The following is a 72,089-nucleotide window of genomic DNA, read 5'->3' as shown; positions in this document are numbered from 1 at the left end:
TTTTTTTGTTTAGTTGTTAGTTGTTGAATGAATTCCATTTCATTGTTTAAATGGTGTTTTGCGTGTTTTGTCATGCCCTTAAGTGCGAGGTCGTGACATGTCTCACTGGGAAAATCTTCAAGAGTGACGGTGACTTGAGAGCGATATTAAATCAACTGATTGACTGCCAGCTTAATGAACTCAGTGCCAGGTTCCGTGATGACTCATATCTCCTGATAAAATCAGCAGCCACTCTACTGGCAACCTCTTGTGACAGCTTGACCAACATGACGAGAAGTCTAACTGATGCTGGAAAGCTTTCCAACATCGGCGTAATATAGTCAGAGTTTTCAGTGTTTCTCCAGCTGCAAGAGGAGAAAGTTTGAAAAGTCCTATTGATGTGATGACATATGCAACAAGGAAGTCTTCCCTCTCCAGCGTTAAAAGAATAAAAACTGCCAGTACGAGCTCTATGCTCACCACCCGCTCACCAAAACGGTGTCATATTATAGCCACACCTTCCACAAAGGACAGCAAGCAGTGTTAGCTTCTGTAATTACAAGGCCCACCAGAAATGACTCTGGCCCACCCAAAATTAAAATCCTGGCGCCGTGGCTGCTTCTGCAGCATCAAATGTGAATCATCTTCATTATTTTTCAGGTGCTTTGTTGGAACAAACCGGCAAAGCTGCCGACAAAAAGACAAAAGCAGCCAATCCGCATGTATACAATCATCTGAGGAAACTCGAGGACTTTGAGTGGGACTTAATTTAAACTGGTGAGCTTGCTCAATCCCATTAGCATGTCTCATTCCTCTAATTCTTTCTTCCTCTCCATCTTACCTTCCTCCTCCCATCCACTCTCTCTCACTCTCAGAGTGAAATGACTAAACCCCTTCTTTTCTCTAACTCTGGTAGTAGTTCTTAGTCTTCCTTCTTGTACTCAAAACATCTCTTATCTGAAACGACACAGTTGACACCTCGAATGTTCCAGACTGGGATATTTTGCCTCGTTCAGAACTTGGGATCTGTCCACATTGGATACGAGGAAATACATGGTGCACACACTGATTTTATATGCAAGACATTGCAATAAGTTATTTTGAAACTTGTGCCTCTCACTCCACTCTCATCGCCCAATGGGCTTACTTGGACTCATCAGGGTACAACAGCAACTACAATATGGTTTTATGCTTAAAAGTGAACTACATTATTTTCAAAGTTTAAATGTCAGTTGGAAGGGTATTTGGGGGATTTGAGTAAATGCACTTTTAACATCACCATCTGGTAATAGCAGGGGAAGCAACGGTTGGTGTGGGGTTAAAAAACTAGTACTGAGCATGGTCTGTTTGCCACAGAAATATTTTGGTGTTTCATTTTGACACAGCAGGTAGTCAACATAACAGAATATGTCTTTGCGCACCTCCATCTATTGAAATACAATGTGCTGAATTATGACCATGGCAAGTGAGTGAGCATATTAATATTGGCCCTACTACGGCTCAAAGAGGCTGCGGCAGGATGCAGTGCTCCATCAATATCAGATTTTAAATTGGAAAAACGTTTGTGTGTCACAAGGGGGCCGGACCAATGGGGCCACCTGATGAATGGGTCCTCCTGGTGATTGATGGTCAAGGGGGAGCGGTCAGGGGGGAAAGTTCTGCAAAACACCGTGTCAATATCAACTTATTTGCCTCTCGTGCATCCTGAAGCAACAGCAGCAGAAGAAGAAAAAATAAGTTTCCACTAAGCGCTCTTGACATGACAAATTTATTTTTGTAGGTGAAACATGGGAAGTGTGTGCTGACATCACTGTGATCCTCATTAATTCAGACGATCTTCCACAGTAATTGCCTTGCGTCCCTGTGAGTAAACGACAAAACACGTGCTGTATTTTTATTCTGTCACATTATGACATGCCGGCTGGGGTTCAGGGAGAGAGGTTGTCAACAAACTAAAAGGTCGGTGGTTTGTCCCCCCACCCTGGTTTGATCCTCTTAGGGTGTCCCTGGGCACCCTAAAATTGCTTTCTGACAATGTATGAATGGGACAAAAAATGTGTGTTAATGTGACTTTATTGTATTATAAAGGCACTTTGAGTGGTTGATAAGACTAGAAATGCTGTGTGTATATATATATATTTATATATTTACATGAACCCAAGCTTTTACATTGTTTGAAAACTCATATAAAGTTACATTGTATAACAGAGTTCCATATTTAGCACAATCAAACACACACACACCCCAAGTGGAAATAAAGTGTCGTTAATTAGCTTAAGTTATGGGCATTTGCTCTGTCATTTGACATTCTCTAACGTTTACTGCAATCCCAGAATACAAAAACAGCATAACATTAGGGGGAAGTCTCTGTCGTGGGAAGGAAGGGCTGTAAATCAGGCACCTGAAACTCCATTCCAACCTGCAGGGACGCCTGCGTGATTACTGCGGGACAGTTGCTCTCCACAAGCTGATAATGATGACTCATTCAGATACTGGGCTTGCCAGCAGTTCTGACACTGAATCAGCAGATGAAGCTTGAGATGGGATTCAATTGGTTTCGCCTTACTTTTGTATCTGTATATTCAGTTGATATTAGTGATCGCTAGAGGGATGGTGAGTTCATAATTTCCTTTACGCTATGTTGCATGCTGAGATAATGTACGGCATTGAAAAGACTAAAATGACTGCCTAGTTGTATATGTCATGCCTTTCTAATTTGTAGGCTTTTTTAGTCTTTCCTTTCATCAAGGGAGGAATGTGGCTGTGCACTGTGCATTACAGAGTACTGCTCTGCAAAATCCAGGTCCTTATACTGTAAAAGGAGCAGTTCAGTTGTTGCTTTTTTTTAGAAATTACTTAACTTTTCTGTTATACAAGTGCAACTGGAAAAGTAAGACATGAGAACGTGAAAGTAATTTTTTTTTTCATACAATATTTTCATCAGCTAGCTAAAGCTAAAGCTTTGCTGTCTCTGTGCTGTCAGCCTAACGACTGAGGGAATTGGGGAATGATGGTCATTGCCATTGTGGAAGATTAAATGTGAATGAATGAGCACACGCACTGGCAAATGCAGCTCCCACCCGGGCTGAGCTTTGTTGCCGTACCTTTCTCCCAATGGAACAGATGATGAAAGACTGTCACCAGGTAGGCGTCACAGAGAACGGTAATGAATGGCGGGGCAGGGGAATGGAGAGGGGAGCAAGGAAGAAATGGATGAGAGAAAATGAGAGGACAGATGGGGTAATGGGGAAATGAATAGATGTAGGGAAAGGGAGAGAATCGGGAGGGGCTGAGAACAGGGTCAGGCTTTAATATGACAGTCCTAAGATGTTTGCTGTGGGCTCACAAAAAAAAACTGAAGAAAGCCTCTCCAAATGTGTCTCATCCAATATAAGCTTTCAAAAAGAGTTTTCTCTAAGTTGCAGGAAAGGTTTTCTACATCTGTTGACAGCACAAAAAAAAGGGTGAGCAGTATGGCTAAAGGGAATGACAACCTCCATGGTTAAAATGGGATGTGTATGACTGTCTTTACCTCTGACAATTCAATCCACACAAACCAAGGGATTTGTGTGTTAATATGTTGGGTGAGTCAACTGCAAAAACCTTTATTTTCATATTCTGTTGTTCACAGATTAAACACAATTTAGCTGTGACTGATAAAACCAATGCATGCACAGGAACAGGCCTCTCACAGGGGCTTCCATTCACTTAACTACTTGATTTATTGTCTCAGCACTATTGAATTCCCATGCAATTTCTCAGCCGATTGTGCTCCGTCACTCCAAAGAAGCTCCTTTTATAAAATAATAACATCACTCCTTGGACCAACCTCTCTCTGACTCTGGCTGCTATTGTAGAAACCATATGGATTTTGAAAGTACATCTTAAATTCTCTGAATTCCAGAAATGTATAGGGTCAAATTCTAAAAGAGCTCAGGGTTGCTGGGGAGATGTGCAGGGCATAGGTTGTTTATTTGAAAGTTTTCAATGTGCTTATCTTGGGTTCTTCTGCTCTCTTGGCAATGTATCTGTATTATTTACACCGCATTATTTTTGTATTTCTTTCTATGTCATTGTGCGGATGTTAATGTATGTACATTTATAATGTATATGGGATTACCTTAGCGAATACGTGTAGTTGTGTTATGCAATGTCAACATAATATTTACTTGGTTTTCATACAGTGTCTCCTCCATAATGAATGTAAACAGGGGGAAAAGTTAAACTAATTTTTTTTAAAAATGGAATGCTGCTGCAACACAACTTCATTGTTATTCACCAGATATTCTGTCTCTTTGCCAAAAATCTAAGCAAACAAAACTTGATAACCTGCACACAGAGTCAATAACCTGGATTCATCCGATATTTGTGCTGCATGAAGTGGCTTGTTTGTCAGAGGTCAGGTAAGGCCTGATTGAACTGGAGAGGTTTGTCATTTGTCTGACAGGGCGAGGAGTGACATGGTTAGATCCAGATCTATCTCCTGTGCCAGGAAACCTGCAAGGTGCCACGCTTAACCCATAAGTGTTAAACTGCCATCAATCTTGGCTGTTCTTTTTTCATAAAGTATTTAATTAAAGATGCCTTCCTACCTTGTTTTGAATGTGCCCTGCATTACATATACCAAAACACTGCATGTTTTTCATTCCTCTGTTAAGCCTGCATAGGTTGTGAGATTTAAAAAAAAGAGATCTGATGTGTTGAGAAGCACTGTCTTGATCTCAAAGGCAATTCTGCATTCGTAAACAGAAACCAACTCAGACAAAGATGCATTCAAACCATCGCTTGAAACAAGACGTAACGAAAGCAATGATTCGGAAAGGTGTCTGACCAGGACTGATGAAAATCCAGAACAGGAAAAAAGCAGAAATTCAGTATAATAAGAGGAGAATAGTGAAAAGTGACAAGGCCACACAGGACAAACCTGTAAATGACTTAACAGACACACTGCAGGTATAACACAAGACAACTGAAATATGCAGAGGAAAAAAAACAACCTCACCAATGAAAGGTCCATTTCAGATGGGAAAAGTAATTTTTTAGAACCCCGTCTTTATGTTCACTCATAACAATGCACAGAATATACTCCTCTTCTCCTTGGCTCCCTCTCTCCCCACAGCTTACAGTATGATAAAGCAGCTCTCTCCACGGCAGAGTGCTTGTGTAACACCAATTGCTCGTGCTCCATGAGGCTGTCAGTCATTAACCACGTTAACGCGGATACTGACAGGAAGTGGAATTTATTGCTTCACTTGCATAGTCCCCACTGGTCATTTTCTGGGAGATGGTGATGAAAATGGTGAATGACATAAGTAAATACTTTAGGTACTGTAGTTGACTTCAGATATTACTCAGCTTCTTTGTCTGATTTTGAAACAGGGTTTTCAAATGTGCCACACCTGAGGAGTTAAATTACACACTATTTGCATATTACGTTGGTGTTAATTGTAATATCAAAATTTATATCTGTGTAAAGAAATTTAGAGATTCGTCTTTTAACACATTGTGACTAACTTGCTGAAAACTTGACAAGACTGTGCACTTCTGTATTTACAACTGAATTGTGGAGTTAGACTCCATTTTTTTCAGGATTTTTTGCGGTGGGCCAGAAATCATGGCTCGATGTTGCAATGGAGCTGTACATAGCTTGACCCCTTACCCAACACTGTCACCTTATGAAAACTAGAGCACATTAGCATCAGTGGTTCTCCAGCTCAATCCTCCACCAACTACAGTCTACAGTTTGCTAGCTATGCCTTTTGTCGCCAAAATGCATCCTCCAGGGATGCCAGAAATTGGTAAAAAATTATGAGAGGATGAAGAGGGGAGTTGATTTTGTGATGTTCAACTATGCTTAAGAGCTCAGGGGCACCTCCAATACTACCTCTGCAATAACCATTTTACGAACTTGTCATCCGAGACTACTGGGATTCACGGATTATTAGCTGTTACTGATGAAAGGAGCCAATCCATTCATCTCCCTGCCCAGCCTTCATCCTCCCGACCCGCCAACAGCTGGCACCACCGTTGGGAGGCCATGTCCGCATCAATAAGTGTAAGTTGCCTTGCGTGCTCCTGATTTTACCTGTGTGTGAACCTGTCCCTCCCTGTGGTGTAAAATTAACAGCACCCGTGTGTGTTGTGTTTTTTTTCGTTGGTGTGTTACATTACAATTGCCAAACCTTCAAACAGCAAAATTGACAGGTAGGAATGTAAGTGCATGTTGTGATATCACCCCTCACCTGGTGGACCAGGAAAAACAAACAGATTAGTTTGACTCGTCAGTTCCTTTGGGCGTGTGAAAGCTGTCAGTCGAACCCTGGTGTCAACCAAACAAAAGCATTAACATGTTAGAGAATACTACTTATTTTTTCACTCAACACAACAATTTTTTTAATAATTCATATTTGGCGGTGTGGTTAATAAACAATTTTCCTGTGGTGTGAAAAAGTTCAGATCACACATTAATTACTGCTTTACAAGGACTTGAACTCATTGGTCTGAGCTCAGCTGGCATGAAACTAGCCACAAGTTTTACATTACATTTGTAGCTCCGGCTTTAAATCCAGATTCCCTATATCTCTGCCTGATTCAGCAGCAAAACACCCCCCACATTCGGTCACTGGTAGGCAAGATAATGAGTCCAATTACTCAGGAAGTGATTGGTGTTCATCGGTGAGGAGAAAATCAGCGGCGCTCTGTCAGTGGGTAAGCTCAGCTCCCCACAGGGACAGGGCCGCTGCCATCGCTGACAATTCCGCTTGCCCAGACCACAGGCAATGCACTGAGCACCCACGGGAGGGCTGTGAATATTATACAGCAGATTGGTTTATTAAGAAAGGAAAAATCGGCTATCCAGCTGAACGTAGCCAGTCCTCACAGGCGCTTCGTCCCCCACAATAACTGCAAGTGTGCACTACATTAATGTGTTACAAGGGTTTTTATTTTACTTCTGTGATTGCTCTGTGTCAAATGTATGTATGTAGTTTAACACCGATATGACTCATTGACATATCTGTCGACCACATGAGAGTGTTTAACAGTTGGAAAGTGGCGCCGCATTTACCTGCATTTATGGCTCTTAAAAACAGGTTGTCCAATTCAAACAGATCATGTAAGATAATGTGCTAAACATCTCCAGAAGGACTGACCAAAAGCAAAACAATTCAAACGGTCACAAGGATATTTCCAGCTCTCTGGATCACAGTTCTGCTACACATCTTCTGCACAAGCAAAATGGACACCGAGGCCTGTTATTCTGGCAACTAACATTTGAGTGTTGAAGGTGTTGGACACCACCTGTATTTAACACATGCATAAGGTTTAGATTAAGAAAAATAGATTGATGAGACAGGCAGTTGCTGGGTTAGAGGGGTTTGAGAGTTAGACATTGAGAAACATATTGTATGCTCCATCTTCATTAGACTCCGACCATGGAATCTCCAGTTACAAGCAAAAGCATTATATTGTGCTTGTGATTTAAGGACACTGTAGCCTTCCCACTTCAACATAGTGCCAACCTGACTTCATCCAATAGAGACACCTTTGTTTTAAAGCCAGGAATCGGTTCAAAAGGAGGCAGAGGACCTGATTGCCTGAGTCTATGATAGTCCTTAATGGAAGAAGCTATAGCCATCCAATTTTATACAACCCTGTTCTGCTGGACTAGAAAATGCTCCCTCAAAGATTCAACCCACCCCTTGGACAAGAGGGAATCGTTTAGATACATAACTTTCGAGGTGATTTACTTTACCGATTAGTGATCGAGTCATAGTGGAAACTAGGTCACCAGTCTTCCTGCATCAACATGACGCGCAACTGAATTCTGGTGTGTTCTTTTTTGGTTTGACCGGGGTACTAACAATGGTTGTGTTCTCACCGGGTGACAGGACGACAGACGCTTGAGTGCAGGGGGAAAGTTTATGACATGCTTGTGAAGCTGAAGTACTGGATGGAAAAAAGGCTGGAGTCTGGGGCAGCAGCTGTTGTGTTCACATTCTAGGGATTTAGTGAGCTCCAACTACTCTGTGGGTGAGAGGTTTGCACTGTTTGGGTAATTGATTATGGTGATATGGGTGGTGGTCTAGCAAAACCTGTTGGAACACACAAAACATGCTTAATCTGTCCTTTTTTTTGCCATCACTTGGCTTAAAATTGTAACCCAACAATCCATCTCAATTTACTCAAAACCTCCTTCACACTGTTTTGGTTCTCAACTTTCTAATAATTTCGTCCATACCCACTTTTTCACCTCATCTGCCAGGCTAGAAGTATACAGGTGAAGTTTACACTTCTATACTTCTAGCAGTAAAAACACGTTTTGTCTAACTATATTAACAGCATCCTAACAGAATGGTAGGAGGTCTGATCTTGGCCTTGCAAAAGAGTTTTTTTAACCCTTGTCAAACAACGAATTAAATGTTTTAGAGAGTGAAGTTTACTTCGGTTCTAGATTTGATTGTTTTATTGATTTTATTAAATCAATCAAAAATCGATTTGCATTGTTTCAGCAAAAATTAATGGCATTAATGGCAATTAATGGCACCTGTTAGCACCTATTTACTAATTTTCAGCAGCGGATTTATATCTATTTGCAATGCTTACAAGTAGTTTGTCATCAGGATATTCTCTCTTTATTTCATCCTTGTCTGTTACCATTACTTTGACTATTTGATGTACCATTTCACTTGTCTTCTATTATAAATGATGTTGTGTTATGTCGTTTATTGTCCTTGATGTTTTGTTTTCTTATTTTTGATTGTCCACCCAAGAATTTTGTAACGGCTGTTTTGAAAGGTGCTATATGAGTAAAGTTATCATAATGGTACATGTGGGATTTTGAGTTAAAAACAAATCACAGTGCCCATATTCATATTAATGGGGTAACAAGCCACCCAGTCCAACGGTGTGGTTCACTCATGTTTTGAATAGTTTTTGGACACCAATGGGAGGAATGAGATAGATGCCTGATTATTCCCTCTGTGCCTTTATTTTATGTCTAACTACACAGAGACAAACACACACACGCACACACACACACACACAGTAAATAGCTGTTTGTAGGATACTGTCATTGCTAGAATATCACCAGCCTTATTGTTTAAGGTCTCCAATGCGACTGGAGGATCCAAAATGTATTTGTAAGATTTATTTGAGAGATCAACTATAATTTTTTCGAAAAATTTCACGAGGTAAGACCACATTTTTATACTCATGGTGGCAAAATGACTGTGTGTGTACAAATCTATGTTAGATTGCACATAAAAACTGTCTCTGCAATGTCATAAATAACAGACCAGTAAATAATAATGCAAACACATGCAGTAGGAAGGCAAATAATGTGCAGTGAGGTTCAAGTTTGATCAAAGTGTTGTTTTGACTCCTGAGAGCAACTAAATAAGGCAGTGGTTAGTTAGGTGAGACAATTATTGACAATGGACTATTGAACCACTGTAGTTCAATGTAACTAGGATTTCGCTGTCACTCAGCCCATATCAACTCATCTGGAGTAAAAACAAAAATCTCTGTTCTATTTCACTCCAAAGTAATGGGTTTTGTGTGTAGCAGGACAATCACTTAATCCACTGGATTTCCTTCCGGCCATCAGGCTATTCTATGAATCACAGTGAGATGATTCCATGCCAGGAGATTCCTTGGCAATGAACAGATAGAACGATTGAAATCTCTCTCACACCTTTAGTCATGGTCTCTCTACTGCTGATGGATAAGAAGAGCCAGAGATCCTTTGATATAAGAGGCACCTCGGGGTGATCACGTGTTCCAAAGTGTGAGAAAAATCCGAACCAAGAAATCCTTAAGAAAAAAGAAGAAGAAGAAGACTACTTGCACTTCTACTCCGCTATCGGTATGCTGTGTATGCTATGCTGTTTTTTCAAGAATCAATGTCACTTATGTTACATAGGATGAGCTTGAAGACACGCTGTCCAATCACGCACTTTGGTGTGGAATACGGCTGAAAGCTAAGATCCCCCAGAGATTTCAGAGGGAAACATTTTCACTGCAGCCACTTTCTGACACAAGAATTCACTGTATGTAAGAGATATTTTAAGACCTATTCTGCAGTGATTGCTTTTTTTTTCTGTTTGGATTGATATGGGTCGGTGATTCACACAGGTCTGGAGCTGTTCCCAGTGACGCCTTTTTCCCCAGTTAGAAGAAATAAGTTTAGCATGAATTCAAGGCAGCCGTTAATGTAACAGGACAAAGCCACACCCAAAGCTCACTGAGTCAAATTGAGAATAGACTGACTACAATTGATAATGGAAGAAATCCAGACCAACAAGCACAAGACTCAACAGACTACTAGTGTTATAACTGATAAATCCCAGGTTGGCATATCAAAAACTCAAAACCAGACACACGTCCACTTCTAGAATTATTTGATGGATTATGCTTTATTATGAGCCGCAGAGGAGCAACAGCTCTCCTTTTAGTCTCTTTTACCTGCTTCATCTTTCTGTTCTCAACGACATACTGGACTAAAAAACTGCCACAGTCTAGTTGAAGAAAGTGACAAACACTGGCTCAATTTTTCAGCATTTACCATGAAGTTGTTTAACAACAAAGTACTAACCCCCTTTACAGCTATATGTTTTATGATACAGGTTGTAAAGGTGTGGTTAATGTTTTGAACTTCATCGTCTTTTAATTTTCTGTGGAATGAAAGCAAGGGTCCATCTTCTTTCAAGCCAGCACATTTATGTAAGGTTATATGTGTATATACAGTATAGTGGTAAGAAAAAGAAGTAATCGGTCATGTATACATTTGTCTTGAAATATGGAGTTTCAGTCACAATAATAAATTAATGCAATCTATTTGGACTGCTAACACACAAATCATTGAATTGTGCCTGTCAGTATACAATACATAATTCAGACATTCACAGTGTAGGTTTGAGAATTGATTGAACCCCTCAGCTAATGACATCAACTAAAGCTTATTGGAGTCAACTAAATGTAAATCAATGAAACAAGATTGGTGGTGTGGGTTAGAGCATCTTTGATTTATTAAAAAAACAAAACATTTTTGTTGTTTCCTATTCATAAGAAGCATCTGCTGACGTGAACCATGCTTAAAAAAAAGAATCACGTAGGAGACCTATGATCAAGAACTGTTGACTCGCATAAAGCTGGATAGATATTATATTGTCATCAGTCCACAGCTTGACAAACTGTCCATAGATGGAGGAGATTTGGTTCTGCCGCTACCCTCCCTAGGACTGCGCGCATAGCTAGGAAGACTGCAATGCAGAACACAGATGCTAAATGAGGTAAAGAGGAAAATCCAAGTAAAGGGCTTTACACGAATCATTAGAGCTGGTTAACAACTGTGTTCATCTGAGTCTGCAATATACAAATCACGGCGCATGGACACCACAGAGGGAGCTGCTGCTGCTGTCCAGAAAATATTGGGTTTATCAAAAATATAGAATAAAACAAGGTGTTCTGCAGGATAATGTCAGGGTGGCTCTCCGCCAGCTGAAGCTCAGTTGAAGTTGGATGATGCAGCAGGAAAGTTTCCTCGAACATCAAAGTAAACCTACTACAGAATCAAACCAGAGTGGGCCAGTCAGAGCCCAGGCCTGAACCCAGTAGAATAGGAAATCCCTCTAGCATTGCTCCGGACCATCACATCTAACTTGTGTTATGATTCAGTGCCATATTGAAGTAGGCTAGTTGTATCGACATCCAGCCCTAATTATCGGCAACTGACTGCAAATCAAATAAAGAAAAAAAGGGCCTGCAATTCAATTACATTTCAACCATGTTTATTGTCGGTTTTCATATTGAACTGGAGGAATATAAATAGCAAGTACTACAATATTGTTCTCTTCTCACTTCAAGTAAAATAAGGAAAAAACATACAGCTTTGAAAATGTGCACCTTAACAGTCACAGAACACTAAACATGGGTGGAGAAAACACAAACAAAACTGAAATAACAATATTCCCTCACACTTCTTATGCAATCATCTGTGAGTTTTGCCGGGCCGCTAAACCAGTGTTATACGGTCGATGTATCACCTGTCGGGAAAGGAGCAGTGCGAAGGGCATGTGTGGCAGAGAGAGTGGCGGCGGAGAGAAGCCGAGTTGGCTGCAGTGAACGTGCAGTGCTGGTTGTAGTCTGTCTTAATATAATAAATGCTGCAGCGCCTCAAGCTAAAGGAGAAGTTACGGTGTTTACTTTGTCGCGCTGTTGAGGAAAGTAAAGGGGGTCGGTCCCGGAGCGAGACGGGACTTGGAGAAAGTGGAACCTCTCCCCTGCTTCCCAACTATGGTCCGGACGCCAAGCCGCAGACCCCTGGTCTGGGTCCGGGTCTGGTCCGCCTATTAGTGACCCCTTGCAATAGTCCTTACAACTAACACGCCACTGGCCAAGCTTATAGTATAAGCTTGTAACACGTGCCAGTAGCCTGGTGAAGTTTAGACAAAATGTTCCTTCTCACTCTAGTGAAGATGTGAGCTGCAGCAAGGACAGCGTCACCTTTAACCTGTGTAAGGCCTTATAGATTGGATGTCTGCACCGTCACACACTGCGCTGAGTGAGAGCTCTAACCTCCAGGCAGGTCGCCAATCACTCTTTGAGATAAGCTTATCTGACAGTCTGTATATTCCCATGGTGAAACACAGAAACAAGTCTCCTTGCAGACATAACTGCAAGGTGCAAACCCTGAAACTTCTGCTCTCATATGACACAAGTGAGGTGTTTCAGTGTAAACCCGGGCAGGAAAACATGTGTGGCTCCACCTGTGACACGCCAAACTAACAAATACAAGCTGGCGTAAGGAAACAGGACTTCTGAGGATGATGCTAACAGAGCATCTCCTTATCAGAGAACATACGTTACAGGATAAATAACCTCAAGTTGTGCGTTCTCCTGATTTCACCGGCTGCAGTGCATTTCACATACATGTTAATCTGTGGTGTGGGATATCCTATTCTTGAGTATCCACTTTTTAAGTATGGTGCAACATTTAACTCCCAACTCATCATCAAGCAATATCAAAGCAATGAAAAGTAATTGCCGCTCATAAGTGACACAAGCAATATCGAGCCGCCGCCGCCGCCCTCCCTCCTTTGGTTTTTAATCACAATCGCATGATGTAAAGCTGTGGGCAGAGAAGTAGGGCTCAACAAGCAATGGGACGATGGTGACAAATATTGCCTCGACTTTGTAATGAGATTCGCAAAGCGTGGTGCGTCTTCAAAGAATCTCCGACAGAAATCAGGCCACAAAAAACACGCAACATTCGTAATCAGCAAAGGGTGTTCTTCATGCTGTGAAGGAATTCGGATCGACTCCTTTTCATACACAAATTGATCAATAGCGTCAAGTGGGATTCCTGATTTCTTCACACTGGAACATTTGATGTGTTTTTGGAATAAAAGCACTCTTTTTGTGTGTGTGTGTGTGTGTACTAGTAGTCCACAGAAAAATCTGCGCATGAAATTCAGCCCAGCCCGCGCTAAGTATTCATTCACCACATTAGAAGCCCCATGAACGGGAGCCATTGGTCACAGGGGGTTGTTTATGTCCTGCACCATTCAGCAGGTGAGATTATACTGGAGAGTGTTCAATGCACCACCATACTATACTGTCGCATGCCAAAAAGACACAGTGAGAGCTTCAGTGCAGGCACAGCTGGCCAGCTTTCCGCTTTCAAGCCTCAGGGCTTATGTAAATACCCTCTTTGGGCTGAACATTGGTAAACAGCCTTATCACCTTCCCCGCCAGGTTTGCACGTTGCATCTCCAAATGTGTGTTTTTCACTTGTCCTCAATGGATGTTAGACAAGTGATCATGTCGGCCCTTCAAGCCCACGCAAATCCAAACGAAAATTATGCTTGTAGAAGGGTTTTTGGTTTTTTTTGGCACTGACTTCTTAACATTAAAGGAAAATGTAATTTAAAATACTAATGTGATTCAAATTCAGCCCCTCTGGAATGGTACAGTGTGTTAAGTGTTAAAAGTTATGTGACTTGTTGGCAAGTTATTATTTGATTGTTTATTTCACAATGAGTTCGATTTCAGAATCAGAATCAGATTTATTGGCCAAGCATGTGTAAACATACAAGGGACTTGACTCAGGTGTCCTGTGTACTCAAAGTGTACTTACACAGAATTGACTTACAAAATTCAAGGACAACAGAGCTGAATAAGATGAAATCAACATTTAGCTACTATGTGCTGATATAAATATATATAAGTATATAAATATATGTATATGTGTGTATGAATAAAAAAGGAGAGAAATTAAGTTGTTGGAAAACACTAGTGCAAAGATAGATATGAGCCGGAATAAATATGGATAATAAACAGATATGCATGTGAATAATTAAGAAGATACTATATATATATATATATATATATATATATATATATATATATATATATATATATATATAGTGTAGGAGGACATGACATGTGTTTGTATCAATGTACAGCTTTGAACTGTATAAAACTACGTTATGTATTTTGTGATCAGTAGGTGCAGTGGATGTTCAGTCTTACAGTTTTTTCTGACACAGTTTGAGTGTTATCACTATTCATCAGAGCGACGCCCTGTGGATTTCAATTAAGAATTCTCATTCATATTAAATGTAGTTCTGCAGTTCTCAGGTTTCACCTTGTCTGTCCTACACATTCAGTAAGCTGCATGGGAAAATGACCGTTTACTACAACCTGGCCTGTTTGGCTTAGGGTTGTATGATTATAGTGCGTCATTTTATCTTGTAGCATAGTTTCCCATGGGACAAAATTATTAAATTAGTCATGTTAGATGATGAAATACAGTATAAAGTACATACATAAACCTAGATCATGGCTGAAAATGGTCTTAATGATTGTAGATTAAAAACAATGTTTTATTTAAAGAAACAATAAAATAGAAAAAACAAAAACCTGTTTCAGTGTTGAAACTGATCTGACTTTCCATTCTGATTAGATCTGAAATACAAGCTAGTGAAACTTTCAGACTGAGAATCTATGCATAGATCAACATGTGAAGTTATATCTGTGCTTTAAACTGCACAAATGGCAACACACACACATGGCAACACACACACACACACGCACAGACAGTCCTGTCTCTATGATTGCAGAGGATTACAATGATTTACATCATTTACATTTATTTCCAGTAAACTTACTCCAACATTGACCATTCTGCTACTTCCATAACCATAGCGGAACCTAAAACTAACCCAATCCTATATGTTACCTAACTTTGAACATGTCCACCAAGCTTACTACTGCTACAGACTCATTGAAATCAAATCTAATTTCACACAGAATGCATTTTATTTTATTGTAAATCATGCAAACTGCATGTGTGGCTATGATAGAGAACCTGAAACTGCAATGTGGGATTTAATTGATTTAATTGTCCAATATAATGGACTCTGTATTTCCTGAAATGATGTGTGAGGGCGACAGAGGCGGACAGAAGTGGAATGTGAGTATGTACGAGGTAATAATTAATTTAACATTACAATAAGTGGACTGTTTACAGCCTACGCAAGTCAAAGATAATGGGCATCAGAGGAGAAAAATAATATTCGTGTGACCACAGATTTTCACCATTTCCAGTCGGCTACACTTGTTGTTGATTAATCAGGTTAACTTGTATCTTTATTTTTTTACTTGCCAGCTGTTTCCCTTTTCATCTAGTAATCCTCACAAAGTTTTGTTCATATATATTCAAATGCAAGTAATAATGCATGCCACTGTAATGTTTTAGCATGTACAAAACTACTCACTCCCCCTTTAAAACACATCAAACTTCTGTCATTTAGGTCACTAGTTAGGCTTTGGGTGGATTCAGATTGTCCTTCCTATCTTATCTACTATTCCTTGACCTCAGTGGAAAATATCACTAGGTCAAGGAAAGGTGTAAAGGAGGATTCATAGGACTTAGGAAAAGCCAAAAGCGCTGCTAAGAGAATCAGAAACCAGTCACACTAAACATGTGCGCATATGTCATTATGCGGCAGCGGATGTTATTGACGTGTGTCTGCTTTGGTGTGTCTGCTTTGGTGAAACTACAAATTTCCGAAGATGGACTACAAAACGCAGCTGCTCCATCCAGCATTTTTCAGTGTGTATTACCACCATGTGGCATAAGATGTAAATGCTTCATAGGCAACTGTAACCTAAATAATGATGTGCGTCCCTTCTGGGTCATGTTCATACTCTTCTTATTTTTCTACATCAGATTTAATCGTTAACGTCCGTGCATGGTGTGTCACGTTAAATATCGCTGCTGCAATGAATTGTGGGGCGTCTATATCTTTCCTTCCGCATAGGAACGTCCAGTGTACTGTATGCTAAAGAAGACATGGAAAGGGAGTATTGAAGCACTTTTTCTAAGCATTTAGAGAATCAGAACAGCTCTTATGACTGTTGATGAAATACTTCAAGATTTAGGAAACTTCCTAAGCCAATTTGACAATTCTACTGCACCCCTGATCTAGGATTCTGTCCCCTCAGTCCCTCCATTGAGAAGTGATTCCTGCAGTTTACCTGCCGCTCATTAAATGTACCCAGACTCGGCTGCATGTAAGTGTTAGTTTTTTTTCCTTACAGTGACTTAATGAATGACCATTGCATTCGTCAGAGGATTTAACTTTGGTTATTGATCATCTCATTAGGCAGGGCAGTAATTTATTCCATTAAACTCTGGAATGTCATTACACATCCACGCTGTGCAACTACCAAGGAAATTAACATTCTTGAAGCTTCAGCGCAGGCCTCTCTCTACTGATCAGCTAATGTTTGCCAATTACTAAACTTGTCGCTGTCATGCTACGTCTCCGTCATTAAGCATACAAACAATGGAATGAGGATTTTCATATGACAAGAGGAATCAAAAGCCCATTAACACTGTAATCACAGTCTCAATGTTCACAGAAGCAACTCTTGAGAACTCTTATGTATTGGATAGGCAGAATAAATGATCGTGATCTAGTATAAGAAATGTGAAACCACTGTTCTCATCTGTCTTTCTGTGTAACATCTGTTTACAATTTGAAGGAAGACTTGAAATTTCTTGTGCGTGTCATGCTATCATCAATGTGGGAGATGTCATTGCTCTCCAACACTTAAAACATGTCGCCTTTGCTATGTTTAGGCCAGATGTCCACATTACTCTTGAGTTTCTGAGTCCCTAAAACAAAGTCTTTTGGAAACGCTGCTGTTCTTCTAGACCTAGAACATAGACTTTTTGAAGTTTCAGTCACGACCTGCGACATGACTAACAAAAAAAAATCTTTTTGTTAACACTTCCACCTCATCATCGGTCCAAGCAAACACCATTGCTGTTCCTCGTTTGTGGTATTTTCTTTAACTAAACCAGTAACTACTCTACCCAATGGTCATGTGGTATATGAGTTCACTGCGCACCCACCTACATGCGACCATCCACCGAATGGACGGCCCAGCTGTCAATCACGCTGTATCCACGCTTTGGTGTTTTATCGTGTAGTTTACTGTAAATGTTTACCACAATTTACAGTTGAACAGCATGCTGTATTGAAGAAGACTTGATACTAGCAATTGAGACCACAAACTCCTCCTGAAATGTTTACTGATTACTGGTTATTAATCATTTGAGAAGTAGAGTCATTTTCTCATAGACTTCTGTAGAAACAGGAGAAACCTCCATGAAATATCTCAAGTTCATTCAAGTAGGGTTTACACTGCCAAAGCCAGCTTTGTGATTGGTCTCTATAGGCCAACAAGCATTAAAATATAATCAGTGACATTCTTTAGAAGAGGTTGTTATTTGAGTCCCCAGTGCTCATTGAGGCTTGTCTCATGAAGGCTTTTTATACTTTGCTCATATTACCATTGACAAGGTCTTTGTCGGTAGCTTACAAACACATATGTACTGAATGCATTTGTTTTCACCTGATCAATAATTAAACAGATTTACATCTCTCATTGTACGTAGGTAAACATACGCATTAAGTGGTGCAAGGGTATTATGGTTTATTTCTATATGAACAAAGGGGGGGGGGGTCAACCCTGTCGGAGTTGACGGCGTGCCAGTCATTATGCTGCATCTTACTGAGATGCGGGAAGTCGGAAGGTCAAGTAAGAGACTGACAGAAATCAATTTTCATTTCTTCTTCTCCTCTCTCGCCACAGATAAAGCACTGTACATCCATACAGGAGCAGCATCTGATGAGGAAGCACTCAAAACGAGATTAATCTCAGACTAACCTCATCAAATAGAAGGAAGCTGTTTGTCTGCTATCGACCCGTTAACACAATCTTCAGTGACATACACTGATCCGCCACAACATTAAAACTGATTACCGGTTGTAATGTTGTGTCTGATTGGTGTATAATACCCGTTTAGTGAGTTAGTGAGTTGGTTAATTAATTAGTTAGAATAGTGTTAGAATATTGTCTTAGAAACAGTGGTATGTATCAATTAGTTTCCATCAAAAAGCAATTTGTGAAACTAATTCCAAAATATGCAACCAAATGTGCAGTATTTTACCATGCGTTTCAGGTGTAGTCGTAGCATATTTCTTCTGCATCATCCTGCCCACCTTCACACAGAGTTTGTCAGGTTTTCCTTTCTAATTACGAGGCTCATGTACAGCCACGCTCAATAGCCCTCTGCGTTTCTGTAATGCCGCAGCTTAGATTGTAATTATCCACATGGAAAGGTTATTGGACTGGGTTCTGTGAATAGCAGCCATCTAGCTTGGTCGAAGAATGTAGATCTCACATCTCCAAACACGTCAAATTAGAATTTGATATTGGTTTGGGGATTTTGCCGGATGGTTCCTTTGCAATCTAAGTCTGCCCGAGGGCTTCCTATCAATCTCAGAGTTGAATTAATGTATGGAGAGATGAGGATAGTAATGACTTTTCTGTGTAATCTGGGATATTGCCTCTGCGCAGGTTATATATTAAATGCCCCTGCATTTTCCTTGTCCTTGTTTGATGTTCAGATGGACAGCTCATGATATGGCCTTAATAGAAAAACAATAAATTACTAATGTGTGTTCTACACGTACAATTTATTTCAAATCGAAAGTTATGGAGATGTTGAAATTGTAAGTAAGGAGTTATATGACATTCCACAAAACAAATGGAGAATAATGGTGAGATTCAGATGATCGCAGTGTAACAATTTTACTCAATTGAAGGCTATAATAACATCAAGTAAAAATGTTACTTAAATAAAAGTTTAATTAACCTAAACTTAGTTAAATGTTACTGCGCAACATTTATTATATGATGAAGATAATGTTGGATAGAATAGAACTGTTTAGGTTACAAATTAAAGTGCATCACTGTGGTAAACACACCATTGATCCATTGTGTCCAAACCAAAGATCAATTCCTGAAAGTCACTTTGCTGCCTGTGAAAACAACTGATTAGCAATTGTAAATATACAGCTGTCTTCCTCAGTGTAGCTTCCAAGAAATAACTGAGGAAAAAACAGAACAGCTGTAAATAAAATCACAGCAGGCGCAACAAGCAATATTAAACTACATTAATTACAAAAGCAATTTTACGTTAATTTTCAGCTAAATTAAAGCTTCCAGATTAACAGATAGATATTGTTTATGCTTGATAAAATTGCTGTAAGTGCTCTAAAATATATATTTTCCTTACATAGCATCACAACAACAAAAAACACACCCGATGTCCCCTATACTTGTAGTTTATGTGATTACTAAGTTTGTTTGTGCTTCCATATATCAATTACCATTGCACCTCTTTGGCAGAATTTTGCGCTCTGTACACATTTTTCAACGGTAAAAAATAATTATTGACAAAATGTATATGCCATGATTACTACTACCAGTACTGATACTACTGTGTATACGGTAGATAGTAAATTGATCATTAATAACTGGTGTTGTTAATCTCCATACTTGTAAACACCATATTTTTAGCAGCTCACAAGTTAGGGTGTCTGTGGCCTTGTCCAGATTGTTGGCTTTAAAAGTGCAAAAATGCTTTTTGCTTCTTGCATCTGCTTTGTAAACAAGTTGAGAACGAGCACTTGTATTAGCAGCCTTGCCTCTCGACTAATCGGTGTCATGAAAAATAACTCAGCCTGACAGTTCTTGGAACTCGCCAGGAATTCCTAATGTTACCTTTTGTTGTTTCTTCTGCATCTTTGTTTATAAAGCAAATAAAACCTAGGATCAGTCCAAATACATATATTTTTTGCTGGAGTGAAAAATTTCATACTCGTCCTTCTCAATGTACTCCTTTTTATGCCTATCCTAGGCATAAATGTGCCCATTCTAAAATTGATATTTTCTTCTGTATGAACATGCCTTTCTTTACAGTGCTTTAAGCCTCATGAATTCCCTCCACTGTAACTTTGAACATGCAGAATTGCTGCACTGAGCTACATCTATCCCAGAAACATTGATCAGTGGTGAGAAATGACAAATAATAAACTTGCCCACAAATCACAAGATTTTCTATATTTTTGTACACACATTTTCTATCAGCATCACCATTAAAATCTCTTTTTCACAGCTCAAACTATCTGCTAATCATACCAGCACTGATTGGATACCACATTGTCAACACCTGAGGAAATGCCAGGTGTTTAAGCCCCATATCTTGAAAGATTCAGTCACATTATCCTAACGTTCTCGGATTGTGCAAACAGATGTATCATAACTAGGTTTTTAGAACACACGTAAATTGTCATTGGGCTAAAGCGGTTGTGTAAGCAATATTTATCTGCACGAGAGACAAATCTCATGCATATTCAGGAGCTTTGGAGAGGAAGGACTAAATATGAAAGGAAAAGAAATTAAGAGAAAAGTAATGTTTTCTATTAGCATAATCTTGGCATGGACACGGTAAGATGGTGAACTCAAAGCACAGGCAGCATTTTTCAAAAGCTTCCCCAGCAGTGCTTTCCTTTATTCTTTTATTATATATTATTCTAGGACGCCCAGCCTGATTAAATAACATTACCTACCTCAACACCTTTTTTTCCCCTGCAAGAACCCTTTAAACCTATTTTTTCCCCCAACAACTACAAAGCAAAAAACTGCATAAATTAAGTGTTTTAGACCATGAAAGTATTATTTACACAGTGGGTTGAATCTTAAATCCATCAGCTTGCCACCTATTAAATAAATAAATAAATGCCTGCTGTTACTGTGTGAAGTACGCATGGCTCTCAACTTTTCGTAAGGGGAAACATAAACGCCATTTCCCCCCCTCCACTTTCAATTTGAATTGCTCGTGATTGAGAAAAGTGCACTTTTAAGCTGTCTGGAGTGCACCACCTGCTGCAGCCTCCAATTTGTGCCCGTATTTGTGGCTGGATTAAATTTATGCCTTCTATATCTATCGAAAAGAATTTACACCAATGATTTTTTTTGGGACAGGCCCACTCTTTCCTTAAACACTAAGGGGTGATCATTTCTAATTGGAGTATGGAACCACTGGCTGCACTAATTAAATATTTATTGGATATGTTATGGCTGGAACTGCCTGCTTATGGATTGAAGAGAATATTCAACCCGACAACCCACTGGCTGTTGTTTAAAGCTCTTAGAAAGTATTTTCCTTCGTCTCTAGTGGGATCTTTGAAGCTGCAGATCTTGCAGGTTATCTTTTTATGTTACATCGAACGACACTGAGATTGAAACAATGGCTTACCAACAGTTTATTGACTTAATCTGCTTTTTTTTATGAAGGCAGATAAAATCATAAAACAGAATCAGTTCTTCGGGTGAGAACTCTCTCCCTGTAGGAGTCTCTCAACTCTTTAATGCGTTGGTGAAAACAGGTGGGAGTTTAGAGGGCTTGTCTCGAGATACCCCCCCAAAGCATGTCTCGTTGTGCACTTATGAGCCTCCAGCCCACTGGGAGACATGCATTTTGCCCTTTGAAGCTACCAGCGACACCTTCAAAGCCATGGCTCCTCTTTGAAGATTTCCCTGCTTTTTCCTCATCGAGATGACATTTCTTTATTCAGATGAGGAATGTTAAGTATGCTAATACACATGTATCTCTGGAACGTGGTAGCTTGGTCTTGGCTCTTCACACTTGACATTTAAAAAAATAATGTCAGGTTCACAAGCGTGTTTTTGATGAATCACAAACTTCCTATATCTTTCATTTTTTCAATAAATATATAGTGGGTATAAAGAAAGAAATGAAATATGACACTGTCGAGTTACTAATTGGCATGTTATGAAAATGTAGTCTACGGCCACTGACAAGACTGAGTTATCTGTTACCAGATGGTATTTTTGTCTGTCACAAGCTCACTTGCTTAGTTATTGCAATCTTACAATTTTTAGCCATGCTGGCAATATCGCATTTACTTTGTCCACCACTTTGGTTTAGAGTGAAAACACTACTGAAGGAATTAACATTAAATTTGTACAGACATTCATAATACCCCCAAACCATGCAGCCTTTGCACTATCCTCTGACTTTTTCTATCAGCATTATGTCTTTGCTGTTTTAGAGTGAAACGTCTTGACAACTTTTGGATGGATTGCCAATTAAATCTGGCAAACACATCCATGGTGCCCAGATTATGCCCTACTTGCTGTGGTGATCCCTCAATATCTACTCGGCCCCTTTAACTGAAAATTCTAAACATCCATTGGATGGATTGCCATGTCTTCCTCAGGAGCACTTTTAATAACTTTGATAACTAGAGAGGTAATCAGTAGAGCACATACCTCCACCAAGGCCCAACAGTCCGCTTAAACTTAATCAAGCCGTACCTAAATTCACACAATCTTCAATGTGTTTTTTGCTTAATCCTGCTGACAAACAAACAAAAAAAGTAATGATGCAACAGCCTCTCCTCCAGCGCCATCAAATTGAAATGAATACCTTAGTTTCCGTGCAAAAACCTGCGAAGCCAATGACATTCCCATCAGCCTCAGTGTTTTCCGTTAAATAGCAAATTATACAATGCTAACATGCTACCCTGGGTTGTGTTAACTTTTAGCTTCAAGAACCACTGTGACTATAGTGAGTATCTAACTTGGCTTTAGACTCTGTCCTTTCTTATAACATATATTTTGCAAGGTCAGAGTTAAATTGCCATACTGTATTTACCATCCTGCAGCAGGGACACTACCTTTGAGGCTTTGACCCCCTGAACAAGGGACATACACAGAATAAAATAGCAAATTTGGTCCAGAAATCCATTACCAGGCCATGACTCTATCACCCTGAGAGTGATGTACTTAATTGTTATTGCTTTGGTGGATTGCATTCCCATTATGTTTGGTTTCTTTGCTGCTTATCTCTTAATTGTGCTTTTGATGTTAATCAGATGGGAAATTTTCATTTGCTGAAGTGGCAAGATGAACGTCCATTGATTAGTGTTCCCTCAGTTGAAACCCAGCCCAGCGAAACTTCAAAATTGAGTCTTTAATGCAGTCGTGCCCAGACTTATATGGTAAGGAATGTAAATGGAAAACATAGTAAACACAAATTCACAGTCTGTGCATGAAGTTTGCCATGAGCTTAATGGTAGTGTATATGCAAATATGATCAATTCCAGGTTATTTGAATTGTAGCTCTTCTGCAAGAACATCAACTGAGAAAAAGATGAAAGGTATTCTTGAAGGAAATTGTTATTTTATGTGATATGAAGGTCTCTTCACGTCAAAACTAAAACTATACTGTAGTTAATGATGATGTGATCATGAAGGTGAAGTATTTAGTGTTTACTTCCTAACAGCTGCTGTTAATAAACCTATTCAATAAATAATAATACATTATTAAAGACATGTAGCCCCTATATGTTAACTGTTTTTATTAATTATGCAAAATAAATGAATACGTTTTCTGTAATGTATGTTCTTAAAGAAAAATTATATACAAACATTACCAGTATGAAAACTCTCCAAGTTCTACTAGTATTCTTGTTAGAAATTACTTTGGATCTAACAAATTAAATCTACTAAGTTAAAGTTTGTAGCAGCATCATGACCAACTGGTTAACACATAACAGTATGAGGTATACATATCAGTGAGTATTACACTTTAGGGTGTATTGCTTATGGGGGGGGGGGGGTTGTGAAAGCGTTTTGTGACATCAGTGCAAAGCCTGATAAACTGCATCAAGATGCAAGATATTAAAGATTATAGTGACAGTACCTCAGCATTTTAGCAGTTTCCAAATAATATTACTCTGAAGCTTGCCTGTTCTTGGTATTTGAAGTTGAAGGAATATTTACCTCAGCTGAGATGCTGCGTGTGAGTTAAAGAAATCAAAGCAAGTAAAAACAGACCATCTTCCCTGTGCCTCCCGGGGGCCTCGGGGCAGATGCCTCATTTACAAAAATAGATGATTCCTCACTCAACCAGGTACAGATTGCCTAACAGGGGAGAATGGCCTAAAAAAAATCTGACATAAGCTGAAAGGGTAAAAATCATAAAATGTCCTTTTGGGGGAAATCTGTTAAGCTTCGGTTTCTATGGTTTTGAAAAATAGATTCAATTAGTTTCCAAGAGCCATTCTTCAGTTACAATACTTCTTAATAAGCTAGCTTTGCACATAGTTAATCAAGTGTTAACTTAATGAACAACAACAACAACAAAAATGAAACCAACACCCGTGGAGCTGATGAAAATCCCCACATGTAGGTATAGTACTTCAGACGGTGTGTGCGCGATCAGGCAGGTGGCTGTACAGTGAGTGTAATACATGTTTGGGTGTGTAGTGGGACCAGTGCCCAGCTACCCTACACAAATCAGACAGATGGACCACGGCCAAGATGTAAAGTTGTGTTTTATTGAATACAGATGCACACACACACTTACAGAAGAATGGGACCAAACTATCCACATTAGTGGTGCAACCAGTGCTCTCCCACGCCGGCTCAGGAGCTGTGGAAAAATAAGTGGAGCAGACATTGAGGCTCAATGCCTCTTGACTTATGCATGGTTTTTATAAGTGGTTGTGGTGTGCTCACTGCTTGGAATAATTGTAAAATGAGCAAGTCTTGTTATAGCAGCCATCTTGTGCGAATTACCACTGACAGTTCACCTCGCTGTATCATTTATGCAATGCAAAGTTGGAGCTCGTCCAGTAACAGATATGAACTTTGCTTCTCAGGGATGCATCATTTGAGTCAAGCACAGAGGTCTTCAATATTTTAAAAGATTTGGGCATTTCATATTCTTTGCCTAAATTCTTGCAGTCAACATGAGATGTACTGGGTGTAACAGTACATGCTTTTTTTATTTGTGTGTGTGTGTGGGGGGGGATGTAAGTGCATATTTGGGGACTGTCCATCTCTTTACATTATGTGAAGAGGAGCTCACACAGGCTGGTCTCCATACTGATGGAGACCTTTGGGTCCAAGGTTGGCCAGCCATGAGTTGCTTGCACATTGGAACAAGCATCCCTCCAGATCTTACTGCAGCATCACAGATGGGCCTGAACTGATGGTACGGTGATCTTGTCCTTCTGTGGAAACAAAGGGGTTTGAAAGCCCAATGACGACTCAAATGAGGACATACTGACAACAGCGATGGTCATGGTGTTGTAGGCATATCCTATCAAGGTAAGTTGTTAGCTCCAAGAAGAAAGATTAAGAGGTCGGCAAGTGACAATGTAAAGTGCAACATGAGTCCCAGGTCGACCAGGGACACACAGCAGGTGGTTGGTGGAAGCCTTTTCCACAGGTTTACACAGTACAGGCAGAAATAAAGGCAAGAGTGCCATCACCCATGGTGCACCTCCAGAGATGGTGCTTCAGTAGTGACTGTGTGTGGCCAATCCCTGGAGGCAAACCCGGAAGAGTACCCCTAGTGGAGAACCTCGGAGCAGAGAGAGTCTGATTCAAAAGGACAATTAGAAAGATAATGGGTCTAGCTGAGTCCGTTGGGCCTCCTCCAACCACGTGTCAATCTCTTAGGTAACTGCAGCCATGACAGAAGATAATAGGAGGATGGTGTCAGAGTTGGTAGAGGCTTCTTCAGAGATAAACTTAAAAGAGAGAATTTTGGGTATAACATTTTTGAAACCTGGACAGAAGGTAAGGGTTAAGTCGAAGTGACAATACATTTCATTGCTTTGCTCAGAGTGGGCGGCAGCTGGCAGCCTGGGGAAGGCACATGGAGACCCAGTCCATCTGGTTATCGATCCATGAGTCATTGGCTGACAGGTTCCTGAGTTTCTCCTTGACCTCCCAGAGCACTTGACCATGCTGTCCCATGAGAGCGCCATGACTTGCAGGGGCTTGTTGGAGTGAGTCTGTGTCTGCTGGGCTTATGTTGGCCTGACTGCTCAGTTACGACCCACTGGGAAATCCAAATGCAGGACACAAGGACTCAGAGTTGGAATTAATAAGAAAAGGTTTATTGTAAGCTCTCAATTAAGGGGCAAGGTTTGCGACCAGGGAGGCATGACAAGCAGGGCTGAGTGGGACTTTTTAGCTTGGCTGTATGACTGATTGGCAGGCAGGGAGACAGGCAGTCATGTGATGATCCTGTGGCAGGGAGACAAGGATGATTTCAGAGACAAGACAAGACAGGGCGGCTGTGGCTCAGGATGTAGAGTAGTTTGTCCACTAGCCCGAAGGCTGGTGGTTTGATCACAGCTTCCACCAGTCCAAATGCCGTTGTGTCCTTGGGCAAGACACTAAACCTACCTCTGACGGCTCGTCCGACTGTGTATGAATGTGACAGGAAAATGTTCGGTAAATAGCAGCACTGTATGAGTATGGGTGAATGTGACTTTTCCTGTGTAGTGCTTTGAGTGGTCTATATGACTAGAAAATCGCTATATAAATACAGTCCATTTTAACATGTACATGCACCTGACTGGATGAAATGATGATCTAGCGATGAGTGAAGGAAGAAACAGGATGGATATTCCGCTGCAGACTGAAGGTGCGTAGGGTGATCAGCAAACAGACACTCAACACAGACACACAAACAACACACACAGGCAGACAGGGGAGGACAGGAGACAAAGGAGAAAGGGATATGGAAATATAAGAAACACAAGTAATAAACTGGACGCATTGGCCGAGACTGTGACAATCTGTTTCATTCAACATTGAAAGTGAGCTGTCTAGACTCTTAGGTGGAAAATAGCCCACCCCTCCCTCGATTTCCATTTGAAATCCTCCAGAAAGGCTTGGGTTTTAGCTGCCGCTAATGATGGAAATAAGAAGTGTCAGGGCGATCGTCCCACTCTCCCCCAGCAGAATTAGCATTAGCATAATAGGCTATTTAACACGGCACCTTACCTGCCACAAGACTCTCCGGAAGCTAGCCATCCAGGGCCATTAGTGGCTAACTGGCGGTAAGCCAGCACTCACCTTTCAATTCAAAACAGAGGGCAGCAGAGGGAGTGGTACACAAAGGAGGAGGTCATCAATTTTTCATGCCGAGAGTGAGTTTATCAATCTGAGAAAAACAGGATCATGAAAGAAATGGAGCATTACAGCATGAGAAATAATTCACAGTTGAATCCTGAACGTAACACATTTATTTTTCATTAACCTTAAGGCAGAAAATTGCTTGTACCACTGGCTTTTTAATTATAAACATTCTCAGGGGTTCTCTAACCAATGAAAAAGCTTCAGAAAAGCTTAGAGAAAAGACACAGGGGAAAAAACATTTTAACCCACTGTGTAAAGGACGCCAATATTATACTGAACAAAACAGTGCATTATTGAGCAGCAGCATTTTATCAAAACAAGCAAATGTAGGATATAACTTATCATTGTTGCCTAAGTTGGTGTTTCATTGCTTTAAAATTGAATACATAGAAGTATACACCATATAATACAAAAAGGGAGTTTGCATTGCAAACTATATTATAAACTTGTAAAGACAACCTCCATGAAATGCTTAAGAATAGGCATGAGTGGATCTTTGCAGATTTGCAAACACCTTGCAAATAGCTGATTCACCACAGCGCCCGCTTTTTAAAGACAGTTTGGGTGGGCCTAAAATTAATGTGCATTCCGTACTACTTTCTTTGCAGCACTACTACATATTGACTAAAGAATTAAGTTCCGGGGTATGTGAAGACACAAGTAAGTCAGTGTTGTTGTAGTTGCTTGCTGCCAATAGATGTAAATAAGTAACAAACATTGATATCTGTAACATTAATTTTATTTAAATGTAAATAAGGATGGCCTACTGTACTATAATATCAGTTATTAAAATTTGATAATGACTTAGTTTCAAGTTTCAAGTTTTTTTCACTGCTACTCACATCATCATGGTCCACGAAAAGGTTTAAAAACACATCAGTTTATCTGAGAGATGTCGACTGTCTGTTCTACTGGTTAGATCCCTGGACATCAGACTTGATTGTTTTTTCAAAACCCTATTAAAATAAACCCGCTGCCTGAGGGAATGTGAGACATCATTTTAAATTACATATGTATTGTTTTTTAAACATAGACATGCGTGCATTAATGATGAAAGGTAATGTATCATCACAGAGGTATCATCTTTTGAAAAGGTCATTTGAGATAACTTACACTCTGCATCACAGCTGGATCACCTGTCCAGACGACTGCGAAAATTTAAGTTGGCGGGACTGCAAGCTCCCCTCAGAAGATTATAGATCTGATACTGCCATTTAAAAATAAAATATCTTCCCTTTGACTCATCCAATATCTGTCTACACGACAGGTGCTTGAAACAACAATACAAGCTCTCAAGTGAGTGGAGTTATAATCTGGTTGCTTTCTTTCTCGTGTGATGTCATGAATCTGTGAAGGACAATTTTCATTCGACTATTTCTTTGGCAGAGCATGTTTAATATGAAAGCTTCCCATAGCAAGATATGTGGAGTATCCTCAATTTAAGATAGACACAGAAAACTCTCAATGTCTAGGTACACCTAGGTTAAGATTACACTAAACTCTCACATGGGTAACACATAATGACCCCATCTGATACCTCTTATCCAGAAGTTCAGGGAAGCGGCTTTCTGCTGCTTTTTATCAGACGTTACCAAATTAACATGTCAGTCCTCATCCTTGAAGTCTTTTCTCTTGTAAAACAGAAACATACTGCTACCGTTATGTAAATCTCACCTTTGCACAGCCTGTCCAAGAGGATAAGTGTCCAACAGTGCGGTATCTTCTTCACCTCATCGGGTCCACGGAGATGGAACGAGAGCATTACTGTCCCCTGTAGCCAGAGAGCAGATAACATGCACTGTATAGACTGTCGGTGAGAACAACAATCATACTGGGTGTTTTTTTCCCCCCCAATCGACCATGAGGATCATGAGCTCATTCCACTCTGGGAAACAAACCTTGACAGTCTGCTCAAAGGTGGGATTTGTGCTTTATTGAAAATGAAGTCAAAGACTATGTCAAAGACCTATGGCCTTTGACATAGTCTTTGACTTCTACTGGCAACCCACCAGTAGAAGTTCTCAAATGGTATCCAGCCTATGGTTGTAATGAACTGCTTTCACAGACAACATTTTGTCTCATTTTGTACAAGAAGAAGTATGCAACAGATTTTAAAGCCTAAAATAACATGGGACCAAATGTAGAACAGTCCGGTACTTTTGGGACTGTGAGGTGTGACAGCCTGCACTGAGATGATTCATAAAAACAGTCCCTTATTACACTGCAACGGCACAGGATCCCATTCCTGCACGTTGTGTTAACAAACACTGTACTCCAATAATATTTTACTCTCAAAAACAAAATACAATACCTGATAAAAGCTATAAAAAAAGAGAGAAAACCAAACAGCCATAACATTTTTCAGGTAGGCAAGGTGAGTCCATTGACGGGTCACAAAATACATTTTGCCAGGTCAATGCACCCAAAGAATTTCCCTTCTACTTTGAGCAATATAGCACAATTCATCTGAGGACGAGGCAATGAAGCTTGGTGCACTGGAAATATGTAACGCGACAGCAGACAAAATTGCCCAAAGGCTTCACCTTGAGAAAAAAAAAACCTTTGTGTCCCATCTAGTTGTTGCTGTGTGTGTGTGTGTGTCTGTGTGTTGTTGATATAAATATAACTGCACCCGTGTGGTGGCGTTATGCTGGTGATCTGTATTATTAAATTCACCCTGACACCAGTCACCGGTGTACCTTCCCATGACCCGTCCTTTCTTTTGGTATTTCTTTTTTCCAAAAGACAACATTTCCACAAGGCACTCCATCACCTCGGCTCCTGACACCAGCTCCACTACATTTTTTTCTCCTCTTCCTCTTTGTCATGTGTGGACAGTGAGAGGTAACATATATTTTTAGCCTTTTCTTTCAGAGCTGCCAACCCCAACAGATAATGAGAGCCTGGTGCTCATTACCGTCACTGGTAGATAGTGAACTGTCGTATGGCTGTGACAAATGTAGAGCAGCCCCCACCTACTGTCTCCCAAATGAAAATAATTACACTCCAGTGCCCCCTCACCTTGTTCTCATTACTCACTGAGGGCAAGCTTCCAGCAAGACCCAGAAATTAGAAATTACGCTGAGAATTTGAAACAGAAATGGAAATGAAAAGAAATCGGAATGAAGGAATATGTGTGTTTTAAAGCGAGTATTTGAAGAAGACTAATTATAATAAAGCGGAAAAACTGCTCAAGAAGATCATGCACAATAAAAGTAGAAAGACTGTTGTAAAAATTTGCCCAGTGTGATCACAACTGCTGTATAATTATGTTCATGTATGTACTGACATGAACGTCAACCTAGAGACTGACTATTAAAAGAAAAAAGAGTGAGATATTACATGATGTTCACTCCCAAGGCTTGCATTATTACGCACCTATTGTCAACAAATGCAGTAGACCAAAATCAATAGTCTATTAGTCCATCTCTCAATTTATACTATTCAACTCACCCTGTTTGAAGTAATCAGCCCCGAGCCTATTCATTCTCTCTGACAATGTAATTTTGGTCACAAATATGTAATTTCAGTTTAAAGAAAAAGGCGAAGCAATTTTCTAACACAGCTTGGCACTGTAGTAATTACAGACTGGAACAGCTTTAAAAAAAAAAAAAGAAAAAAAGAGCATTTCTTCTTTTCCTCACTGCATATAATTACAATAATAATAAAAATACACATTTGCTGATCCAGCAAGTGTTTGCACGAGCAGGATGGTGCACTAGGAAAGTTGCAGTGCCCATGTTCATCATAATGAAGAGATATGTCAGCAGTCTGGCTCACTGATGATTTTTAACAGATGTCGGACAACAGGAGCTGTCACAGAGAAATAAGACACTGAACTCAAAGTTTTGGCTACACAGACAGTACTTGTTTGTGAGGTCAGTTCATCGTTAGCTTTCGCCTTTTTATGGATTTGTTGACAATTAGAAACAGGTCAAAGATAATCTTCCTGTTTCATCAAAGTTAGGTTCAAATTTAACACTATGAGAGCAAAAGTTTGATTGATCCTCTGAATACTTTGATGCCAGTCTAAAAGGAAATGATCTCTAAAGTGGCAGGCTAATTTACTGTACAAGGGAAAATGTTTTTGCACCGTTGGCTCATTGTTAAAAGGTGGGATATTATGTAACTGTTAATAATCTTAAAGAATTGAATGATAAAAGCTAATTATTTCAATACAAAGACACCCAACCCAGACACATTTGGAAAGGGAAACATCTTTCCTTCTATCAAACAGAAAAGGAAAAGACAGGAAAAGGAAGAGACAAGCCATTTTTAAACACAACGGCTATTTTCCCAGAATCCTCTCTACCAAGCAAAGTGAACTTCAGCATCAAATATTGAACACCTTCCTGCAGATGTCCTAGAGGGTATTTTTTGACACCATTAGAGCTACCTTAGTGACAAAGGTCAAACCACATTAAGAGCCATGCCAGTTCATAAGCTGTCACTGCAGCCTGCCAGTGAAAAAAAATCTTTTAAGAAAATGCACCTGTCCCATGTTCCTTGAATTTAAAAAAGGAATAAAGCCCCTTGGGACTGAAACCTTTGTCTCTTTTCCTGCCATCGAGCTGTCAAAAGAGGATGGGGATCATTTATTCTGAGTGAAAAATGGGCCTTCAACGGAGTGTCACCGACTCATGAGTTATTAAGCAATGAATCCATTGATTATTGATTGCATATCCTTTTGCACTTATTTGTATTTAATGTCTCAAGAAGTTGAAGTGTGGAGATTCTGGCTCATTGTAGCCCTTCAGAGAATAATTTTTTTGAGGTTTGGGATGACGCTTTCTTAGTACGGCATAAACATAAGACACTGGGAATGGGATTATTGATATTTCCAAAGTAATGACATCAGAATCAAAACAGGACAACTTAAACCTGTCACACACAAAAAAGGCCTGAATTTGGAAATCATTATGATAATGATAAGAATGACTCATATGAATGATGAATAAATGTGATTTATTAATGAATGAAATTTGCATAGTGCTTTTTTTTAGTGATAGATAGCCTACATTTCCTTATTTTTGGTTCTTGTTTTTTTAATTCCACTCCATCTTTTGATTAATTTGTCCATCTAAACACAGTTCTCTTGTTCAATGCAGCCAAAGTGATTTCAAACCATTTCTGCTTAAAGCAGCCAGATGTGTGTTTTATGATGGGTCGACATTAACAGTGATGACCAGATAGCAGCCTTCTACCCAAGAGAAGAGCTGCAGACTTTTATCGATGAACCACGTTAGCTTCCATGCTAAATTAATCTCATATCATTTGGAAAAAGACTATTAACACTAATTCTTGCCTTGCACCTCATCTTGTTGAATGAGTGACCAAACAAATGCAAGACAGCTAATCGTAGGGTTGAGGGTACTCATGTGCTCATGTAATGGTGATAAAGATGTGATACTGTAACTCGTTGCCCTCCTTGGTTCAAAAGATTCATCTCTTATCAAGTTGAAATACATGATGATCGGTAATCCATTAATCTGACCTGTTAGAAGAGGCGTAAAAGATGAATAGAAACAAAAACAGACAATTTGTGTTAAAATGCTGTCTAACTAACTTTTACAAGAAATACACTTTAAATTGCATTTTGCAGTATTTCTTTATTTCCTTAAGTTTCCATTTGTTTCCCGTTTTAATATCGAGATGTAATTTGCTGATCTGTGTTATTGCTAATGTCTCATTCAGACCGGGGGAATAGGAGAATGTGCGCCGCGCTCGTCCATTACACCAGTGGACGTGATTGAAGCAACATCGTGTCCGTGTCATATTTTCTATTTTCCCCTCTACAGGTAAGAACGAGGGTTGTGATGTGTTTGAACGATGTCTGTATGTGTTCATATTGTAAGCAACATGCAGGAAGTGACTGTGATAACTTCAACAGGTGAAGTTAGCAGGCTAAATGTAGCTCTGCCGTAGCCTGCAGGTTAGCTGCGCCACGAGGAGCTAGGTGAAAGCGTGGTACAGTGTGTGAATCTGCGTCTGTGAGGGCTCGTTTTATTTGAATGGAAGATATAAATACTATTGCTGCAGTTAAATAAATGAATAGTGTTGAAGATTACAGTGATGCATGTGAACAGTTAAAAGATACATCCTATATGTACAGAAGTACTTCGAGTTAAAACGTCCTATTGTGCTGTTTATGTTTGATGTTATTTTGTTTGAGAACCTGTCTTAATGAAGACACTGTTTTCAGATGCTTGAAATTATTTATGAGTTGATTTAAAGATTCAACTCTTTTCTGATTCATGACAAATGTGTGTTCCTGCTTCATTTCTTTAATGCATGTAAGGTATTATCGACATTTGCATTTTTCTAATTGTATAATTCATTGTGTGTACATTTTGTAAACATGCTGATATGTTTGTGGAAAAAACATTACACCAGTGGACGTGATTGAAGCAACATTGTGTCCGTGTCATATTTTCTATTTTCCCCTCCACAGGGGCGTAACACTCACAGAGATGTGTGGCGCTTTGATTTAACATCATGCTAAGAATGACAACTGTAACATGCTTTGTGCAATTGTGCACGATCTATGTGCTTAGTTTACTAGCAAGATGTAGTACAGCTGAGGACGTCATTAGTCATACAGGTGTTTGGTCATTTTGTACATCGTCTGGGAACCATGAATCTCCTGAAAATGTTTTCCAATCCCATCGAGCAAATGTAAATACTTAATAATATGTAGACTGACCTACTGGCGCTTGGAGGTAGGTATATACATATAAAGAATGTCAGGACATTATGATCAACAACTTAACATCATCAATAAATGCAATAGTTGACTCGGTGTCCGCAAGAGAGAATTTTTAATTCTTTTAAATTTTTAAGCGCGTTCTCTCGTGGCGACAATAGAATTTTGTTGACAATTGCTAACAACACTATCAACAAAAACAGACTTCATGACATGACTCTGCCTTGGCTATTCTGTCTAATAGTTTTGTGTGTGTGTGTGTGTGTGTGTGTGTGTGTGATTGTGTGTCAGTGGGCGTGGTCTTCCGGAGTTCCTCACTGGGCTGCACACCTGTTCCTGATCAAGCTCGTTATCTCCTGCATAAAAGCTGTGACTCTTCGACTGCTCGTCACCAGACTGTTTCGTTTCGACCGTGGTTTAACACTTGGACGGTTTCTTTAATGACTTTGTATAGATCTTGCTCGTTGTTGATTTTGCCTTCTCTGACCGGTTTGCTCAGTTTCTGAGGCAGGCATTGCCAGGTATAAGCAGGCAGTCCTGGAACTCAGTCACGAAAACCATCCATTGCGTGTTCAACGTCGCCACCCTCAATCCTCCACCCCCTCTTGCTTGAAAGACTATTAAATCTGTTAAAACTGTTATTGAGTCTGGTCGTCTGCATTTTGGGTCCAAATTCTAGCTCAGCCGTTAACGCTTTAAATTACAGAAAGACAAACTGCGCCCCCCTGAACTGTCACAAGTTGACATGTACTGTAAGCACCTTGGGGGTGGAGGGCCTGAGTTGATTAAAAGCTAAAAAGGTAGCCGCAAATGAAAAGTCAGACTTCAACAAAGCATATAGGCTCCATCTTTTGCGGACCATAGGAGGAAAAATGTGTCGCCAATCACAGTGTTTGATGAGGTCGATGAGATATTTCAGTCTGGTCAAAACCTGACCAACCGCACTACCATCTTTAGAGCAACACCACAAGTGGGGGCTGTTCAGATTGCAGTCTCATATTTGGTCCGACATAAAATGTTTCTTCCCATTTTGCAAGATAAGTGTAACTGTTTCAAGGCAGACTGACTGGCTCAGACAGCAGGTAAACAGACACTGCGAGGCAGTGGGGATGTGCTTGAAGTGCCAGCTGGAGGCAGAGAGGTAAAAAGTCCCCTCCTGCCATGGCGGCTAAGACACACCCGTCCCCAGCCACATTAATTGGGTCAACACAGGTTTAAGTGCCCACATAGTGACGGAAAGAAAGAGAGGTAGACCTGGCAACAAAGAGCAACTTGGGACACTTACATGGTCAATCTCATTTCCATTCCATCCCGGCCTGTGCATTTCACTGCCTAATCAGACTGCGAGGGAAAGTGAGGCTATTATGTTTACATAGATAAATAGTGTGAATTTGAAGATGATTTCTAGACTGTGTGCCAATAAATGTGTGAAAAATACTCCTGTCTCTCTGTGCCTGGGATAGAAAGCCATGTAAAACTCCACTCAGGTGGCTGTGTGGAGCCTTCATTGACACCGAGTGGGAGATTTTCTGGCTTTGCCAGAGGGCATTATAGACTAACAAGGACAATTCAACCTTAATTATGGAGCCAAACACTTGTGGTCAGTTGTCCTGGAAATTCTGCAGTTAATGTTGTCTTTAATAATGTATATGGGCTAATATATACTTTTGCATATTTGCCCCTCCAGTTTTCATAATGATATATACATTTTTCTACACAACACACATGCATAGACCCTAACCCTGCTCCAAGCTATGCATGTGTGCAGGGTAAAGGCTGATAGTCAGATCTTACGACTTTGACAATTGTGTAGTGTCTTCCAGTGCACCTTTCAAATAACTTTAATGCACTTTATACAAGATAAAGAAATACATTAAATACACAAAAACACATGTTTTTGTGCATTAACAGTTCAGTAATAAATTGGACCAAATGTAGGCTAATGATTAGCACACTAGAGAAAATTATGAAAGGAACCGCCAAGTTTAAGTGGCTAAAACTGGGGCACATTCAAAACCATTAGGGGATTGCAGCTACAAGAAAGAGATGCACCATCATTCGCATAAAGCAACACTATAAACATTTACTTCCTGACATTTAATGCACGGCAGGATCAAGTATTTTTGTTAACAATAGAAATATAATTACTATGAATATTTTGTGGGTTTTAGTTAGTCGTTCCTAGGTGTGCACAAAAGGCTGTTTGTACTTCTCATTGTTGCTACACTTTAGACATAATTAATTAAATTTGAGATATCAATATTGCTTGACATATGAAACATTACCAATGCACAGCTGTCTGATTATGCATATGGAGAAAATAAATGCACATCTTGCTGTTACTTTATGGCTGTTTTGTGTTGTTATTGCTGGAGTACATGAGCACTGTGGACTTTCACTTTGGCACGTGAAATGTTTTTGTCTTTGCCTTGTGATTAGGGTTATAGATTTTTTGTTGAATATTCTTTGGCCACATTCAGTTATAAACTAGAGATTAACCAAATGTGCTGCTTTCATTGAAAAATATGAGAATTTATTAAAGAAACTATGAAGTCATGTTTTTTTTCCCCCAATGCCAGATATTGGTCAAGCTTTATCACAGGGACAAACAAAGCAAAAAAAAAACTGGCACTGTGCCTGATAAGCTCCTGCCCAGATGAGCTATGAGATGTTTTTGTTTTTTCATCCAGGTATAGTCTCCGAAAAATTGGTGAAATATTGTCAATTCATAAATTCTCTCACACACCATTAAAGAGCAAATCTGTTTGAGGCCTAATGCATTTTTAACTCGCTCCTATCCCAACAGTAATCTTTAAAAAAAAACATTATGTTGTATGGTCTGGCAGTTCAGGCGCAGTCGGATGGTCAGTGATAATGTCAACTCACATTGCTTCAGGGCATGACAATTTACAAACACCTCAAAAGTCTGAAAACCGCTCAGCTGTCAACCTTTTAACTTATATTTCTCACTCTGACCAATGAATACAACCGGGTTAAGCAATCTGTTGGCTCTGACAGTTTGCAACACTGTTTGCACAGACAATCAGCATTTAGCTAAAGACTTGTTTATGACTTTCACCTTTTCCAATCGCAATGTAAGGATGAAAACTTCCTCCTACGCAGTTTGCATAATTCCAATAGCCTGTGATTGTGAGTGATTTGTAAACTCTAACTGATTAGGAATTAGAGACAAATGGTGGAAGGGTCAACACAAACATTTTGTTGTGTAGTGCTTAAAACAGGATAATTGGCATGGGGACCAAATGTGAAAATGTAAAGCTGCCGCTTTGCTGGAGCGCAGCGGTGTGTTGAGGCTGGGAAACAGAACTCCAGCGTAAACCGACCAGTCACCAGCGTCAGGGTTTACAGTGTGTAAAACAACAGGCATTAGTATTTTGTTGCATGTCATTCACCAGCTGTAGTGCTTCTTAGGCAGGAGGACTGTGAAAAACACAGCTGCAAGATGCCCGGCCCTCTCAGTATAGAGCCTGTAGTGGAGGCTGAGAGGACTTACTTGGCCCAAGTACAGTCCTTGTGTCTGAAATGCAGTTATTATGACTACTCCATATAAATTTCAACCAAAAGGTCTTCTGGAAAGAAGAGCCTTGCAAATGTACACCCTAGTTTAATTGCTGCATGATAGTTGTCTCAGTGCCTTTTTTCTTCTTAGCCTTGGAATTTATTCTGACTGAGTTCCGATTAGAGATTCACATTTCCCTGTGATAGATTTTCTGCCAGTTTATGTCATTGTATCCACAGTAATTATTAAAAGGCTGACAAAAAATCTGATGACATACACATCTCAATTTATGTGTAGAACCAAAGGAGTAAAACCAAGAAAAAAGTAAGGAGTAAAACCAAGTTTCCTCATCTGTCCATGTACTATGTACGAGGGAGGATTCCTCTTAAATGTTCACGGTGGAATTTCATAATGTGACTAAAGTACTAGCTGGACTAAATACAAATCCAAGTGTATCACAGTGGTGAAAGTATGAGGCAAAAAGTCATTGGGCACATGGGGTACTTATTTTATCATTTGTCACAAAAACACAAGTGAGAATACAGGTTTCTATGACCACATGTTCAAAACAACGAATGCAACTGAGGACCAGAGAGACTCGAATACAAATTAATTCATTAATCCGATGACATTTTAAAGAGAAAGGATGAGAAATATGTTTCCATACATTTCTAAGGGGCTTTACGGTGTGCCTGTTACATTTTAAATTCATGATACAGAAATGTCACTCCGTAAAAAAACATATAATATATATATACAGTATGTGGGTCTTTTCCTTCACATACAAATTAGTCAACACTGGGTTACTATAAGAGTTTTCAGCATTGATTTTTTTTCAGAAAGAGTGATTATGTCTTTGTTTTTCCAAGGGACTCATTATTGTTCTATTGTAGCCTAATGATGTTCAGGGGAGCTACTTTATGTGCCAATAAGTGATTTCGATGTACAACAGAGGGAGCAGAATTTGTAGAAGTGTAAAAAAGGTCACAGCTCCATGACTTGCATTCTAATCATGAATCAAGTACTAGAGTACATTACAGTACATGACAACTGACCTTTTTGATTTTACTGTAGCATCACTAAATTATCTGGAATACTTATGTCAATTATTGTGAGAAGATAAAGCCTAGCTCCTCAAGGAATGACTTTGTTGGTCGTTTTAGCTTCACTTTTTCCATATTTCGACTTTTTTTTATACCGATTCAATGTGGTAGGCTACAAACATTAATGTCCCTGCCCAATTATATTAACTTGATCCCCGCAACTTTTTGTCTAGTGCCATCATCAAGCTTAATCATTTACCTGTCCACTACTTTGGATTATGACAATATACTTGCAACCTACCTACCTAATTACATTTCCATCAGATCAGTCTGTACTCTGTACACGTTAATTAGTACAAAGTTCACACTTGTTAACATGTCAAACGTCAACATGGCAAACACATGTTGACATGCATGTCAACAGCATTTAACACTGTGCTAATGTACAGCTTCACAGCTGTAGATGCTTTGCCAAGTGTGAACTTGTCAAAACAATGTCAAAGGGGTCAAACGTCTATGATTATATTATGATACTAATGTTGATTTGTTTTTTCAGCCATTACAGTTCATTGGGCGATTGGGACAGTTTAAATGCAAAATGAAGCTTTTTTTGCTAAAACTACTTGATAATAGGCCACAATTATAATAACAATGAACCTGTCAAGGAAAAAAATTAAAAACAGACCAGGCAGATCTACTGGCAGTGTCTGTTTAAACAGAAATAAAACCCAGCCTTCGACTTATAGGAATTACATTCAGCAGTAATATGCAAAACTAAGGAAGAATCTGCTTTGGAAACGAGCCTTGAACCCTTTCATTTTGCCTACCGGTGGCTGTTTTATTGCATAATTAGCACGTGGAAATCTACTAACAGATGTCATCCCTAACTAGCGCATCTGTTCTTGTTTAGAAATGTGAAACTCCATCATCTTTGATTGAAACAGCAAAGTCATCGTCTTTCTAAAAGCAACACTAGGTTTTTTCTCAATATTGTACTGAAAGACCTCAAATGTAACAGTGGTCAATATGAACTGTAAAAAGGTAGATATTGCTTTTGAAATGAACACTCGTATCTTTTAAAGGTCCTTCCGACTATGCACTTAGAAACATAATTGCTGTAAGAACCCTTTTAATGTGACACTAGTAGATCTTTTAGAGAAATGGCTCATGTCATATGTGAGTGCAGAAATGGGCAGACACACTTTTATTCTTTACCTTGGGAGACTTGAAAAGATTCTGACAAAATTACCTCTGTATTTCGTTTGCCCTTCTTCTCTGAATCTAATTTGTATGCCAGCACTGAGTGAGCTGTGTTTTGTAATTAAACTATCGACTGGAATATGATTTGTATTTCCCTGCATGACAAGCATGCCAGCCTGAACCATGCAAAGTGAGCAGGTGTGAGAATCCTGAGCTAATCTCATGTTTTTTTCTTAAGAAATCATCTGATACAGGGAAAAAAAAAGCAAAGATATTGTATTTCTATTTGTCCATCCACTGTATGAATCTATCTTTATTGATGTATTGGTATGCCACCAATAAATTGATAATTTAACAATAACATAGGCAGTAAATGGCATTACATACTGCAAGAGCAGCTGATGATTTGAGAGCAGCTAGTGCTTGTGTCATTTCTCATTTCCTGAGAAAGGAAGGCCGAGGCCGCTGAGCCTTTAAGTGAGGGTGAACTTCCAGATCTACCAGTGAATCTAGGGTCCGCACCCTCATGCTTGATCATTAATGGTTGCACGGGGACAAAAAGAGACTGAGATTGTGGAAACAAGCATCTGAAATGTGTTCCATTTTCAAGGTGTCTGAGCTCAAAGTAGAACTCCTTTTACCACCTTTAAAATTTCAAGTTGGGCTGGTGCAGGCATCTAAAAAGGATGCCTCGTCAATGCATCCCTGTGGAAATCTGGGGACAGGCACTAAAACACACTGGGGGATTAGACATCTGGCCATGGAATGTCTTGAGATGCCTGAAGGCTAGCTAGAGGAAGTATAAGGAGAAGTGTTGGTCTACTGTGTTTGTTGTGGTACCAATGCAACCCATGCCCAATTAAGAAGCAGGTTGAGCGAAAACACCACTTTTCAGTTTTGAAGCAGTAGTAGATCTTTTAGTATCTCGAGGACCACAAACAGATGGCTTCAGCTTTGACATGTGATGTTCAACAACTGCAATTGCCAAATTCATTGCCAAATGACGGTTCGTTTTGCTCTCTGTACCACACACACACTGTCATCATCGGGTTGCTGTGTTGGATCAAGCTCATGTAGCAAAAGCTACTTTTCTCTCATGTGAATTTGACCTTGAGCATTCAGTTCCTTGAGGAGCTGCTGATCTTGGTACAGCTGATTTTTAAAATATTTAAATTCAAGAGGTTATCCCAGAGATATACAGTGCTGCATGGCTTTGATGTTAATTTATTTCTCCAACCTACAAAGCTCTACAGCATAATGACACTTTATTCTCTGTACATTGAAAGGTCTGTCGGTCTGTCTGTGAGATTCTAAGAGGGCTTTCATACCTAACGCGATGCGGTTTGGTTTCAAAAAATATTCTATTGCATTTGCCTAGATTTATGCTTTATTTGGGCTAGTGTGAAATCTGTTGTGGACTGTACCAGATCAAGTCTGCCAGAAAACGGAGGTCCAAGAAATTTAGAAGCTACAGACCTACCGCAGCATTTTCTGATAGTAGCAGAATGTGATTTTGGCATGATTTAAAAAAGAAAAATGTTGAATCCATCTGCTGACCGCAAACTGTTCAGTAAGGGATCTGTATACTTGATGTATAGATTTATGCAAAACATTTGGGTAACGTGATCATGTGAAAATGTGGGTGAGTGAGGAGCTTTTGCCTGCTCAATCAGATAGTCAAAAGAAGTTAACAACTTAAGTGATTTGTCCTTGTATTCTGCTGTTTGCAGTTCATTAAGTCCATAAAAGTGTGAGACATACTGATGCAGTAATGCTACTGTAATGTTGCAGACAGAAATTTTTGCATACATATTTGAAGTATTCTGCTATGATCAATGTGTGATCAAAAAATGTCCGACATACAGTATATTACTTGATAGAATCTAGAAATTATTTTTTCAATAGTGTGAGTTTGAACCTTTTCCTGAATGTCCACTGGAAGCGTTTCAGGATCAGATTGTATTTTTCAGAACTAGTTTAGAGTTGTTGTCAAAATTTGTCATGTTTTACACCGTATAGACTACATGCTAGCAGCTCCTTTAGATGAATTGTCACTGCACTTGAGTATGACACCCCTTTGTGAATCATATTCACACCAAGGGATCCGTTGTTTTTTCTGTCATCACTCATTTTAAATGTCAATATAGCCGATCTCACGGCACAGCTGCTGTTATTATCATGTCCTGTTCATGTAATCAGACAATGTTGTCTTAATAAAATACAGATTTTATCTGTAGTGCAACACCTTGGTAAACATTGTAGCATGTTTACAGTATATCTATGAGCGGTTATCATATTTCACACTAGTTCCAACATCCAACAACAGGAAATTTGTAAATGAGAGCAACTATGATGTAAATTGGACTGTAGTAAGAAACAGTGGCACGTGATCAGAGAGCAGAAAGATACTGTCTCTCCGTATATTACATAACCACATTCTTTCAATTACAAACAAGAAAATATTGTTTTTTACTGTAAACACTGCATTTCCACTTTTATATTAATTTACCTGTACACAGCAGTTATATGTTGTGCTCCTTCATCCTCATTTTCCTTTTAGCTGGGTCTCTATATTTTGTTATCTCCCTTTTTATTTGTTTATGGCACAGAATAGAAGTACAGAGTTACTGACAACTGGATTACATGTATTTGTACTTTGCCAATAAACATTTTTCTGATTCAGGATTTTCATTTTTGTTATACTTTTGGGGAAAGTGTCTCTTTGAAACAGCCCAAACTTCTGAAAAGCATTAAGCTGTTTGTTTATTTCATGGTTTGACATCTCCCAAGAGACTGAATGTATGTCACAAGGGATTTGAATTGCTGATTTGCAAGCGGTTATGTGTAATTGATGCTTCTCTCATTTGTTCATTTTTAGACATTTCACATTACACACTGAACAATTATCACCTTTATGGGAACAGTCTGAATAGATTAAATAGTGACACTAGCATTAAACTTCTGTTTTTTTTTTTTAAATCCCACAGACAGCTTTTACCCTGTAAAGTAAACATTACTCCAGATCTCTGTCCTTGCATTGAAAAATCCTGATGGCTCACCTGCAAGAATCTGCCCCATACCTGACTCCAGGAGTGGGACTCACTCCTGGAGTCAGGGATGAACAAGTAATGATGATAATGAGTAATGTGCTCAGCAATTAAAGAGAACCTTAGAATGAGGTTCTTATACGCCGCTGTGCCTTTTCAATGAGAGCAACCAGATGAGATGGTTTGTAGCAAAGATGTCTAGGGCAGGCCCTGCAAGGAGGAGACTACAAGGCAGACCCTGAACACACTTGGGGCAGAGACATCTCTCTGGCCTGTAGGTGGGAAGCCAGGTGAGAGCACAGGGTTAAATGAGAGCCGCCAATAAATAGGGAGGGTGGCACAGCTGACCTACAAAACATTGGTGTACCTTGGGATCCCCAATAAAGAAGAAGAGGACACAGCGAGGAAGACAGGCATGTTGGTTAATTTACTTTGTTTGCTACCAGTGTGACTTGACCCAGTTAAGTCTGGGTCAGTGCAGCATGGTAGAATTTTTATCAGAACAAACTGGAGAAAAATCCCTCCCCCCAGCAGGAACTGGAAGAAATCTTAGGAGAAAAGAACAGTAGACCGCTCCACTGCAACTTGACCAAGACAAACAACTCCAAAATGAATGCATGGTTTGATGTCCTCAATTCAGTTTCAGCAACAGGAAAACATTATGCAGAGTGATTATAGTCAGATATTTACAAACATCTACAAAGCGAGTGGAGTCTTCCGCACGTTCACAAAAGCTCAGTGGGACCTTGGATACAGAGATTAACAGAGAAAAGTTAGCTGTGAGCTGCACTCAGGGCTCCCTCAGGCATCATTGGCAACATTAGTGCTGAGGGAACTCTGATTTCTAATAATTTCACTAAGCAGCATAATATGTTTGATGCTATTCCAATTCAGTACCACTGGTTAATTTATCATTGGCTGAATAACCAGCCAGTCGAATATATATACTAACACATCCATCGTTCAGTGTTGTAGCAGCCTGGTGTATACCCATGGCCTATTTTGAAGAGAGTTTATTCCGAAGAGAGAGTTATTCTCTGCATCAGTAAAGGGATTGGAAACTTACTTTTTTAGTTGAATTCATTTTCAATGGCTGCTGAGTTCAAAATGCTTCTATGTGCCACAAGATTAAAACCAGTGCATCAATGTACCCATACTGTAAATGGTCAAAAGCTCATGAGCAACCAAGCACACCAGTCTGCTGTGAAGGCTTTCCACAAGACTATGGAACCAAGCTGAAAGGATTGGCCTCCACACGAGCATCAGCAAGGTTGGCTGATCTAGGATTATGATAAGGTCTCAGTTAATCAAAATTAACCATAAAAAAACTGAGAAGAAAAGTACACCAAAGGCCAGGGTATCCACATACTTTTGGCCACATAATTACACATACATATGTATATACACATTTACAGAAGGTAAATTGGATTATCATTCAGTTACTGCTGTACATTTTCCCTGTTTAGTACTTGTTTACCAGCCTTACATTTTTCAACCTTGAGATTTGCCTTGGATAACCAAGCTCCAGGCATGTGTATCCGGTCGTCTGTTCTGCTATAGCACTGTGACTGCACTGCCATTTGAAGACACATTTATCACTTCTGGGACAACCCAAGACAATTTACTTCTAAACTTTTCTCTGAAGTTGGTTCTAATTTCAGACTCACCTGACAGAGTGTGATGCAGAGGTCGTTAGCTGTCTGAGACAACCCTGCGGTGGCTAATCCAAACCTTGTCATGCAATGACAGTTGCTTTTCTTGATGCTTCCTGTCTGGATATTTTGTCCATTGTTTCAAGGGTTGGTCATACAAGAATATATTTATATTAGTTTTAATCTGAGTCTGTCAGATAACATTAAGTCCATTTATCTGGAGTTTGGCATCTTTCATTCCCCTGCCCTGTTTCTGTAAAGGGCTCCACTAAAGTGTGAAGAGTATCTTTTCTCTCTCTCTGCCTTGTCATTTTGGACGTAACACTTCCCCTGTTTTATCTTCATAGCAAACAAAAAAAATCTTGCTACTCAGAAGGTTGCATGCAAAACTAATATAATGTGTCACTGGAAAGCTGTTGAAATAAAATACTGTATTATTCTTGCCACTAGCACATCTGAATAACCCCCACTAACTCAGATTTTGATTTATTTAGGTTGAGGTAAAAAAAATATTTTAGAAACCTGGATTAATGGGCACACAAGATTTATCTGAAACAAATTGAAAACCACTAGATACACAAACAGCAAACCCCAACTCATCAAAAATGAATAAAAAGCAGATTCAAGAAAAAGTTGACAAAAATGAAACAAACTATAAAGGGAGCTGTATAAAGCCCTTTTATACCATGAAATAAAATAATATATTTGGACATGTAACCATGTTATCAGTATTTCAGATGTAACAGAAAGGGTAACCCCCACCTCCAAATTAAAACAAGGACAGAATGTCAAGTTGCAGCCAAGGTGTCTGTTACAGCGGCCTCAGACCTGCTCCTCTATTTTTTGCAGAAATGTGGTTCTTACAGTCTGGTTTCATCAGGCTTAGTACAGCAGTGAAGACTGAGCCTTGTGTGCAACCTGGGATGAGACTAAGAACCTCCAAGTCTGAAGCCATCGTACTCTGTCGAAAAACACTACTGCCTTCAGGATTCGAGTGACTAACTTCCCCAAGTGAAGAACTTCAAGTATCTTGTTCACTAATGAGGGTAAGACGGAGTGTGAGATGGACAAGTGGAGTGGTTCCGGCGCTGGTGAACAGTAATTCATATGCTGTCAAGTTCTTTATCTTACCTGTCAGCCTAGGTTCACCCTCCGATCATGAGAAATGGATAATGACCCAAAGAAAAAGATCTCGGATACAAGTTGTAGAGATGAGTATAACTACTTTTCCTTCTTGGACTGGGAGGAAATCACAATACAGATTCAGGACATGCTGGAGCAACTGCATATCTCATCTGCACAGGGAACACCTCTGTAAGCCCCACGGACAGCAGGAAAATGTGGCTAGGGAGGAGGACGTATAGGCTACCTTAGCCTGTTGCATCTGTGATACAAACATGCAACAGAAAATTGATGATTGGAAAAACACTTTTTGACTTTAGTCATGTTTGTGGGGAGCACAGTTAACTGAGTAAACCTGTTTATTCAATAATGGCCTGTGGCGTAGACAACGTCATTAATTGAGGACAGCACATGATAAGGACACTGTAACATTTGTAAATGGTCATACACATTATTCCCTCTCTGTCATTGTGGTGAGTGTACTTTTTCAGCAGGAGTTTCACAAATTCACACCCCGAAGCTGCCCAGCCAAACCGAAGTCTGACCCGCGGACTAAATGGACTCAAAATGGCGGACCACTTTCGATTACCTCTACAAAGCTGTGTTGACAGTTGTAAGAATCTTTCCATCATGTTCAAATATTGATCCACGTGTCCCTGGCTTCTCTTTTGAAGAAGACCTTTCAACACATATAACCACTTTTGCTTAGTTTGTGTGGCCATGAACAATAATGTTTGCTTGCTTCTATTTTGTAGACACTCTTACTGTAAGTGAATAACTCCTGATGGAGTAGCGAAAGCAAACAGGAAATGGCAGTGGGTAAAAAATTCTCTCAGTTTAATTTCTCTTAAGATAAAACTATGGAGAGTCCTTCTTAATGAGTGAGTGTTTTTTTTATTGAGATGAGATTAAATTTGGGTAAGATACAAGTAGGGAATCTTTTTTTCACCACAATTTTTAAAAAAGCCATAGTTCTAAAATTGGTATTTTTGATGCACCAAAACATTTTCAAAGTGGTAGACATTCGTGATGAAAGTCAGCATGGATTTTTTTTCCACATCAATTGATGATTTAAATTATTACCACGACGTTAGTGATCCAGCAAGTAGCATAGAAGAATACCCCCTTACATAATTTTTCTATACAGAAAAAGACAAGGGTTTAAATATATATAAACTATATACTAACTATAAATATATAAACATGTCTTCAGAATTTAACAAAAACTTGAATGTGAGTCTGAAATGCCGGAAGAAAAGGCATGCTAAAAAAACGTAAGTTTGAGTGCTGTTGGAAAGCTTTCGCTGCTTCCAGTCTAAAATCTAGGTTATACGTTTCATACATCTTTTTATCAAAACTGTTGAGTTCTATGCTATGGACTTCAGTCACCAGATCTCAACACAATTATTAACACCTATGGGAGATCTTGGATGTGTTATACAGCGCTCTCTACCACCATCATCATCAAAACAGCAAATGAGGGGACGTCTTTTGGTAGAAGCAGTGCTCATCCCTCCCGTGGAGTCGTGAGACTTGTAAAATCGATGCCAGAATTGAAGCACTGATCCTGTTCTGGCAGCTTTTGCTGGCCCCCAAGTGTCCAGTAATTTTAACTACAGAGACTTCATTTTATATTAATAAATAATGTCTAATGTTACATCAGAGTTTGTGAAGCTTAAAGCTGGAGCAGGGACTTTACATATAAATGAACGTCTGTTACACTCGAGCCCTCGCATGAGCGAGTTCACACGATATAGATTAGGCATGCCGGCGCCAGGTAAATCTCCCTGTATTTCTCAGTGTACTGGAGTTTTAAAACTGGTGTCTGTGACGACATTCCCCTGTTGGGCCACTGGTAGCGATGTGTTTTACCTCAAACAGGCAATTATTGGTTTGCCAATGCTAAAGAGGGATGCAACCATACCGATGGGGAGTAATCTACAGCAACTAAGAGAATGCTGGAAAAACCTAGGAAGCATCTAAGAAAAGTTTCTTAACACTTAAGATAAAAAAAGAGACTTGGTGTTCATGGGGGGAGGATTACTGCCTAAAAAAAGGACACAAACAGCAGTGGGGATAAACACCGTTTACACACACACACACATACTCACACAGTTGACTTATTTTGGCTGGAGAGCGGCGGTGTGTAATTACAGTCGCTGCCAGAAAGGGGAAACTAAATTTCTGCACTTGAAGTTGAAATGTGGTTTCAACTGCGAAGGATCTCCACGTCTCTGTAGCACAGCAGCACTGAGCCACAATTCCAGGCAGCAGCATGTCATTGCTCTCTCAACCAGGAGTCGGGAGTGTGGTGTGGGCATGCTGTTTCATCATCATAAACTATCTGTGGTGACAACGATCCAGCACACGTCTGAAGTTTTTGGCTCCAAGGGTAAGAAATATGACCACAAACTGCTTGACACATTGAACTGTGCACGAATCGTAGTCCAGTCTCCCAGGCACTTGTTTTATACACGGCTCTTCCAAATTTTTTGAGTGTGTGTGTTTCCAGGTGCAACTGTCAGTTTAGAAGAAACGCAGCTTATTTTTTCCTCTTCTCCACTATGTCTTAATATTTTTGTTTCATTTGCACACCTAAAGAATAACTGTCAAACACTTTGCGGTACTTAAAGTGACCGATGTTAACATCAGTTTCTGACAGCAGCAGCTCCACGCTGGTCGGACACGGCTATGTCAGGCATTAGATTAGTCTCCTGGCCTAGCCCTTTAGACAAGAGTGTGTTTGTTCTCGCTGTAATGCGGATATCTCCCTCTCTTTCCGTCTGCTAATCTGGACACCTAACAGCCGCGTGCAAGTAAGCGGTTCTGACAAGGGCTGTGCACAAATTGAATTTTTCTCCCCCTATCCCTTTCGATTTATAATTCCTTCTCTCGCCCTACAAGTAAACTCAATTTCTGACCCTTTAGACAAAAGGCTCAGATAAAGCAATTAGTTTGCCCGGCCAACCTGACAGGGAGTGAGAAGCACTAAAAGCGGCACAGACCGGGGGTGATGACGGTCACTGGCAGACAAATGCAGTTCTACAGAGATGAACTCAGGAGTCACTGGCAACAAAGAGATGCAGCCTCTGGAAGGAACTTGGTAGGGAGGCGAACATAACTGTCCATACGGCCCTTCCAATGTGTCTCGTCTGTGTGTCTTTGATCGCTGCAATTTCCTCCTCTGACTTCCCAAGACTGCCTGTAACAGTGTATTCTTTTATTTTTACAGACTTTTTCTTCTTCTTCAGATTTTCAGGTCACAATCAATCTTTTGGTGCTAAAAGGCAGTCTCATATAAGGTCAGCACATTGATGCTGACGGATGAGGGTATTTGGAATCTCTTTCATCTGAGACATTAGTGAGGCATGAAACTTGCACAAATAATCATCTGAGAACAGGTTGAAAAGAAATGTAACTTTTGAGGATTTTCATATCACACAAATGATTCTTCAGTGACTTTCTTTACTATTGATGCATACTTTGATATGCATATTTCAGTCATAATACTAATACCTTTGCATATACTGCAAGTCACATTCTGAAAGTTCTTACTTTTAATGGTGATTCATCCTGTATCTTCCAGCAATGCAGTTTTCAGTTTCTTTGTAACGTCCAGTTCCCCTCCTTTTCCCAAATAACACTGAAGGCGCAAATAAATATAGACCTTGTGAGGTGGGAGGGAAAGGCTATTTGCACTTTGGACTGTTTCTAAAGTCACACTGGCCATATCGCCACGATGAGAATTCAATTTGGCCATTGCAGAAACTGAAAAACCATTAAAGGAGGATTTAGAATGAAATACATGGCATGGGGGGGATTCGTTCAGAAATATAGTTATCTTGCAGTCTGGCTGGGGAGATATGGATGTGGCAGAACTGATGAGGTTCTTAGTCATTATCTTCTAGGTGATAGTGTGGTATATTGTGTGCATTTTCAAAAAGCCTTATCACTATAATTGCCTTAAGGAAATTACAGGATATATATTTTTGCCACCGGCTCTGTAGTTTCAGGAAGGTATTTCAAATTATTTGAAATTATGTACTGTATGTGTCAGAGACAAAATCATGCTTTTGGTAGCAGAAGTATAGCAGTCTGTACCACAAGATAAATTACTTTGTGATTATATAATGAAATAAGTTTTGTTCTGTTTAGCCTCTCACTGAGGTCTGGGGGTAGCGTCAGTGTCTGTCCAGTCGATATGAAACGCTGGCAATTGAACCACACTTTGATGAATCCTGCTGGTTCTCTGCTGTCTGCCCTGGCACAAATGAGAGTCAAAAGGATGGGCCGGGGGCCATTCCATTTCCCCTGCCAGAGATTCTGGCCCTGGACAGAGAGATATCATGAATGAACTGAGACACTCTGCAGTGACCCATTTGCACAGATCCAAGAGCAACTGCTAATAATTCACTGACCTGATGGGGAGAGGATTTGTGTACTTATTTGTTTGATTCAAATGAGGTCATTTTTCATCTGTCCTCTTTGTCTTTGTACATTCTAAAGCGCTATGCCTCCCCTCAGAAAGGCACCAGTGTATAAATTGTCTGTGTTAGGCCGAGGCGTCTGTACGCTTGGAGCCTCCAGAGATAAAAGCAAAGACTGATCCGCTGCGCGGTGAGCAAGGGAGACTACAACTGCAAAAGATTTTTTGAGAAACTGGGCAACTGACCTACTAAATGAGAATGCAGCTAACGCTATTACTAACTTGATTGGTAGTAAACGATAAGTTGTCCTCCATTTCTGATTCCTGGTAAGGTCAGGAGAATATTAATGGTGCAATTTGTTAAAGTAAAGCTATGGTACAATTTTAGATTTATCCAATATGTCTGTTAATATAAGCAATGGTCCCTACCAATGGCTGTTAAGAATAAATTTGTTATCATATGTTTTAATCATGGCTCATAAATTGTGACCATGAACATTGGCTAGCTTTCACATTTTGAGCTGGAACTTAAGTTGTTTTTAGCTTGTGCGTCAAATGAAGCAGAAACATTGCGAGATCAGTAGGTTTTTGTACTTCCTCTACTTGCCAAGAGCTGTCTTCAGCAATGGCAAGTGATGTGTACTCATGAGTTGTTTCTATTTCGGCCGACCCGTCCCGTAACTTTTCGATATTAAATCCACTTAAAAAAAAAAACTTTAAAACTTCAACACGCCCACATTTTCACTTAGACTTATTCTAAAGAATATGGTAGGTATATAAAATTGTTGTACTCTTATTGACCACTTAAATAGCTTCACAGTACAGGCCACATTCACACATTCATGCAGCACTTCTACACATAGAGCCTTTTCTATCACACTTCATCCATACACTGCCGGCACAGCCACCAGGGGTAATTTAGGGTTGAGTGTTTTGCTCAAGGACACTGAGGCATGAAGACTGGCGGAACCGGCGATCGAACCATTGACCTTCTGGTTAGCGCATGACCCGCTCTACCTCCTGAGCCCCAGCCACCCCGTGATGTGATATGCACAGACTTATAGTTCAGTCACTTACTGGAAAAGCAAATGTGTCACATTGGCTGTTGTAATTAGTTCCAGTAAGCCACAACAGTAGCAAAGTCTCCATCCAAATTTAAAGTCACATGTCTTCATATGTGCCACAATGTATTGGAAAGGGCTCCTGTCGTTTTCCTTATTTCACACATTTTTTCACAACATTTTCAGTTTTTTCCTAATACATAGCTCAGTGATGTTGAACAACAAAAACTGTTGGATGGAGATGCACTTGAGACGAGGAGTTGGAAACTGACGCAACTAAATGTAGTTCAGCCATCATTAACTATATGATATAGTTTTATACTTAGAGTTAGGGGACTTCATCAACATGGCTTCCACATGACTCCAGGTCTAATAAACCAACATCATTGAAAAAAATGTGTGTACACATGGCCTTGAAGACCAAAACATGAATCTATTTGTGTCTTAAATAACCCTTTACAGTGATGCGAAATTAGCTCACCCACTTTGGTCTCTGGCTCCAGTGCTGCCTCTCTAAGCTGTACGAAGCATGCCAAGTCCATGTACCCATGTATTGAAAGCTGGCACTGATGGAGTGCACATCTGCCAATTTTTTTTTCACTCAAGGCCTCAAGCGCTTCTTTTGAACTGAACCTTTTTGGCACATGTTTAATCTCCACCTGGAGGTCATTCCTCATTTTGCAAGTCATGTTATGCTGCAATGGCTTCAAGATGCAACCAGACTGGGGACACGTATAGTTGCAGCCCTGTTACTTGTTAGATATGCATGGTATTCAATCAATACTCTAAATGGTAAACCAAACCATTAACAGGCTGATGCTGACATACTGGTTTGCTCATGAACTTATCATTATATAAAAGGTTTTCCACAGAGACATCATTATAAGCCACATTTGAATGTAATTCTGCTGGCTGGCAACACAATCAATGTGCTTTTTGACACTATAAATGGTATATGTGTGTGTGTGTGTGTGTGTGTATTTGTGTGTGTGTATTTGTGTGTGTGTGTGTGTGTGTGTGTGTGAGACCATTTTACACCTTATGTTAGTTTATATTTATTTACTTTTTCTTAACCCATTACTATCAATGCGATGCTTTTGATATTATTAATTTCAATTCAGTGAATTTCACTCATTTAATTTTCTCAATTCAAAACGTTGTGCTAACATGGTTGTAGACACTTATTTTTGTTAACCTGTTTACCAGGTTTGTGATAAGTAACTCTCTCTCATAAATTTTTATGTTAGTTTCTTTACAATAAGAAAAATAAACAAAGAAACTTGTAAATATTGCAGAAGTTGATAAGGTAAAAAAATAAGGACAAATGGGTTGGTTGTTGTTGTCTATATAGCCTTTCTAACATGCTAACTGAGTGATTACCATTAAATGCATGGTGAATCTTAACTATTTATAAGGATGAAGGTATTCTAACTCCGCCTTCGTACAGGCAAGTCAGTGGAAGCTGCGGATTAACAATGTCGAGGAAGAGGTTTGCTACATTGCAACAGGCCTGGAGGGATACAAATCTCTATCTACCAGCTGTCCATGGGACAAATTCTGATATTCTTCAAATTAAAAAAAAGTGTCATTGCCTATTTCTCCTACTTTCAGATGAAAGACAAATGCAATTCCAGTACTAAAGCATGGGGTTTTTCTGTCTCTGAACCACATCTAAAAGGGGCTGTCTTGTGGTGCTGGGAGCATTTAAGGGCCATTACTTCCCCATTCACCACATGTGCCAAGGTCGTAAGGCGGGATAATGAGGTTTTAGCATCCAATGACTCTCTTGAACACTGCTCTATTAGTTATGTAAAACAGAAAGGCCCAGGTTATTGACTTTACTGAAGGGCCTGTGTTAGCTTTTGGAAATTGATATTTTACCTGAATGCTGAAGTGAAAGAGAAAAAGTTGGTGGGTGATGCCCTCTCTTCTCCCTTGTCCTTGATATCGGGCCAGTCAACTCCCAGGGTTGTGTGAATGGAGAAGAGGGCAAATATTTTTCCTCTACACTCTGACCTTGTCACTCACAACAAAGACACTGGGCAGCCAAGAAGCCTACAGGTGGATACTGGATGGAGTTGGGACTTAAAAAAACCCCTTTAGAACAGTTTTAGCATGGCGGCCACGAATAATATGAGTTAGCTATAAAACGTAAACTACCTATTTAGACACACTACTGTATCGTGAATACATTCTCCCCTGTTCAAAAATAATGTCTTATTACCTATTTTCCTAAACCTATATGGTGGGGCCAAACAAATCACCAGTCAGATTAGAAAAATAAGCGCCTGGCCTATATGGCATATTCAGACACCATCATTTAGAAACCAATTAACTACTAGCCTACTGTACCTGCCACCATGATCTTCAAATAGGACGCTACAATTTACTTTGTTTTTGAACGATGCTGCACATGCGTCGCAAATCTGAGCCTTGAGCCAATTTCTAACATCAGTGCGCTAACATGTAACATGTTTACATTACATTATTTTCATTTAGCAGACGCTGTTGTCCAAAGCGACTTACAATAAGTGCATTTAAGGGTTTCTGCTGTCCTGGTGTCAATGGGGAGCTCATTCCACCATTGAGGAACCAGGACAGAAAACAGACGGGACTTAGTTGAGCGGTGGCTGCCCACCCCCTGCAGTGGGGGAGTAGCAAGCTATTTGGCAGATCTGAGTGTACGGGCTGGGCTGTAAAGTTTGACCATGTCCTGGATGTAGGAAGGGCCTGAGCAATTCGCAGCACGGTAGGCGAGTACCAGTGCCTCGAATCGGATTTGAGCCACCACCGGAAGCCAGTGCAGGGTGTGGAGGAGCGGTGTAGTAAGGGAGAATTTTGGTAGGTTGAAGACCAACCGTGCCGCTGCATTCTGGATGAGCTGCTGGGGTCATATAGCGCATGTCAGCAGACCATGTAGGATGGAGTAGCAGTAGTCCAGAGGTGAGATGACAAGAGCCTGCACCAATACCTGCGTCGCCTGTTGTGGAGGATGAATCTGCGCGGGTCGTCACTGCGATGTTGGAAGCGAAGGACAGCTGGTCATTCACTGTCACACTCAGGCTGTTTACAGAGATTTATGGTATAATGCATTTCTGTCGGGAGATAAACGAACGCAAGTTTCAAATATATCCACATTTGTGGCCATCTGTATTTTGTGGTGACAACAAATTACCTTTACAGATGTGGATTTGCAGATCAGAGTTCATTCAAAGTTTGGCCACACAAAAGCATCGACATAATGCGTTTTGAGTGCTCAGTTAGCCCGAATTTGGATTTGCGTGGAGTGGAGATTTTCTGACACTGGCGGTGACGGGTCTTTAAGCTGATCTGAGCTATGTTTGATGCAACTGCCGTGTGCCTGGAATCTTAAAGCTCCACTCAACCATTGAGGGTTTAAATTGTCTGTGAAATAGCTCACCTACAAACACGCGTTGTGCACTGCATAACAACGGGGGCGTTAGCGAGTGAAACTGGACATGAATTCCTGATGTGTCGCAGTGTCATTCGAAATCAACACTGCACCATAAAAATCACTGGCTGAAAACAAATAAATAAATAAAAATAAGAGCATTTCCTGCACCATAGCAGGCATCATAAACACAGTTTGCCTGTAGTGAGTTCTGTTCTACTTGTGTCATCAAACATATGAGTGCTGATTCAAAATCTCTGCGGAGAGCAGAGGCTTGCCGCAGGCATCCAGAGTCTGAGCGCTGAGATTAAAGTTTGGGAGAGCACCATGGTAGATAGGCTCTCTACCTACTGTATTTCGCTGGTATTTCTGCCGTAATCATTTTGGCATTGGAAGCTGAGCAGGGCTGACTATCTTACAGAAAAGTTAGGATAAACTAGTCCATGGCATCAGTAGGATGAAAGGGAGTGAGGGCGGAAGGTCCTGTTATCGTTGCACTTGATGATAAAAGAGTTGACTTGGAGTTCAAATGAATTGTGAGTTCACGGAGTCATCAAAAAAAAAAAGAAGCTTGATGCGGTCGAGCAAACTTCCAGACGGTGCAATTACATCTGCTGAGGAAACCAGGGGATACCAGTTCACAAACGGCGAGTATGCAGAATTCAGCTCTATTTCGGAAAAGGAAAAACAACTATGAAAGATAAAAGAAAAGCATTTCACCCACACGAGCAATGTGGAGAGGAAAACGATTTAACAGCAGGTTTCAGAGAGTGAGCTTGGCAATTAATATTAAAACACATAAAAAAAAGAGACTTTTATAATAAATCATTAAAAAAAAGCTCCATGATGTTAGATCCTGCATGTCAACAACAACAGGTGACTTAGTGTCAGGGAAGTTCAGGATTGTGCTCAAAGCTTTACAATAAATTCTATTTAAGGTTTTTAACATAGTGGTAATAATCCATTTGACACGGCAACGGATTTTCATAGGAAAAGATGCACTGCCTGGATTGTATGCAAATGGTTATGGCATAAAAATAAAAAAAAACTGTAACATTGCCTATGATGCCTCTTTTGATCTCATGCCCACTGTGATTATTGTTGGTGCTTAGTCATTCGAGGATGTTTGCTAATTTCTGTTTGTTGTGTCTTGAAAGGCAGAGAGCCAAGAGCCAACCGATTAACACTGTGGCTAATGAGGATGCGGTGGAGAGTTGGGCGGCACTCACAAAAGCCAACACACACATCCGGTCATGGCGGTGAACATAATCCGTCAGTGCTCTGCAAACACTTCTGCTATGATGCTGCCACCCTGTATATGATTTAACTCCTGCCACCGGTGCTAGTGGCCATATAGCATTTCAGAAGCACCGACTCAACTGTCGCATCTACCTGCAGGCTTTAAGTGCGTCACTGAGGAGGGGAGTTTTCTCGCCCTACTGAGCTGAGCTTGATGTAACCTTGATGAATTTAAAAGCATCCAGCTGTCGTTTCTGAATTGATGTTACCTTCAGAGGGAAGTTATGTTCACTAACTGCTCACGACTTTGCCGTGCTTGGTTGTTTCGCACGAGAAATTACACGGTGGTCTGTCGGTTGGCAGCGTCGTTTCACAGCGCAAAGGTTCTTGGGTCGAATCCAGGTTCAGACCAACCAGGGCTTTTCTGTGTGGATTTTGCATGCTCTCCCCGTGTATGTGTGGGTTCTCTCCGGGTTCTCCGGCTTCCTCCCGCAGTCCAAAGACATGCAGAGTGGGGTTAGGGGAATTGGAGATTCTAAAATTGACCATAGGTGTGAGTGTGAGTGTGAATGGTTGGATGTTGTAGGCTGTATGTGGCCCTGCGATGTGCTGGCGACCTGTCCAGGGTGAACTCCGCCTCTCGCCCAATGTCAGCTGAGATTGGCTCCCCCCTCCCCCGCCGCGATCCTTAAAGGATAAAGCGGTATATATAGTGGATGGATGGATGGAATATACAATACTGTAGGGGAAAGTCACAGAATCAAATGTGCTTTCTATTTATTTTATTTCACTTGTGCTTCACCTAATTTTCTTCTCAAGAACTGTAGGTCAGAACAGAAAACAAAAAGTTAATGTCAACTCTTGAAAGATAATGTTCAACTATGGTTTCACAATAGCTTTCTTAGATATTGACAAAGTGTTTTTTTCTACTGTGGCATGAAGGCGGCCACCTATAGAATATACTTGTATCACAAAGCTTCAAGGAAGCATATTACTGTTCCACACTGTATGTAGGTCAAGCGAATTTGAATCAAACCAGCTGCAAACTTTTGAGGAGACACCAAACAATTCCCTTTGGAGAAGAATAAAAAAAGTTGAATAGCAGCCATGTAGCTGTTGAAGCACCACTCAGACTTCTCTGGTAGACACCCTTCCCTATCTGTCTAAAAAATGGTAACAATCTTTTCTTTTTTTTTACCCAAAACTTTCCCGAAATAGATTCACAGATTGGGGGCTGATACTTTGATTTTTGCCCATGGCAGTACCGACCTTTGGGAGTTCAGACGGAAGCAATGTCACTTGTCAGCAGTGAGCAGGGGACACCTCTGTCAAAGACCTGTCAGGCTTCTTTCTACTCTGTCCGTGGCTATGGTGGTGTGGAGTGCTTTTTAGAGAAGAAGGCAGAGTAGCTACACATTGATTTCACATCATTACCCTGAAAGGCCGCTCTCTTAATTGGAGTTCCCTATCCCATTTGAAAGCAGCCAACTGCTTTATATATTTTGTCAGATCAACCAACAGCAGAGTAAAGTAGACATCCCGACCACAAACTATGACATGAACAAATAACCGCAACAATTATCCCATTTCAGTAATATAATTTTTTATGTTAAAAGAGATGCAAAAATGTTGATTTCTCTGGTAGCAGCTTAAACCAAAAGTCATATGTTTAAACCTTGCACTGCTCTCCTCTTCAAGTTTGCTCAAATGCTTAGAAACATAGACAGCTACACAAAAATGATGTTACAATTCACACCAGTAGTGTTCACTGTCCATAATTAAATGCCCTAACAACTGAGTCATCACTCAGCTTCCCATTCAGGGTCCCAACGTATCTTTGTGCCTTTACATGTATAATTCAGAGTTCAGCAGTTGGAGCACTGAGTAGAATTGGGGCCAGAACTAGAACTGCATTTCTAAAAAAAAAAAAAAAAAAATGTTATTCATTGTTTTATTTATTTTCATCATGCCTTTTCTACTCAAGCCTCTGTCAAATCTTCTTTGATGCATTTTGGCTTTTCTTAAATGAACTCGCACGAGTGCAACAAGTGCAGGGTCACTTGTGCAGGTTAATGAAAGTCCATTTAGGGCTTTTGATAGACCATGTTTGTCGTTAACCTTCAAGCGTAATGGCGCTGTCGTTGTTGTAATGGAATCTCCACACGGCACTGGGAGGAAGAAAATCACCTATTGGTGTTATACACCGTGTAACGAGGGGCGCCGTGATCATTCATGTGTAACACGTGCCTGTGTGTGTGTGGCTGCTGCGAGAGAGTGGGCGCTAGATGCCATCCATCTTTCACCACATGGATACACAAGCAATTGAATTGGTCTTTAGGTTGCAGCCTTGCCCCATAAGCTTACAGCTACAGTGCATTTGTCCTGGCCGGTCTTGTTCAAGACGGCCAGGAAGACGTTTCATTTAGGAGGCACTCCATACATTTGCTGATACAGTTCTCACTGTGCTGCATAATAGGCTAGTAAACCCACTATCCAGCTTAAAATGTGAGATCACAATGTGGTTATCTACAACAAGGAGAAAACAACCTTTATTGTTCTCTCATATACTGCATGACTCCAAACTGTGGGAGTGTGTCTATGTTCCCTCAGCCCCGTGTTCTCCCAAAAGAAATTTAATAGAAATGATGGAACATAGGGCTGATGGAACACAGGGCCTAATTTGAGGGGGAGATCCTTGAGGGAACATAGGGGCAAATTTTGATTTGGGGGAATGTTTCATAGAAATGAGGGAACATGGGGATGACCCCGAAACGGTTCCGAGCGGAGCATGTAATGATGGGTCTGTGGCAGTGGTGGAAAGTATTCACTCAGATACCTTTTTTTGAAGTATTTGTACTTGACTTTCATTTTTATGTTTTCATTTTTACAACACTGCATTTCAGAGAGGCATATTGTACTGTTTACCGTACAAAAATTCAATGTTTATGACATAAGTTGCCTCGCTCCAAATGAAACCGTCCAGCAGTATATGAATGTCACCTAGTTCAAATGTTTGCCACCTTAATCGATTAATACTTGTTTCAGTAATGCATAAATATGAGTTATCTAACAATGTAATAATATGTTGTGGTCACTCTGCGTATTAAGTACATTTCCTTTTTTTTTCCTTTTTAGCACATTACATTTCTAATACTTAAATATTTTTACAAGTAAAATTTTCAATGCAGTTTTTGAATGCAGCCCCTTAAGTGGTTATTGAATAGTTTAATAGTTTCATACTACCACTTCTACTTCTAAGTGAAGTATTCAAATCTTTCTCCCACCACTACCATATCATCACTTCCATCAATATATATACTTGGCAGTCAGGCTTTACAAATACAATTAATACACTGGGGTCAGTCTGCTTGTTTTCCCCACTCCTAACTATTTCTACAAACTTCTATCCAGACAGACCATGTGATTGTCGATAAGTAATGAACCAAAGCTGTGCATTCAGCACCACAACACAGTTTTACCGTTCGGACCCCCTGAGTGACCCTGTTAGTTGTTTCGGCAGACTATAAGGGTTGTTCCCACTGAGACAATCTGTTTGTTGAGAGTTAAATGCCTAACCATGCTAATCGATATCACTAATGCACTGATAAATAAAGTGCCACCTTTAGTTCTTCAGCTAATGTGAATGGTGCAGCTATTTTAAACATGTAACTTGATATTGTGGAATCTTCAACATGTTGCTGTTGTAGAACAGTTGGCACTTGCAAATTTGAAATCAATATCTAAGGAAAGGCTAATTATAATGCTCTTGTGGTATAGTAGTTTGCATTCATTCGCATGCCCTTGAAATCCTTTCAGTTAAAAGGAATATTGAGTATTCACAAATTTAATACGTATAAGAATCGACAGTTTGGCTGACATGACGGAGCAGTTGGCAGTATCACTGTGTATTGTATTGTTTTCTTTTCCAGCCAAGAAGTAGTCGACTGTTTTTCTTAGATCAATGGAATTCAACAGCTGCCTGATTGGTTTTGCACAAGGTGCTATAAAAGTTTGCGAGACAAAATTAGATTCGTTTTCCTAACACTTGGCTGTGTTAAACACGATGGTGAAGTGAATCGAAGACAGTTTTGTTAGACCCCCGTTGACAGTGGCGGGCCCTCGAAAAAACGCGAGTCCTTGGTGGATGTTTGGAACTGATTTTATTAGAGACCAAATCCGCCCAACAAAAGTCTCTATATTTTACAATTAAGGGTTTGTTCCTGTTGCCCTACACTTTGGAAGAGCGGTTGCAATTTCTGTCACCTGATGAAGATGTCGAACACACTCTTTAGAATAAGATGCAATGGGCGATAATCAATGTCTTTCAGCTCCTCATTCATCACCCCTGTTTGCACTTGTCAAGCTTTTGTTGACCGACTTTGTACGGCCGCTGCATGTTTTGAAGTTGAAGTGGTTCAAAACCGAGCATCAGAGCTCCTCTAGTGTTTGAGTCGTTATTGAATTTGGCCACATTGTGCAGAACTTTTTGCTTTGCAACAGTTGCAAAGTTGGAGAAGCTGCTAATTTTGAAAGGTCCAACCACCACATGGAGTAGCATTTCAAAAATGCGAAAGTGCTCTTCACTGATAGTATAGTTTGGTTTGTGCTATGGCAATAGTCTAAAAATATTCAGAATATTTCTACTTTGTTCCAGAGAAGTGACATGTTTTTCCTGAGCAGTGGCATGTTTTCAGTGTCGTATGACACGACCATGGCAATACTGTGAAACCCAATGAACCGCAGAAGTCATTCCTGTGACAGAAAGGCCAGCCAGGGCCACACATTCTGCACAAGTCTGACACATTGCTGTTGCAAATGGCAATCGAATGTTGAGCTATAATTCACCAGATCATCTAATTTGATTCTAAATTGTTGATTTAAATAAAATCAAGTTTCTACAAAGTGCCACGATTTGCTTCATCTTGTAATTTGTGATGCATACAACAGCGTTTCAAGCTGTGACAGGATGTTCCATCCTCCACCTCTTTTCTTTTTATCTTTACATTCTTGTACCTTTGTCTCACAAGAGCCAGATTTTTCTTCCAACATGGTAGCTCCTCTTCTCTACAAGGGCCTCTCTTATCAGAAATGCCAGTGCCCCTAAGTCCCCATCATTGAGATTGATATCTGATATTTTAAAACTGACAGTTGGGTTTCAAAAAATCAAGTGAGGACTATTGGTGCTCCAAAGGTCAGAGAATGTAAGAAAAAGAAAAGAGTTGGGAAACACAAACTAAATAAACACTGGTAGCAGAGAGGACACATTTTGTTTGCACACTGTATTTTGTTATAGAATTTGAATGCCTTATTATATGTCTCGTTATCCTTAATGATTGTTGTTTAGGGTCGTGTTATGTTATAGTTCTTTCCTATCTCCTATATTATTATGTGTTGATCTGGGTGGTAAGCTGCTGCATTCAACTGCCCTTACAGGAATAAGGTGCATTCCAGATAAGGTGCATAGAATTGAATTGAACTGGAAGCAGAGTTAAAGAGCAGAAAAAAATATATTATCTGATTCTCATTCATGACTGTGGACAAATATCTGTTATATTTGATTTCCCATGTCCTTTGTGATATTGTCCACAGAGGATTGAATGTCAGGGCTGTGCCACTGGATTCCAGATTGTCATTTGCATTCTCGCCTTCTGCATCCACTGATTGGAGAAGACCAAAAAAAAAAAAAAATCCTCCTTAAAGGTCAACATCTTGCAACCTGGCCTCCTTGTGCCAGAGCTGCTAACACACAGTAGCGTGGGGAAATGTGTCAAAATTGAGCAGCACCAGTAACTCACCTGATTATGCACTTATGACACAGTATATCAAAGGTCCCAACCATAGACGGTATATAAAAATGGAAATATTAAGCCAATGCGGAAGTGCCTTAAAATCTGGATTATCTTGAATCACCAGCAGAGGGAGACTCCCTGGTTGGAAAAACAATCTTTTCCTCTAAAAGTCTATGAGAATAGGTCTCTACTTCTCTCTTGATATATAACGTCAGTAAACAGTCGCCCGAGGAGTTTATGGTCCCAATTGCTAGTTTCTTCAATACAGCACAATGTTCATTTTGTAAACCGTGCTCTCATTTTCTGTAAAATAGATGATAAAGCACCGTATACATTGGAGCGTGTATACTGACTGATTGACCCACGCCCCCTCTCTTACGTCAAGTTGCAAAAAAAAACCCCAAGTTGACGCTGGTCAAAGCTCTAAACTTGAGGCTTCAATTCAGCAGTTCACTAACCAACTGCTGACGTCACTGTGGGTTGCCACTCGGTCTGTCTCCACCTTCACTGTCAAAATAAAGCAAAGAAAAGTCAAAATTGTTCAGTCAAACCATGATACTAACCCCAGCGCTTTCCTTTACCATGTGAGTACCTTGGACATTTTCTTCTGTTTTTTCTTGTTCAGGATAATACAAAATATAGTAGTAGTAATAGTTTGAAGGCTATTATTCAATGCTAACAAGTGCCGATCTGTTCATCAGCTGTCACTTGTAGCCTGTCAGATAATGCTGGCCGTTCTTGCTCACATGCTGTCTGGCCCTCCCTTCCACTGACGAAGAGGAAACAGTTGCAAGATTGCAGAAGAGGTCCCTGATGTCTTTATCTTAACACCAATTCACCGCGTCCTTCACATTCCACATCTTTTCCCTCCTGCACACTGCTTGTTATTCCACTCGTGTGAGTCTCTCTTCATCTGCTCATGCCTCTCGCCTGCTCTGAGACCCCCACCACCCCCAATCTGTCCCTCTTGTCTCTGCCTACTCTGTCCCAAGGTCTCATTTCTGAGCCAAGGTGGGAGGCATAGTTTGAGGGCGTCATCATTCAAAATGAGCGATGTCTTTATAATATCTAATTTGATGGATATTTGCAAAAAGATGACTGTGGGGTCTTGAAGGACTTGTTTCCTCTTTCCTCAATTTATATTGTACTCTGAAGTGAATATTTTATCAGGGTTTGTTTTTTTCTTAAAGGGGTGTACTGAGGCAAAGAAAGCCCATACTAACTTAAATTTTCTACTGAATTAAGACTTAGTCAAGAAGGAATATTAAATTCCACTGCATTAATAAATCCATCTAAATTTCCAGTTGCCTTATCTTATAAGTTATTTGAATAGAATTTTTTGCCAATATAGTATACATGTTTTCTTGGGGGAAAAAACTAAACAAAGTAATTAATATAACTTTTTTGGAATTGTACAACTCAAAAATGTCAATTCAGACAAATATGTCATTGTTTCAGTTTGCAGTAGTGGCTAAATTTCAGTTACTTACCTATACTTATATATTCAGCGGCATCCGAAAACTAAAACTCAAAGTGTGTACAGTTCTTTCATCAATGCATCTTATCACACGCTTGTGTGTGTGTGTGTGTGTGTGTGTGTGTGTTTGTGTGAACCTGAAAGACAGTCAGAATTGAGGAAGCAGAGAGGAACTTTACTCTATTATCTGAATATTTGCATTTCAATGCTACTGATAATAAAATTCATATACATTTTCGATGATATTTAACGCAACAGCACAAAGCAAAGCCGAACACTGCACATGTCAACCATATAATACAAGTACAAGTACATCACAGCCTTGATATGGAGCAAGAGACTGCATCCATGGCATTTGCCTCTGTCGTCTACAATTCCGCCTCCAGAGGAACGCCATGCAGCAAATTCCTTTTCCTTTCCAGAAATACCAAGCTTCACAATTCTTTTTCTAAACATATTCACACCTCGGAGCTGCCCCATGAAACCACACTCTGATCTGCTGGCAACTGAGCAGCACCACTGGACCGTTTATGGGTTAAGGGGCCCCCGCTTCAGGCCAACGCAGCAGTGGTCATGAGGCAGCAGCAAGGGCTAATCTTTAACTTCACACTTTTCTAAGCTTCAGGCCAATACCACGACCCCTACAGAACCACTAGTAATAATGCATACACACCAGAGCTTTCCTATACACCTGAGAGGCGGGTTTGTTCCTTAGAATCCAAATGAAATCTTTGGGTTTTAAACACAATAACCAGATTAATTAGTGCTATTACATAAATCATCAAAAATAATTGGTGTTTGACTGACTAGTGTGCAACATAGTTTATTATTAGTTTGTTCATGTTAAAACATGTCTGGATATCTTATATGCTATTAAGATACATACATCTTATATATTTTCAATGTTTATTGCCTTGTGTTGGCGTGTCAGTCAGCCCAAGACTTTAGTTCAAAAGGAAATAATTCTTCAATTAATCTACTGATTGTTAAGAGTTTTTGTACAGACTTTCCTGGTTCCCCAGGGGATGAACCCCATGACTTTGTCTCCAGAACTGCCAGTAGGGCGATATCCATGGCTCTGCGTGAAATTGAAATGAAATTGAGTGATTGCCGTGAAATTTGGTTCAGACATTTATCTCCTCCTCAGGATGCATTTAATCAACTTTGCTGTTCCCCTAATTATTTCTAGTGTGCTACCATCGGGTCAAACATTAAAATTGTGCAGTAGTTTGGAGTCATGACTTGCACAATGAACAACATTCTCATCAGCCTGTTGGCTACACCTTGTATGAAGTGGTTATTAGCAAATGTTAGCGTGCATGATAATGCAATAAAAGAAGGTGGTAAACCATATACCTGCATCAGCATGTTAGCGCTGTCAATGTGAAGCATTTAGCTCAAGGCACTGCTAATCCTACAGAGCGGCTAACTTGGCAGGAGACGCTTGGTCTCGTTTTTTTGATTTTGTTGCCTGCATGCATTATTTATTCACCTGCAGAGCCGACCTTAGCCTATATGGGGCCCTAAGCAGAATTTGATTTGCCCCCCCCCCCACCGCCACTAATATTATTGTCAATGCTTCATCGTTCAAACAACTTCTGTAAATCTAAAACACCTATTATCAATTTAATTAGCTGTACCTGTGTTGCTTACATTATACCAATGATAGCTTTTATGCTCCTATGGTTTTTAATCTTAAAAGTAGCCAATTCACAATAGTGGTCCAGTGTTAATTTCCACTTTAACATTCAAAGTGATACAGTACTGAGTGGAATCTTCCTGTCGTTATATTTTCAAAAAGCTAATGGCTAGCTCGCTAACGTTAGCTGAAGATACCTTGACTGAACTGAAGGCTTGTTTGACGGCTATCTAGTCGGTGAATGTTTATGGTAGAACAATGAAAATAGCCATGCATGTCCTTTTTGGTGACTTTTTCTGCCTTTATCTTTAACTTTATACGCTACTGCCTTTTCCATCAACTGTCTGACTGACTATGGTTGTGTCGTGACTAAAGTTACATTGGGCCTGGGGGGGCCCTGAGCAGCCGCTTAGTTCCCTTATGCCCTGGGCCGGCCCTGTTCACCTGCTTGTCTTAAGCAGCACTGAATATTCGGTTAAAGTGTGGCTACTTTTCTGTCAAATACTGTGTGTTTAAATGTGTGTGTGTCTTCAGTGTCATCATATCTACAGAATCCTTACAGAAGAACTGGTGAATGTGCTGTGTAATGCGGAGCCGGACACGTTCAGGTTTTGCCTGAAAACTGACTGGCAAAGAGAATCAGTAATGAATTCATCTAAAATGACCTTGTAGCCTGCCGCCAGGAACTGATGTTTTAAACATTTAGACCCTAACTGACATCGCCCCGCTTTGTTTGAAGTTCTCTCACCTGCTGTTAAAACAACCATCTGCGCTGCTCATCGCTGTAGGACACACTCCTGGCTGCCTGACAAAATGCTTTCAATATGTCAAACTATAAATGTGTCTTCGCTGGAATCATTTCATGTAATAGTAAGTTAAGCATAAGAGTGCGTTTTACAAGATGGTCCAGAGCATCAGATTATTACCATTTGATGTGTCGGTTCAATCGCATGCATTTGTGCTACCGGGCAAATAACAGAAACACTCTCTTTGTGATAATGTGTTTGAAATACTCTTGTTGCCCATAAGCACAAGTGCAACATGGCCATAGCACAGTGCAAATAGAAGAATGGGTGGGATACATTACATGGTTCAAAGGAGAAATGTAGAGTTTTAGCAGGTTGTCCTCTTTCATTGCCTTCAGAAGCAGCAGATGATTTTCCGAATGAACTCATGAGTACAATGATGTCCCCCATTTTCTCCAGAAGACAAAAATTTGACCAATGTGTAACCTACTTTAACTATTCTCCCTAATAACAAGTGTACCAGTAAGTCAGGCCACAAGGCATGTATGGACAATTCTAGAGCCCTGGAGCAAGTACATATGCAGCCATTATTAATATTATTAATTATGCCATTGCTTTTCTTGATATGGTCATGATGTGCACAAATGCTACATCTGACTCCTGTTTTGCTTTAAGACAAAAGTGCAGCATTAATGTTAATAGGAATATCTATCATATTCATTTATTCTATGCCACATAGAAAAGCACACATGTACGCAGGCACACATGCACACACACACACAAAGGACAAAAAATGATCTATAAAACAATATAGTTGCACGTTATCCAGTCAGTGTTATTCGATAGGTTCTAAGTACACAGAAAAAAAACATGTCCTCAGTTTAAAAAAATGCTCAGCCATGCTGATAAAAGTACGTTTCGGAGAAGTGCAGTGAAATGGACATCAAACACACACTACATACAGTCATTTTCCTCAAGATGCGTCGAATTCCTCGCTCTATATAAACGCTTGTATGGCTCTAAAAAAAACACACACACACAAAAACATGTCTTTAAGAGAATGTCCAGTAACAACAGAGGTGTTTTGACAGCTTGTGAAATTTCCCCCAATGGGAATATCTATTAAAAGTCCACTGCATACCCACATCTATCTCAGGACCAGGAACCAGCTCTACACAAGCTCAATATCAGCTAAATTTCACTACACGTAGGTGTAAAAAGCCTTTCTGTGTGTATATCAACATTCAAAATACTTTTACTGTGTCTTTGTTCAAATGTGAACATGCACACACACACAAGCTTTTGTATATACAGTGAATGCATTGATGTTTTTATAAATGCATCAAATGGGCTTTGAAATTATTAACTACTTAGGATATGTTCATGTGCTTACTGCTGTGTTATGTGAGTTTTGAAAGGCCTCATCATTTATTCATTGGGCTTCACAAGAGCTGTTTTAATGTTGTTGTTTTTTTGCATTTTTGAGTTTCGGGCCTGACGTTTCATCACACATCGCCCTTGAATGGCACAGTGACTCGTCAAGATAAAAGCACCTGTGAATGATCCTCACAGACCAGCACGGCATTGAATGGGACAGTAAAGTAAAAAAACAACAAACATTTACGTGATTAGCTTTCAGTCGAATGCAGTATTTCTGACACTGGGGGTCATGGACCATTTAAATATAAACTCATTTTTTCTTCCGTTCCTTTTTTATTTTTATTTCGGCTCATCCTATTTGCACTAATGTCTGCTAATGTGTTTTTTGTTTTCTTTCTCGCATAGTGTGCCTGTCATCCTCCCCCGGTGCCTGCATTAAATCAAGATCCCTCCTCTACCTGGCTGTGAAGAAGGGGATGCTGGTGTGCTGTCAGACTGAGTCACATTCAGGCCTCCCACAATTTGTACACACAGACGTATAGGCGGGTCCAAGTGGGCGTTTGCTAATTTCCCCTCAGCATGTGCTGACGACAAACATGGCTGCTAATTAATAGTTAACAGAACTCTTGACACTGGAGCAGCCTTCTCACGTCCCGCGTGCAATTACTTTTCAATGCTATGGAGGATGCAGACCATACCATGTCTGCACAGACTTTTAATAGAACGTTTATTCGGGACAGGAACCTTGCCAAGGCCCGCCCTTGGCCATGTTTGTGGAGAGCCTGACACTGACAGCAAAGTTCTCAGCTGCTTTGCAGAGGGAAAGCTATTTGATTCGGTGTCGGTATGTTGTAGGAGGAAGTGTATGGCGTTAGTTTAGGCTGAACCCCCCCTCCCCTCCTCACTCGCAACTGCTGAACTCGCTCGCTCGACTTCACAACACGCGCGCTCGGCAAGTTGAGTTTGAAGACTTTTGGAGGCGGGATCAGTGACGGATGGTCCCCTCCGTTGATTGGTCACTTCTCTCCAGTCCTGTGGACAGCAGCAGTATATATGATCCACGAAGTAAGTAAGTAAAAAAAAAAGAAACAGTTATTTTCTTAAAAAAGAAAATAACTATGTTTCTTTCTTTTTTTAAGAAAATAACTATCTTATGCATTGAGTCTATATTTTCCTGTAGCAATTGTTAACTTATTTTCTTTTTTCTTACTTACATCGTGGATCATATATTCTACTGCTGTCCACAGTCTATAAGCCTATGACACATGTTGTTTATTCTAATTTTACATGTGTTACGGTGTTATAGTGGATGAATCAATGCACTACTCTTTTCTCCAACTCTGACATTTCCCCGACACATCCTTAAAGATCCTGCGTTGATAGACTGGGAACTGGAGAGAAAGTGACCAATCAACGGAGGGGAGCATCAGTCACTGATCCCACCTCCAAAGTCTCAAAACTCAACTCGTCGAGCGCGCGTGTTGTGAAGTCGAGCGAGCGAGTTCAGCAGTTGTGAGCACAAATGCTCGCTCGCGAGATGGTTGTACACTCGCGGATGCTGTTCCTGCGCGCGTGCAGAGTAGAAATGCGCCTTTGCGAGTGTGTTTCACGCTCGCGAAGGCGAGGAAACACATGCAAATAGACAAAACACAAGCAAATTAAGAAAACATCTTCATCAATTTGACAACGTTTAGAAAAAAGCGATGCATAGACCGCAACACAACACATTAAAAAAACGAGCTGCAAATAGACCGCAACACAACGGAAGTGTTTCCAGAGGACACTTAAAAGTGATGCACACGTCTGGACACGCTTGTTGCGATCACAATGTTAAAAAAAACCAAATACACTTACTTTTTATCTCATTTTCCAACACCACTGACGGTAAGAGAACCTTAACAGCGCTGTGAGTCAAAATCCGCGTCAACATCAAGCGTGTCCAGACGTGTGCATCACTTTTAACTGTCCTCCGGAAACAAAAAAAAAGTGTCCTCTGTTGCGGTCTATTTGCAGCACTTTTTCTTCATGTGTTGTGTTGTGGTCTTTGCAGCGCGTTTTCTAAATGCTGCGCATGTGTTGTCAAATTGATGAAGATGTTTTCTTAATTTGCTTGTGTTTTGTCTATTTGCATGTGTTTTCTTCAGTTGTAGTGCTGTGAGCTCTCTCGTATTCTCGAGTTTTGAGACTAAACTAACGCCATAGAAGTGCTGCACAGAAGCAATAGTGAGAGAGCCCTCAAACAGCATATTAACCTTTTTCTCAATTGAATGTACATTGTCAATTCCTTGACATTAATGTCTCAGCCTAAACTGAGATAATTATAAACGGAGCAGTGCGGCATCATCCACTCACTCAATGACACGTTTCTGTGAGTCACAATATGAGGTATAAGTGTTCAATGACAGTTTAAATACAGCCACGGTAAATGTATGCACCGTGTCTGGTAAAAGTTATAGTCCAACCCATCAGTTGTCGGACACTGTTGAGTCATCCCACCTTGATTCGAGCAGTGAACCTCAATAGGCGAGACGACAGCGACAGCCTGTAGAACTTGAGAAAACACGGGCGCAGACAAAGGGGTGACGCGGGGACGAGATTGTGTTGATATAATTATTACCTGTCCTTCACCTAGTAATTTAGCTGGGCTGAATAATCACAGAGGAGCTGTCTGTGTTAACAGGCCGACTTAGTGGATTTCTGTCCTCCCGAGATGAGTTTGCTCTTCTATTTGAGGAAGAAATATCTGCAGGAGACAGGCAGAGCAAACAGTCCCAACACACGCCAGAGCAGCGCGGCAAGAGAAGGGCGTCTATTACACAGTCAAACGCAGAACGCCGGATGAAGCTGAGTGATGGAATATTCCGCCCAAACCACCGAGGGGAAGATTAAGAAATACTCAGCTTCTAAAGACTGTAGAGTCACAACAGTTAAAATGAATTCTCATGGTGACCCAGAGGAGGAAATGTGCATTATGTAGAGTCCTCTGGTGTCATTCGGTATAATACATGCGCTTCAAACCAGGGCCATTTTTTAAGACATATGCGAGTTAGGCGTTTGCTTGGGGCACCACAGGCTCAAGATGCCTTGTGATTAATACCCAACCTACTTTTTAAAAACTTTCACCGATGTCAAACAGACGTGGCGGACATTCTGCTGGGGGCTGATTCAGGCTGTGGTACAACCTGCTGGCTGCTGCTTTTGTCGCCCCGTGGTTCATTTTCTCACACTGCTGCGTGACACATAAGAGTAACCACACTTATGTTCTATGCAAAAACATTGTGGTCAAGTTTTAACAAAAGACAGCATGTAGTGATAAAACATTGAAATCAAAGTCTTGCTGAAGGCTTTGAGAGCGAGGGACCTGCAGAGTCACAAAAAATATAACTGTCTTGGTTTGAGTCTCAGTTATACTGCAGCAAGCATCAGTGGATGGCGCGAGCAGAAAACACAGAACACTGCGGAAAATATAGGAATTTTGATGTAGGCACTGACTCAGTAGAAACTGGTCAGGAGGTGTCTGAGTGAAAAGTCTCATATCAATAGCGCCACCCTCAGTGCAGAATTGACAGATTCGCCATGAATCACTGGCAGTTGTAAGAGAAGGATCATGAATATTACCTCGGTTCTATGTTTTCAGTTTTCAGGGCGTCAGTCTTTACCTGTTGGTATTACAAAATAAAGGTAAGGTGATGCAAACCTTTTTATGTACTTATGAAGCACCTTCAGTTAACATCAGGAACTCTCCAGTCCCTCCCTGTGGCCTGTGCTCTCTGATTAGGTGACTTCTGTCATGTCTAAACAGTCGACCCCGCCTCAGGTCACTGAACATTCTGCTGCATCATCTGCATATCTTGACCCACCATCAAGCCTGCTTCTGCATCTTCACCACCAGTTGACATATCGGGCCTGACCTTTGGTGTCCTTGCAGGGAGACATAAGGCTGCTTTAGTCTGTCAGAGAGAACATCACTAAACATTAAATCACACCAGAGAAACATGCAAGATACAATGCGTTGATTAGTTTTAATTTTAGCTTTCCTGCTTTCGGTCTTTAAGCAAGCTAATGGCCTCCTGGCTTTAGTTTTACACCTAGCACTTATGCTTTAGGGCCATATAGATTTCTACAAATATCAAACTATTCATTTATTGAGATGTGGATGTGCTCTCATTTTCGTTGCACTTTTGTATATGAAACGCATTTCAGAAATAAACAAGGAAACATCCTTTATCACTCTTGCCTGGTTATCACACATGTTCTGGTTCTTATCACTTGTTACTTTTTTATTTTACACAAAATATAAAAGTCAAGTTAATCTCAAGGGATTTAGCACCGCCTTATCTGTGTAGACCCTTGACACAGATGGAAAAACTCGACAGATGTACAATAGATGCTGTGTGTAGAGAATTGCCCGAAAAATAAAAATCAACAGTATATGGATAATCAGGGTGATAACATTATGGATTGTGAACATTACTGATGAATACAATCTGGAAAGAACATCAAGCAAATGCCCAGATAAGACCTGAACCACACAACCTCCTCTCAACCATGAAGATCTGGAGAGATGGCAAACCGCACAAACATAGAAGAGGCAAAACACAAGCACAAAATTCAAGTATGTGTGAGGTTGGGACTCGTGGAGGACGAAGACACAGATCTAAAACATGCAAGCATGGGGTTGTTTAACCATGTTGGTGACGGACTCACGCGCAGGGTAACATGGCTAGCAAGGGTCAAAGACTGAGACCAAGGGTGGGGTCGAATTGTCGAAATTTGCCTAGGAAGTTTCCTTAATCTTGAAGTGACCTGGAAGTATTTCATCGGCAGCCATGATAAGAGCTGTTTGAATTCTCTAAACGCATAGGAATAGTGCCTCAATGCTTCTTTTCCTATGTCTTTTAGCATAGGGTGCACTCGACTTTCCTTTGCAAAAGGAAAGGATAAATAGACGCGGCACAATTCATTGCGTCAGCGATCTTTTACGTGCCATGCACAAACTATTCAATCCAAAGTAGAAGAAGAAGAGTATGAATTACGTTACCGTTGTTACCGTTGCATATGATGCATTTACATCACGGTGGCAAATGACACTGAAAATTGATGGATGGAGTCGCTGTGTTTTTCGTAGTCCATCTCCAGAAATCTCACCACAGCAGACGCACGTCAATAACATCCACCGTCGCATGATGATGTAGTTTAGTGAAAGTGGTGTCGGATTCTCTGAGCAGCGCTGTCGGCTTTTCCTTATTCGTATGAGTCCT

Source organism: Scophthalmus maximus, chromosome 14 (genome assembly GCF_022379125.1).
Source record: "Scophthalmus maximus strain ysfricsl-2021 chromosome 14, ASM2237912v1, whole genome shotgun sequence".
Lineage (NCBI taxonomy): Eukaryota > Metazoa > Chordata > Actinopteri > Pleuronectiformes > Scophthalmidae > Scophthalmus > Scophthalmus maximus.
This window is presented reverse-complemented; position numbering follows the sequence as displayed.